Below are 72089 nucleotides of genomic sequence, written 5' to 3' on the forward strand. Positions count from 1 at the left end.
GATTCGTCAACACCTTCAACAGCTTAAAATTTCGGGACGAAATTTATTTAACGGGTAGGAACTGTAGTGACCCGAACTTTTCCATGTTTATATATATTAATTGAGATTGATATTTACATGATTAAATGTTTCCAACATGTTAAGCAATCAAATTTGTTAAGACTTGATTAATTAAAATATGTTTCATATAGACAATTGACCACCCAAGTTAACCGGTGATTCACGAACATTAAAACTTGTAAAAACTATATGATGACATATATATGGATATATATATATATATATATATAGTTAACATGATACTATGATAAGTAAACATATCATTAAGTATATTAACAATGAACTACATATGTAAAAACAAGACTACTAACTTAATGATTTTTAAACGAGACATATATGTAACGATTATCGTTGTAAAGACATTTAATGTAAATATATCATATTAAGAGATATTCATACATGATAATATCATGATAATATAATAATTTAAAATCTCATTTGATATTATAAACATTGGGTTAACAACATTTAACAAGATCGTTAACCTAAAGGTTTCAAAACAACACTTACATGTAACGACTAACGATGACTTAACGACTCAGTTAAAATGTATATACATGTAGTGTTTTAATATGTATTTATACACTTTTGAAAGACTTCAATACACTTATCAAAATACTTCTACTTAACAAAAATGCTTACAATTACATCCTCGTTCAGTTTCATCAACAATTCTACTCGTATGCACCCGTATTCGTACTCGTACAATACACAGCTTTTAGATGTATGTACTATTGGTATATACACTCCAATGATCAGCTCTTAGCAGCCCATGTGAGTCACCTAACACATGTGGGAACCATCATTTGGCAACTAGCATGAAATATCTCATAAAATTACAAAAATATGAGTAATCATTCATGACTTATTTACATGAAAACAAAATTACATATCCTTTATATCTAATCCATACACCAACGACCAAAAATACCTACAAACACTTTCATTCTTCAATTTTCTTCATCTAATTGATCTCTCTCAAGTTCTATCTTCAAGTTCTAAGTGTTCTTCATATATTCTACAAGTTCTAGCTACATAAAATCAAGAATACTTTCAAGTTTGCTAGCTCACTTCCAATCTTGTAAGGTGATCATCCAACCTCAAGAAATCTTTGTTTCTTACAGTAGGTTATCATTCTAATACAAGGTAATAATCATATTCAAACTTTGGTTCAATTTCTATAACTATAACAATCTTATTTCAAGTGATGATCTTACTTGAACTTGTTTTCGTGTCATGATTCTGCTTCAAGAACTTCGAGCCATCCAAGGATCCGTTGAAGCTAGATCCATTTTTCTCTTTTCCAGTAGGTTTATTCAAGGAACTTAAGGTAGTAATGATGTTCATAACATCATTCGATTCATACATATAAAGCTATCTTATTCGAAGGTTTAAACTTGTAATCACTAGAACATAGTTTAGTTAATTCTAAACTTGTTCGCAAACAAAAGTTAATCCTTCTAACTTGACTATTAAAATCAACTAAACACATGTTCTATATCTATATGATATGCTAACTTAATGATTTAAAACCTGGAGACACGAAAAACACCGTAAAACCGGATTTACGCCGTCGTAGTTACACTGCGGGCTGTTTTGGGTTAGTTAATTAAAAACTATGATAAACTTTGATTTAAAAGTTGTTATTCTGAGAAAATGATTTTTATTATGAACATGAAACTTTATCCAAAAATTATAGTTAAACTCAAAGTGGAAGTATGTTTTCTAAAATGGTCATCTAGACGTCGTTCTTTCGACTGAAATGACTACCTTTACAAAAATGACTTGTAACTTATTTTTCCGACTATAAACCTATACTTTTTCTGTTTAGATTCATAAAATAGAGTTCAATATGAAACCATAGCAATTTGATTCACTCAAAACGGATTTAAAATGAAGAAGTTATGGGTAAAACAAGATTGGATAATTTTTCTCATTTTAGCTACGTGAAAATTGGTAACAAATCTATTCCAACCATAACTTAATCAACTTGTATTGTATATTATGTAATCTTGAGATACCATAGACACGTATACAATGTTTCGACCTATCATGTCGACACATCTATATATATTTCGGAACAACCATAGACACTCTATATGTGAATGTTGGAGTTAGCTATACAGGGTTGAGGTTGATTCCAAAATATATATAGTTTGAGTTGTGATCAATACTGAGATACGTATACACTGGGTTGTGGATTGATTCAAGATAATATTTATCGATTTATTTCTGTACATCTAACTGTGGACAAATAGTTGTAGGTTACTAACGAGGACAGCTGACTTAATAAACTTAAAACATCAAAATATATTAAAAGTGTTGTAAATATATTTTGAACATACTTTGATATATATGTATATATTGTTATAGGTTCGTGAATCAACCAGTGGCCAAGTCTTACTTCTCGACGAAGTAAAAATCTGTGAAAGTGAGTTATAGTCCCACTTTTAAAATCTAATATTTTTGGGATGAGAATACATGCAGGTTTTATAAATGATTTACAAAATAGACACAAGTACGTGAAACTACATTCTATGGTTGAATTATCGAAATCGAATATGCCCTTTTTATTTAGTCTGGTAATCTAAGAATTAGGGAACAGACACCCTAATTGACGCGAATCCTAAAGATAGATCTATTGGGCCTAACAAACCCCATCCAAAGTACCGGATGCTTAGTACTTCGAAATTTATATCATATCCGAAGGGTGTCCCGGAATGATGGGGATGTTCTTATATATGCATCTTGTTAATGTCGGTTACCAGGTGTTCACCATATGAATGATTTTTATCTCTATGTATGGGATGTGTATTGAAATATGAAATCTTGTGGTCTATTATTATGATTTGATATATATAGGTTAAACCTATAACTCACCAACATTTTTGTTGACGTTTTAAGCATGTTTATTCTCAGGTGATTATTAAGAGCTTCCGCTGTCGCATACTTAAATAAGGACGAGATTTGGAGTCCATGCTTGTATGATATTGTGTAAAAACTGCATTCAAGAAACTTATTTTGTTGTAACATATTTGTATTGTAAACCATTATGTAATGGTCGTGTGTAAACGGGATATTTTAGATTATCATTATTTGATAATCTACGTAAAGCTTTTTAAACCTTTATTGATGAAATAAAGGTTATGGTTTGTTTTAAAATGAATGCAGTCTTTGAAAAACGTCTCATATAGAGGTCAAAACCTCGCAACGAAATCAATTAATATGGAACGTTTTTAATCAATAAGAACGGGACATTTCACAACATCTTCGATTAGTGCTTGAACTCTTGAGACAAGAGCAACTTTATGCGAAATTCTCCAAGTGTGAATTTTGGTTGAAGGAAGTCCAATTTCTGGGTCATGTTGTGAGCGACCAGGGTATCAAAGTTGATCCCACCAAGATTGAAGCTATCAGCAAGTGGGAAACCCCCACTACTCCGACGCATATTCTCCAATTTTTAGTTCTAGCCGGTTACTACCGAAGGTTTATTGAAGGATTCTCTCTGATTGCGCGTCCTTTGACAGCGCTGACTCACAAAGGGAAGAAGTTCATTTGGGAACCCGAACAGGAATCTGCATTTCAAACCTTGAAGAAGAAGTTAACCACCGCACCTATCTTATCACTTCCTGAAGGCAGTGATGATTTCGTCGTTTATTGCGATGCTTTGAAAAGTGGTTTTGGTTGTGTACTGATGCAACGAATAAAGGTTATCGCTTACGCCTCTCGTAAACTGAAGATTCACGAGCGAAATTACACAGCGCACGATCTTGAACTTGGAGCCGTTGTCTTTGCGCTCAAATTGTCGAGACACTATTTGTATGGAACTAAGAGCACTATTTTCACCGATCATAAAAGCCTCCAACACATATTTGATCAGAAGCAACTAAATATGAGACAGCATCGATGGATCGAGACGCTGAATGACTATGATTGTGAACTTCGTTATCACCCTGGCAAGGCCAATGTTGTAGCTGACGCTTTGAGCCGAAAGGAGAAGATGGCACCTCTTCGTGTCCGAGCACTGAACATCACCATTCATTCGAACCTCAATAGCCAGATCCAAGCAGCCTAAGATGAGGCTCTCAAGGAGGAGAATATATCTCACGAATACTTGAACATTCTCGTCTCTCGATTCGAGGTTAAGAAGACTGGACTTCGATACTAGATGAAGCCCACAAGTCTAGATATTCGATTCATCCCGGAGCGGGCAAAATGTACCACGATCTTAAGGAACAGTATTGGTGGCCGAATCTTAAGAAAAATGTTACAACGTATGTTGGTGAGTGTTTGACTTGTTCGAAGGTTAAGGCCGAACATCAGAGACCTTCTGGGTTACTTCAACAACCGAAAATCCCGCAATGGAAGTGGGAAAGGATAACAATGGATTTCATTACTAAGCTACCAAAGACGGTGGGCGGATACGATACCATCTGGGTTATCATTGACCGTCTTACCAAATCTGCACACTTCCTAGCTATGAAGGAAACGGATACGATGGAGAGACTCGCTCAACTATACATCAAAGAGGTTGTATCTCGTCATGGTGTACCTTTATCGATCATCTCAGATCGCGATCCCCGTTTTGCTTCCAGATTTTGGCGTTCTTTCCAAGAAGCCTTAGGGACACGTCTCGACATGAGTACTGCATATCACCCGCAGACCGACGGACAAAGTGAACGCATAATTCAGACTTTAGAGGACATGTTGCGTGCATGTGTTATTGATTTCGGAAAGGCCTGGGAAAGGCATTTGCCGCTAGCCGAATTCTCCTACAACAACAGTTATCACTCGAGTATTAATGCCGCACCTTTTGAAGCGTTGTATGGCCGCAAGTGCCGATCTCCTATTTGTTGGGCCGAAGTAGGCGAAACGCAAATCACTGGACCCGAGATAGTCCATGAAACAACTGAGAAGATTATCCAAATTCAAGCAAGACTTAAGACGGCCTGTGATCGTCAAAAGAGTTATGCTGACCTAAAACGTAAAGACTTTAAATTCAACGTGGGTGACCGTGTAATGTTGAAGGTCGTGCCTTGGAAAGGTGTGATCCGTTTTGGAAAACGTGGAAAGTTAAACCCACGATACATTGGTCCTTTCGAAATTTTGGACCGTGTTGGACCCGTTGCTTACCGTCTGAATCTTCCAACTCAATTGAGCTCAGTTCATCCTACCTTCCATGTATCGAATTTGAAGAAGTGTCTTGCTGAACCGAAACATGTCATACCATTGGAGGAACTTACGATTGACGACAAACTCCACTTCGTGGAAGAGCCTGTTGAAATTATGGACCGTGAGGTCAAAACTTTGAAACACAACAAGATTCCGATTGTCCGAGTACTATGGAATGCCAAACGAGGACCTGAGTTTACCTGGGAATGAGAGGATCAAATGATGCAGAAGTATCCTCACCTTTTCCCGACTCCTCCATCCACCTCAGCTTAAAATTTTGAGATGAAATTTTCTTTAACAGGTGGGTAATGTAACGACCCTGGATTTTCCAACGTTTAATTAATAATTTTTATTATTAATGCTTGCGTTTTGATAAACGTGTTCTTATACGTGTTACTTGTTACCGTATTTAACATTTCATGGCCTGACTTGTCTTTGTGACGCACGTACTTTTCGCGAATAATATTTTAGAATATTATTTACATTCATGATTAATTATTATTAGTCATTTTTAATTAACTAAGGTTACTAGTTAATTACATGGGCTTATTTATTTAATTTGTTACATACTTGGTCTTTTATTAATGGACTCATGATTAATGGACTTAGAAGCCCACCCTACTCTCTTAATGGATTAATTAGGGGCCCATTTTGCTATAAGTATTTCATTTAGTCTTAAACTAGCTTAGTTGGTGAATGAAAGACTAGTTACAAGTATCCTTACAACACTTTCCCACACTATTTAACCTTATTACCAATTTGAGCCAAATACATGCAAGTGACTAGTGGGCATTCTCCTCTTTTGGCACCCCATGGAGCCGTCGGCTTTGATGGGTAAAAGGTAGGTTCCCTTTTCTTTTTTTTTTGTGATACATACTAACTAGTTTACTTCACCTCTCACTCACACACTTACTTGCATCTCATCTTCTCTCATTTTTCTCTTAAGACTTGTAAGTAACAAGCTTACTTTTCTCTTCTTTTTCTTCATAAAAATCGAAACCATACATACATCATCATCATCATTTGCTTGTTTTAATACTTGTTCTTTGTTGTTGTTTAACTTACTAGTTGTTTGTTGTTTACTTACTAATAGTTAAGAATCAAACTTGTTAGTTTATTCTTCATATCATCTTGTTCATACAAGAACATACAAGAACCTAAACTTTCTAGTTTATGGTTCTACACTTAATGTTTTAAAAAGATTGAAAGTTCATGAGTTAAAATCATACTTGTATTCATGTTTGTAAACTTAAGGTTTACTTTCTTAAAGATCAAAGTCTTGGCTTGAATCTTTAAAGTATGAACAACCATGAACTTGTTACTTGTAGATTTAACTTATTTCTTCATTTTATGTACTTTAAAGTTGTGATGTTGTTAGTTTGGTCAAGTATTACTAGTTAATCTTGATCTCATATTTCTTGAAACTAAAAGTTAACTTTATAAGTTCAAGAACATAGAAGTATAACTTTCTAGTTATAACTTTATATAGTTATGTTGGATCTAAGTTTATATAACTTATGGTCTACTTATTTTGTTGTAAACAAGAGCTTACAAGCTTACATACACTTTACTAGTTGAAAATCTAAGTTTCATAACTTATGGTTTCATTAAAGTAAAGATTCAAGTGTTATGACTTAGGATTTAACTTAGTAACTTTAGATCTAGACTTTTGGGTCTTGGATCTTCAAGATCTAACTAAGAACTATGTTCTACAACTTAAGATCTTGATTATTTAGTTTACTTTCAAGTTTGTAGCTTAATATTACTTTTAGAGTTCATGTATGTGTCGGATCTAAGATCTTGATGTAACTTTGGTAAATCAAACTACTTGCAACACTTAATTGAGTTGTGTTACTTATCTTAGACTTACACTTGTGTTATGATGGTCAAAACTTGGTAAAGATGATGCAAACACATCAACGAGTTGTACACTTGAAGCTATATGCATCAAGGATGAGAACCGTGATGAGCATCGAGCACCAAGAACCCACCAGAACACTAAACCTACTATTTTTCGGGTCTGATCAGAATACCTGGGCAACTGTAAAGTGTATTTTCAGTTAGCTCTGTTCTAGTAGATAATTTTTCGTTTAAGACTCGTCTTAATCCGAGTTACGGTTTAGGATCTATGGCCCTCCGAACGTCACTATGTCCTTTTAACGTTGTGCTGAAAATTCTGACCTACTCGCACTTAAACCGTCGCCACGGTCAAACGAAGACGAGTTTGGTTCTGGAATTTTTATAGCAACTAAAGGACTTATATATGAAGCCATGACCACTGGTCTCACCTCAATTCAGTTTGTATAGAGGCCGTGGCGACTGATCGAAGTCAGCCTTTGTTTTAAACTCTTTTCTAGAATGAAACTTACTTTATACCTTTTGTTTGATGATGAATGATGATGATACTTAAGACCTAATTTACATACATTTAAACCTATTGGGACGATTTACTGACTTAGTAACTTTTTACTTAGGTTGAGGACTTTCCGGACCTACATACTTGCTTACTTTCCCGAACCAACTTTACTACTACATTTCCACTGTGAGTTATAGCATCCCTTTTTACTTTAACTATTTTGGGAACTGAGAATACATGCGCATTTTACGTTTTACATACTAGGCACGAGTACTTAAACTTTATATATGTGTGGGTTATACAACGGCATAAACTTTCCCCTTAGCTCGGTAACGTTTAGTCATCGGTCTTTGAACCGGTAAGCGCGAATCTTAGATATGGATCCATAGGGTTTGACATCCCCACTCGGGCTAGTAGCGCTAGCATTTAACGGGTGTTTAATACTTCGTAAACATACACACTCGCCAAGTGTACTTTTAGGGGGTGATAAACGTTAAGTTAGTTACCAAGTGCCCACGGTTAAACATATACTTTACATACTGTTTTGAAACGCTCTTTGTAGCACTGAAATCTCGTGGCCTACATTACATTACTGTTATACTTAAACTATAGCTCACCAACCTTTGTGTTGACGTTTTAAGCATGTTTTTCTCAGGTGCTTAAGGTTGCTTGCTTCCGCTGTTGTACTAGTCATGCTTTGTAGACACCTGATGCGCTTGTTAGAGTTGTCACCGCATGAAACGTTTTATTTGCATTCAAACTATGTTACCTTTTGAAACAACGATTTGTAACGACCAGTGGGTCACGCACTATTACTAATTGCTTCTGTTCATTGAAGCATACTTTTGTTGTAAGACATTTGATGTTGGTTAAGACATCACCTTTATTCATGAATGCAAACTTCTTTTGAAACCGCATATAATATTTGACCTTGTAATGATCCTGTTGTTGATGATTCGTACACGATGGTTTTGTACGGGGCATCACAAACATGAATATATACACCACGAATCCTTCAACCACAAGATTGTAAGGGCAAGGTTGGAGATCTCGGATCTCGGGGAGATCTCGTTTGAACATTTTTTGGGAGATCTCGGCATCTCGAAAAAATCTCGGGGAGATCTCGAATGTTGACTTACGTTGACTTTGTAGTTTTTATAATATAAATATATACAAATAAATCAATATATGTATATTTATATACATTTCTATAAGATTTTACAAGAAAATCCAAGAAATGAGCGAGAAAATCTGAAAAATTACGAGATCTTATGAGAAAATTTGAGAAATGAGCGAGAAATTTCGAGAAATCGTGGATTTTACCTAGTTTGACCCCGTTGAGTAAGAAATCTCGGGACATGGACATCTCGTCTCGGCGGCCTTCCAAAAAAGAGATCTCAGAGAGATCTCGGGGAGAAATAAGGAGATTTACAACACTGTGTAAGGGTGACCTCGATATCACCAAACTATTAGCTCTTTGATTTTTATTTATATTAATTAGAAATCGGTTACTCTATATTAATTTAGATCTAATTTCCCATTCTATCTCCAATTCTTGTTAATGTTCCTAATTCTCCACATTTGAACTTTACTCACCTTCTTCATAATTTAATGAGTTAAGCTTACCCATCCGGCAACATTGTCAAAAGAAAAATAATCAAGCCAGTATAGATGTGCTTGACAACACGGTAAGGCTGCTCCAGCTAAAGACATTAATCCTACACAAACACATTAATATGACAATCTAGTTCATTCAATTTTCACTCTAAATTAGACATCTGGCTAAAACAAAACTAAGATTTATCACCCAAGTCCGAAATATAATCATTAATGGGTTGTAAAACCACTTCCAATCATGGCATTCTTTCTGTCATCACACGCCGCCACATCAGCGTCACATCAGTTATTCTTTCCATTTCCTTCTCGTCACATGACCATTTGTAATACTCGTCCCACATCGGTGGGGGAGGAGAATGAAACACCCTTTATAAGGGAGGGTGTGGATACCTCTCCTACCATGAGACTGTGAATGACTGAATGATAAGTAAGCCGGATGTCAAAGTGGATAATATCTACTACGAGCTAGCGCGGACAGTTACACTATTACATATACCAGTCTCAACCATGACATATTTCTTCATTCAAACAACGATGGTTAATGTCCATTCCACCATTTAAAACATCAATGGACAAGTATATTAAAGCCTTTATTCATTTTAAAGGTTAATAAGATAATTTACCTCATTGATATTGTTGATTAATAAAGATTATCAAATAGTTTATTGTTTAAAGGTTAATAAGATAATTTACCTCATTGATATTGTTGATTAATAAAGATTATCAAATAGTTTATTGTCATTCAGAATCACCTTCATTCAAAACTTTCGAATCATTCATATTATAAATCATTCAACGTTTAATCATTTTGAAAACACCGCACCCAATGTCTACTAATCCGCAAATAAACTAAAATCTGTTCCTGATTTATACTCTGATCAACCAATCATGTAGAATCTTGATACTTCTATATTATATATATAATTTCTTTTTAGAAAGGAAAGGCCAAGATATATGCTTCTTTCTAGCTGTGATGTTTCCGTGTCATTTCTAGATCTTTGAATTCGTGTTTAAGTCATGACTTCCTTCCACATGCACACTTTCATATCACAGAAGAAAGAACTTTTGTGCAAATTGCATTTAGCATCAACATTTGTTTATTTATACCATAACTAGTTACAATTACGGTGACATAATACGGTAGTACCTAAACATCACATGTTTTGCTTTAATTTAATTGCCACCTCGATGTCCTAATCCAGCACGAGACCCCTTCAGAGCCACTGTTTCTCGAGTCGATGAGCTTTAAGGGGACGAGGAGTTGGACCCGGTTCCCGACCCGGAACCACTTCCAGTACTACCTCCTGCACCAACCCCAAGTCCTGCCCCAAACTCGGGCGCAGCTCCTCCAAGATTTACAGCTAAAACCTTACGTGCAATTCGTCCCTCGACACTTAAAAAGGCCGATGAAGCAACGAGCAGCACTAAAAGTAGTAGTAATAGCCTCTTCAATGCCATTATACTTATAACAATTGTAGTATATCTGTATATGCACGATGTGATGTGGTTTGACTTTTGATGGTCAAAGTATGTTGTCAAGATGTATTGATGTTTGTGGATATGATTTGAATGTGAAGATGGTTCATGTATTTATAGTAGTTTTGCATGGTGGAATTGAGACGTAATGGGTGAAAGTGATGTTTTTGAGTGGGGAGTTGACTATCAAAAGTCAAATTTCTTGTGGCTGATTTTTTTTACCCATCCTTTTCAGGATTAAGAGTTTATAACATGCGTCAACCGACCCACTTGATTGATTTCATATTTTCATCACGCTTTATCTTCATTGTTTTTTTTTTTTTTTTTTTTTTTGTTTTTGTTATCAAAATGAATACTACTAACACGTAATTAGTGCTTGTGTTCGTAATACATTAAACATTGCTAAAAAAATAAATAACAATGTGTAACAGGGTCATGTTTGTTGGAGATAATCGATTAAGGAAATACAAAGTAGTGTCACATTAGAAACTGATAGAAAGAAACGTACAATATATAAGCTTATGGAAATATCAACAAAGAGAGCGATCATCTTTCTTTGTTTATCTTGTAAATAATGACACGTGATTTGAAATGATGGCCGGCTACAACACTTTTTATACTGGCTGAAATCTTCAAGTTATTTGATTTTTCAAGTTTTATAATAGTAGCAGTATTTTGCATTGATTATTGTAGAGTTTCTGCATTTTTCAAGTTTTAAAAAGTGGCAATATTTGCATTTTCTAATACTTCGAAGGCCTGCAATACTTGTTATACTGATCATTCTTATTCAAAATATGTGTCTGATATGCCCAAATGTTTCATTGGGTCAAAGCTTTGTTCAGACATATCAACTTAATTCTGCAAGTATCCTAATTAACATTGTCAGCAACATCTATCAAGTAATTTCACCTAAACTTAATTGCAGAGCTTGCAGCAACATCTCTTGTTAAATTTGCAAACACGGTCCTCCTCATTTGTTTGTTGATGTCCTTAAATTACTAATTTCACTTCTGCTCATTTATCCTCAGCTTGTTGCAACCTCAAGATTAAGTTGTTAGCTATAAAGAGTTAACATAAAACATCTTGTCTTGATTACTCATTGTAGTAAAGAGGGCATGAGAGTAAATAAAAGGTTAAACAGTGATGTTTTAAGAAATATAACATTAGTCATGTATCCGAATTACATAAGAAATATTTGATTATTCAAGGTTACACAGTTCATCCAATTCATTATTATTATTAATGTGAAAAAAGGTTAGACAGTGATGGTTTAAGTGTTTGCTTACTAAATGAAGAAAGACAGAACGCTGAACGTATATCAGTTATATAGGGAGTATATAGTAGTACTATATATATAATTGATATGCGTTCTCTCTTCATTTAGTAAGCTGTGTATACTGTACATTATAATGAGAAATATATTTTAATATATATCAGTTAAATAAAACTGTCAAACCGATCAACGTATTATTACCTAAACAAATGCAACATTACATCTAATTTACGTACGTACAAAGAGGTAGTATCACCATTTATTTATTTATTTATACCATTACACGTTACAAATACGTTGACGTAATTATACCTAAGATCATATGTTACGCTTTCATTTAATCTCCACCTCGATGTCCTGATCTAGCACGAGATCCTGCAGAAGATCCGGCAGACGAACCTGCTTCGGAACCGCTACCCCCGTTTCTAGATCCCGCACGAGACCCTGCGTAAGATCCTGCAGACGATCCTGCTTCAGACTCACCTCCTCCAGAGCCACTGTTGCTCGAGCTCGATGAGCTTGAAGAGGACGAGGAGCTGGACCTGGATCCTGACCCGGATCCAGATCCAGCACCGGCTCCAGAACCGCTTCCACTACCTCCTAAACCAATCCCAACACCAACCCCGACATTAATTCCTCCAAGATCTACACCTAAATCCTTACGTGCAATTCGTCCCTCAACACCTAAAATGGCCGACGATGCAACTAATAGCAGGACTAGAAGTAGTAGTAGGAAATTCATAGATGCCATTATGTTTGTAACAAGTGTAGTATATGCACAATATAGGTTGACTTTTGATAGTCAAAGAATGTTATAAATATAAAATATGTACTGTGGTTTGTGGATATGATTTGAATGTGAAGATTGTTCATGTATTTATAGTAGTTTTGCATGGTGGAATGGACACGTAATGAGTGAAAGTGGAGTTTTTGAGGTGGCGAGTTGACTATCAAAAGTCAAAATTCTTGTGGCTGAGTTTACCCTTCTTTTTCAGGATTAACAAGTTTATAACAAGTGTCAGCCGACCCACTTGATTGAATTCATCCCACTATATTTTCACTGGTTTTCGTAATGAATACTAAACACGTAATCTTTAGTGCCTTTGTTCTTAATACATTGACCATTGCTAAAGAAAAATTAATTCAGTACTAATTTGTAACAGGGTCATTTTAATCCTGAAAACGGTAAGTATTGTTTGGTAGAATATGAAGGACTGATGTTTTAGTTTTTTTTTAAAAAAAAAAACTAAAAAACTAAAAAAAGAAAGAAAAAAAAAAGTTCAAAAAGTTGATTTTCTGCATTGCCTTCATCAGATTTTTTTTGGCACAACCTCTACTCTCTACCTCCATAAGAGGGTGTGTTTGTTTATCTCTTAATTAAATAGTTTAACACTAAACGATGAACCATTCAGCTTTCTGTGCATTTGTTTCTGATCTCTGAATGTCAAATGATGTTGAATAGTTCAACAACAAATGATGTTGAATAGTTCAACAAATAAGTGTTGAACCATTCAGAGCAGAAATTCTCCTTTAACCATTAAACACCTAAATTTAAATTTTATGTAATATTTTCTTTGAATCATATCAAGAACACTTATTAAACAACTATAATGTATTTTTTATTCATGCCAAAAGTTAATAATGTGATTTTACATCATTCACATTATTCGATCTCAATGATTATCAAACAGGTTATTATCATTCAGAACCTTTGAATCAATCAGATTATGAACCATTCAGCGTTTAATCATTCAGTTTTATCAAACACACTCTAAATGTTGTTGTATGTCTAACCTACATTTAGGCTGAAAGAGACCAAGCCGAACTCAAGACCCTTTAGTAAGACCGGGAACGTCGAAGAGAAAAACACCGAAAAAAATGCAAATTGCATTTTAAACTTTGATATCTGTTATTAAAGTAAATACATGCTTATGAAATGAACGAATTTCCTGTTCTACTTAAGTAAGATATGGAATTATTTGACCAGTAAATGTTGTTTCCTCGCGGAAGAAAAAAATAGTGGGATCGTCTAGTGTTGAAGGGGTAGTGTTTAATTTTCGCTTTTTGTTCATTGAACGCTACTTTGACTTTCTAAAAAAATCAATGAATCTGTACATAGTTTAGCTACGAAACGTCCCAAAAATTGCACCTTCACCTCCATCATTTTACGCGTGTATTTTCCTTCCTTTCATCATACTCCTAAACTCAAATTGCAACATTAAGTCCCAAACAAGCTTGATGAAACCTGCAAGAACCAAATAGCAAATACTTGAGAGTTGAGACCATACGTAAACATAAAAAAAACCTTGACAGCACACAAGATTTGCATACTGAATCGTAAAGGAAAAGCATACCTTTAAATGATGTGGCATGATCTTAACATCATATGGAACATGAAGCCATGCATTTGGTTGATAGAACATAAAGTTCTCAGGCTTACTGGTATAAACATCAGCATACTGATGGATATAATACGCAAACGCTGATTCTTGACCAGTGTCCGTTAAAAATGTGGCACCAAAAGATTCATTAAACATATCTCTCATCGTGCGGCGCGCATTCTGTCTCTCGTCGTTTAGTTCAGTCAACAGAGACTTGTAAGCATCGCAAGTATAACTGTTAGATACAGTTGAATGCAATTTACCCAACAGTTCTTGTATGATATGAAACTTAGCCTGCATTCAGAACCATAACTGGTCAAAAAAGTGATATGAATATGTTACAGCATGGGATACTAGTGTAAAAATTAATTACAGTTACAGATATACCTGTACGAAACGGTAACTATCTTCATTCTGTATCTTTATCTCATGCTGCATACATAAACCAATAGACAACATTCAGGGGTGCAAATATATAAGTATTGATTGTTTCTCTAAACTTTGATATTTTGGAAGCTCAAAATAAGTGGGGTTGACTATTAATAGTCAAAGATAGTAACATGTAAAAGAAGTCGTACTTCTAATTCGTGGATTATTGCAGCAGTACGCCAGCCAGCTTTTGAAGGGCCCCGCAGATCACTGAAAAGATGATCTCCAAAATATATTACCTGCATTTCTTAGATTAACGAACGTTAGTGTATCTAAAAACTGATATCTTAGAATGCAAATTCAAGAGTTGGTATGTCACGTGAATCTTTAATTTTAACATATTAACATGAAGAGCGAATTTTGAAAAATACCTCTGGACCATTCCACTTTGTAATCTCTAAGAAGGTTTTGAGGCATCCATGGTAGTAAATTTTGTCTGGATGAAACTTATCCACTTTCGAGAACGCTAGGTTATCCTTTTCTACATCATAGCAACTGCGTAAAATTCAAGGAAAATTTTATTGAAATTTCATCAGTATAATACCATACAGACCATGAACGCAAACACACGAAGTATGGAGACGAGTATATCAACCGGAATGGGTGTTCAGAAGTGTAGAAATCGGGCTTATTGGCTTTGGCGATCACAACTTCAAAAAGTTCCCGCCAGGAATCTCCACCCAATGAATCCTGATTCAACAAGAAACTAACTTTTAGACACTTTACAGTTGCAAACAATCGAAATAATAAAATAAGAAATATAATTGTATGTTCTAAGATTCACCTCTAACATGTAGCGCATCCCACCATCAACAAAATAGTAGGGAGAATTGGTCATTAAGAATAGCTTTTTCCCATTCTCCTTCAGCATTTTGAGAAAAGATAGAAACTGTCCCTGCAATGAATATGCAAATCATGAATAACTACAGATACCAGGGCACTCGAAAACTATGTAAGATAAGAGACAAATTGAAATAATGTTGGTGTCTCAAAATTAGGTTTTATCGATGAACATAAACTAAATACGGATGACATTGGCACACAAAACGTACATTCTTAACTAGGTATCTGCGGGGATCGGCAAGAATTCCCCTGTGAACCAAGCCACTTCGGTGACAATGCTGAATCGCACGACGAACATCTTGATAAACATAAGAAGCATCGAATTCCAACTTGGCATCAACAAAGAACTGAACAACATCTGCAATAAGGCATACCTAGAAAAAAGGAAAGCCAAATCAATTCAGCTCAATGATAGTTTGAAGTTCAAAAGGTTTCCGATTAAAAGTTTCCCGTCAAACTTTATTATTCAAGAAATAAAACAGCAACTAAACTATTGATCAATTGGAAGGATTGATTGACCTCCAATTTAATTCATAAGAAACCAATTCAAACACAAAAATTAATTCCGAAGCTTAGCTAACTTGGAAGAAGAATTCACAATCTTGCAGTGATTATTGTCCGTATAAAAGCTAATCTTACAAGTGTTCAGATGAGTATGTCATTAGTAATGCAATTAGAGATAATAAATGGTGGATTTAGTTGTGATAAACCCATAAGTTGTTTAATAAGTTTAGAGGGATAAATTGTGAATCATTAAATTAGACCAAAAGGCAAAACACCTGTCAGTTTCCGTGGCTATCCAAAACTCCAAAGAAATGTATATTCAATATAGGCCTAACCCCGTCGCATTAGGTTATGAACGATAACCTAGTGCATGGGGTTAGGTCTAATTAAATATACACTTCTTTGGAGTTTTTGATGGCCACGGAAAGTAATAGGTATTTTTCTTTTCACTTTTTATTTTGAACAAATGATTCATTAAGTTTCCCTCTAAACATACTTAGAAACTTATGGGTATCATCACAACTAAATTCACCATTATTACCTCTAATAGTATAGTATTAATAATGACATAAGCATCAAAAGACTTGCAAGATTCAAACTTTTGTACGGATAATGAACCTTGCAAGATTGTGAATTCTTATTCCAAATTAGCTGAGTTTTCGGAATTGATTTGGGGTTTAATTTGGTTTCTGATGAATGAAAATGGTGGTCGATAAATCCTTTCAAATGATCAATAGTTGAGGTGCTCACTGATTTCTTAAACAATAAAGTTTGGCTAAAAACTTTTGATGAATTTGGGTTTTATAATAAAAATGATGTCTTACAAAAATGAATAGACTTAAAAAAAAATAAGCCAAATGATAACAACAACAACAACAACAATACCCAATCCCGCGCATGCGAGGTATGGGGGAGGTGAGATGTAGACAATCCTTCCTCTACCCTAGAATAGAAGAGAAGTCGTCCCTCTAACCACGAGTTGAGAAAAAATTCTCCACCCACCGAGAGAGGAAGTCATCCTCCTCTCTACTCCAAAGTAGAGAGATTGCTTCCGAGAGGACCTCCAAAAAAAAAAAAAAAACGTAATACAAATAAAAACGGGATAATACAAATAAAAACGGGATAAAAAGAGACGCCATGAAAATGGTGGGGTCAAATTTTCATGGGTTCTAAAGCCTGCCTGGGGTTCAATATAGGCTCCACGCGGCAGTCAAGTCGCCAATAAATCGACGCTTGTTGTTACCTCAATAAATAGAGCCAAAAGTTACTGAAACAAAACTCGAAAGGCATGCCAGGTGGAAGTTGTTGCGCAAGCAAAGAGCCAACCACCGGGAACAAAACAAACACCACTCATGCACCTTTACGGTAAACATCCCCGAAACCACGTAACTAAGTGACAACCAACTAAGCTCAATAGCAAAGAAGGTCGTCCTCAGCCATAATGGCCCCAAGATGCACCGAACGATGCGAGGATAAGCCAAATGATAGTTTGGACAAAATTGCATGAACTAAAAATCAAAAAGTTCATGTTATTTACGGAAAATGAATGAAAAACTAATTAATGATATGCAATTCCACAATGGACAAAAAAATCTGGATCTTTAAAACCTAGTTTAAGCTCACAGCTGGGGGCCACTTGAATCAGAAAAATTAGTTGCAGAAAAGATAAAATCTTGTGTGGCATATTTATTTATATAATAATCTCATTTTCCTTCAAATCCCGTTTCCGGGATCCATATGTTATGATCAAACAACAGGGTGCCGACATCATCATATTTGCCTTGTAACCAATCTTTTATTAAAGACAGACATCATTGTGTTGGTGACCTGCCTTGCATAACCTTTGTACAATACAACCGGGTAAGCTTAGGTCAACAAACTATCTGTACAACTAGCAAGGCCATTCTTTATTCTTTATGCTAATCAAAACATGAAGGAATTTTAGATAATTTATGATCATCGTGGCTTAAATCTTAAGCAAAAATTTAGTGATGAATTTTTGTCCAGACTTTCTATTCATGTTACATGTTCTGACAAATGATGAGTCCGTATGTTAGAAAACAGATACCTCCCTTGTCTCATCACACCATCAGATACTTGTAAATAAATAGTATTTTCACTAGAACGTAAATATAGGAAGACGAACCTCGCTAAAGCAAAAGAAATCCATCAAGCCTACAAGTTCCCCCGCTTGATCACGGCCAATATGTCGTGTTCCATAGAGCTCCTCAATTTCCTTTCGACTAAGCTGTTAACGAAAATAAAAATAACGAACAACTTCAGTTATATTCTTTCTAAAACTAATAATACATGTTATTTGTGGAAGGTATGAAAGTATTATAGCAGTATAGCATACACTAATCTACTCCTATTGGTAATATAATAATAGTCTTGCTTAGCTATCATGATTAATACAATTATGAAATATAGGAGAACTATTACATGTAGGTTTCTACTTTATCAAGTACAAGGATTAGATATCTTCACCAAAGAAATTGATTAAATTTTCACTCTTATCCTAAAAAATTTGTTTTGAACATACGATTATATACCTCCTGAATTTTATTTTTTATTTTTCATTTTCCTCTATGAAGGTTTGAGAATATATCGTTTCACAGAACACACTCAAATACTCGATCTATCTAGATCACAAATAGTCAAAATGTCAGCAACGGGTGCATGATGAAGCACAAAAATGAAATACACCTTGTGGGGTTTAAACCTAATTGCACAGCCCTAGTACTCAGTAGATCGTTGTAAGAAACTAAAGTTAAGGAAAAACAAACCCCTGAGTTTAACTAATCACATTATAATTAAGTTGCTTAATTAGAATTAAGATATTATATTGATAGATTGCAACTGCAAAAAATTTCAAATCTATAGATGATGTGGTAATACTAAAAGTCTAAAACAACCTTTGAGTCATACTATGCACTGAAACTTTGTATTGCACGTAACACACTGATTTTACAATACGAAAACCTTGAAATGACAACTTATATTATAAAAATGCAGACCTTGCGTCGGCCAAAGTAACATCCATCTGGTTCAATTGATCCAAAAAAATCCAACTTCAAAAGGCACCCTTTTAACTTATCATAATACAAACCTCTAATCGGAAAACTCTGATCATACTTTGACGCCAAACAGCCATCTGGATATTTAAGCTAGAAAAAACAAACAGACTGAGCAATAAAATAAAACAATTAACTTAAACAATCTCAAAACAAACTGAATACGTACCTCATCCACTAAGTATTGCTTTGCCATATCATAGATCAAATTTTGTAAGCTAGGTGAGTAATGCGCCAAAGTATAGTCATAATCAAACCCGTAAACTTGTATGCTGTCCAATCTGAGATTCTTGTTAACATATATACCTGAAATTAACAACATTAAGAAAGACAACAGTAATCAAATTCCCGAATTTGTGTAACTTCACTAGCAATTATGATAAAATATACAACATTGCTACCTTTAGGGTTCATTTTCGGCATTCGACCCAAAGCATCAGGGATATTGAGAAACCTTTGTTTGGCCAAATCAAACTTTTCCCTAATTTTAGCTACCTCGTCATTCGAATCTAAACAACCGACGTCACATACATGTTCTTCTTCCAGAAACTTCCCCACACTTTGATCATTCGGTCTGATCGGGTTTTGACTATAACAACCTCCTCTAAACCCTAATTTCCAATGTAAAAAACTATAAGTTCCATCACACAATATTTTTAATCACATGTATACAATTGATCACATGAGGCACTTTTCACATTAAACAATCACATAAATAAATTAGATATATAGCCATATAGGTACCTCTATAAAGTCCAGAAGTTTGAAATCCAGACAACTGCAATCAGATCCATACAGATGCAATTCATAAGTAACAGTAATTAAATTCGGAACATAATTTCATAAACAACGCCAATTTATATACATGAAAACAATATATATATATATATATATATATATATATATATATATATATATATATATATATATATATATATATATATATATATACAAATTCACATTTCATAATATTTGATTTGATTTATATATGAAACAGAGAGAAAAATGATACCAGAAGCGAAGCACGAAGAGGAACGAGTTTGCGGACCGAAGCCATTAGAAGAAGGCGTATATCTGTATGTTTAATTCATATTTTCATATGAAAAAATTGTTGGCGTTTGTTATTAAGGTTTGCTCGTTTTAAATCTGAGGAGAACCTGTGAATTGAAGGACTAATTTTGTGTATCTTTAAGCCGCCATGATGCTAATTTCAAGGTGTGTACTGAAAAGTGTTTTGTCTTTATTATCCTTGTGTGCACAGATCTTATTGATTTTTTTTAACAGCTGTGCATGACTAAATCACTCATGCATTCATTTCCTGTGTTGCATAATCCATCCTCAACCTTTGTTCAGAAAAAAATTCGGTCCAATCCGAGAGCATGAGCGGTAAACATCAGCCCCACTGCCTCGCAACGTGATGTACGGAAGGCACCATTGACTGAAATTCAATGGTTAAGGGGCAACCTTGTGTGCAATGTTATACCCCACGAGAGTCGAACTTCTGATCTCTCGCTAAAAGAAGCAGACCACTACCACATAAGCTACAACATAAGGTTTATTGAAATTTATTTAAAAAAAAAAATAACGTAAATTCATATAGGAATGAAAACGTTTTTCAAAATAAAACGTTCTCCACCAAAATTACAACGAACAAATGAAGAGGCTCGAACCAAGAAAATGAGAAACGAGCTAAAACTATTTAATGCTGAGCCTCAACACAACTGATACAACCTAACGAACAGCGGCGCAAAAACCTATAAACTACATACAATAAAAACGAGACTTGCTAAACAAATAGATAACCAACATATATAACAAAAACAAACACCACATTCGGCTAACAACCAACTAAACACATCAAGCTACATCGCCAATCCAACCAAGCGAACGTCAATCCATTTAAGGACCTCCCTTTTTCATAAACGTCGATCTCCCGATTAATCTCTTTACTAGCCAGATTAACAATTTTGTAAGTTATAACGTTAGAGAATAGGTCTTCAACCAAAGTAGCCGTAGAGGGAGACAATGAACTGAAATATTCATAAAAGGATCTTTTTTGAAAAATAAGTTAGAAAGATTAATATTAATATGATTATTAAATATTAGTATTATTAATTTTTATATTAGTATTATTAACAGTATTATTAGTATTTATAGTATTTTATTAATATTACTATTATTATTTGTATTTTATTAGTATTACTAGTATTTTTATTAATAGTAGTAGTAAGTATATTAGTATTATTATTAATTTTAATAGTATTATTAGTATTTTTATCATTATTGTTGGTCTTATTAGTATAATTAAGTATTATAAGTTTTTTTATTAGTATTAACAGTATGTTTGTAACTATTCATAGTATTTTTGTTAGTATTATTATATTATTAGTATTATTATTATTTAGTATTATTTATTATTATTAATATTATTATATATTTATTTGTATTATTAGTATTTGTGTTAGTATTATTAGTATAATTTTAATAGTATTATTAGTATTAATAGTATGAATATTAGCATTTTTATTCGTATGAACTATATTTTTATTTCTATTATTACTATTATTAATAGTATTATTATTATTAGTATTTTTATTTGAAATAGATTTTATTAGTATTATACTATATTTATTAGTTAAAATAGTACTATAAGTATTATAATTAAAAATTAAAAATATTATTATTATTATTATTATTATTATTATTATTATTATTATTATTATTATCATGTTTTAATGATATTACTTTTATATTTTATTAGTGTTATTTGTATGTATTATTATTATTATTATTATTATTATTATTATTATTATTATTATTATTATTATTATTATTATTATTATTATTATTATTATAAACTTAAAAGTATTAAAACTTACAAAAAATTAGTGGGAAGTCTAGAGACAATCTGGGCCCCCACACCTCTAGCAATAGCAAAACCTATCCTAGTAAAAATATGAGCAGCAGCACCGGCACCAATATCTTGCACCATCGAACTCTTCTGAACCCGCTTTAGCAAAGAAACAGCATCCTTTTTCAATTCCCCAAGGGAAGAAAATGAGAAAGGAATGAAACCATAACCAATCGCCTGACAGCTAGATTCGTACTTGACCCGCTTCCGACGAGCCGCATCAACCACAGCACGTCCAGGGACAAAGTCAGAAAGCCCAGACTGTGTCAAAGGAGAAGACCCTGTCAAGTCAACACAAACATCGCGACCACAATCCCAGGAATAAAGTAACACATCTGCAGGTCTGAGGGCCCTGTCGTTCCCTCCAGATAACCCAATGTCAACCTCCTTTCTCGCTGAAATCCCAGATCGATAACAAACATCAACAAGGGAATCCCGAACAACATTATGTCGATGCTTAATACCCACCATACCAGCACAAGACACCGCGTGATCCCCGAAAATATCCCCAGTAAAAACCCTTGAACAGGCAGAGCATGCCGTCGAGATAGAGAACAATGGAACACCCAACCGGTAGCACAACACACATCGGTAAGTCTTTGCGTTCATCGTCTGACCCAACCCCAAAATAGGGACTGCCCTTAGCCAAGCAGAGGTGTGATCACCCTGCTGCGATTTCCATAAGGCCGATTGTCGGGGAGATAATGAAAAAGTGGATTCTGCAGAAGCGGTAACCTTTGTGAAATAAACATCTGCCAATTTCTTCATGAGTATGGGGGCAGCGACCTCACTCTGATTACCTAAAATATCAAACCCAACCGTTTTATTAAACACACCTAATGCATCTTCAAAAGCACAACCAAGACCAACAATACCCGCATGACGTAGGAGCTTGGTCTGCAACCCAGCAGACTGTAATCGAGAAGCCAGAAAAGCATAATGACGAACATCTCTCGCAGAATAAACACCAAGCCCTCCAAATGCAAATGGCAAGGTGGCAAGCCGCCACTGCCAATCACCAAACCCAGGCCCTGAAGCAGTAACAATACGCTCCAAGGAAGATCGAAGGGCTCCATCGAAAGCGCGTTGAGCCGCCTCAAATATACAAGGAGGACAAGTACGCAAGGTAAAGTAGAGTTTAGAAACTCCCGTACATGCCCTAAGCAACAACAACTCACACTGAGGATCATCAAGCTAAGCAACCTTATCCATAAGCGCAATGGACTTGGTCACCCTTTGCATCACCAGTTCACTACTAAAACCAAGATCGGAACTTGCGGGGGCCCCACGCAACTTAACACCATTTAAAGGTCGAGCAATATTAGGAGGAAAGACACCTACTTGCCTGCTGCGAGGGTCCTCCGTAGGCCAGAAAATTTATGTTTTTTCAACGTTGAGATGTAGCCCAAAACGAGGCCCATCCCCCATAATCAAATGCAAAACCTTCCCCACCACCAAAGTGTCCCCAATAATAGTGCCATCATCCAAATACCACGCCTGAAGACAAACCTCAAAATTATCTCTGATTTTAGAAACCAAGGGTTGTAAGACCAAAGCAAAAAGCAGCGGACCAAGGGGATCACCCTGTTGCACCCCCTGAGAAGACCATAAGGTGTGGTTCCCATAATACAATCTTGCTGGATTAGAGTAGCAAAATTCAACCCACTGAGAAATGCTCGGACAAAGGCGGCGAACTTCACGTAACATGAACGTACGATCAACAAGATTGAATGCATTTTGAAAATCAACTAATAACGTAGAGAGGCCAACATCAGAGCCACGATCCTCAATCAACCGATTCACAGCATGAAGAATAGCCTCACCACCTGAAGAAACACCAACACCAAATTGAAGACCATCGAAGTAACTTCCCAAAGACTGGCCAACCATAGCAGCGCCAACCTTCGAAACAAGACGTCGCCAAACAGTACCCACGGCTATAGGAAGAATACCAACTTATTATTATTATTAGTATATTAGTGTTTTTATAGTATTACTTCTAATATTATGGGTATTTTTATTTGTATTAGTATTAATGTATTATATTAGTAGTTTTATTAGTATTTTTCGTATTTTTTATTAGTATTATTAATATTATTATATTGGAATACAATCGAGAAATTACAAAAAGAATGAATGAATATTTAACAGATAAGCTCAAAATAAAAGAAGTATATAAACTTAAATAGTCTTCAAAAATAAATATGGTAAACAATTAAACAACATAGACAGTTATTGAAATGTCCCGTTCTTATTGATTAAAAACGTTCCATATTAATTGATTTCGTTGCGAGGTTTTGACCTCTATATGAGACGTTTTTCAAAGACTGCATTCATTTTAAAACAAACCATAACCTTTATTTCATCAATAAAGGTTTAAAAAGCTTTACGTAGATTATCAAATAATGATAATCTAAAATATCATGTTTACACACGACCATTACATAATGGTTTACAATACAAATATGTTACAACAAAATAAGTTTCTTGAATGCAGTTTTTACACAATATCATACAAGCATGGACTCCAAATCTCGTCCTTATTTAAGTATGCGACAGCGGAAGCTCTTAATAATCACCTGAGAATAAACATGCTTAAAATGTCAACAAAAATGTTGGTGAGTTATAGGTTTAACCTATATATATCAAATCATAATAATAGACCACAAGATTTCATATTTCAATACACATCCCATACATAGAGATAAAAGTCATTCATATGGTGAACACCTGGTAACCGACATTAACAAGATGCATATATAAGAATATCCCCATCATTCCGGGACACCCTTCGGATATGATATAAATTTCGAAGTACTAAAGCATCTGGTACTTTGGATGGGGTTTGTTAGGCCCAATAGATCTATCTTTAGTATTCGCGTCAATTAGGGTGTCTGTTCCCTAATTCTTAGATTACCAGACTTAATAAAAAGGGGCATATTCGATTTCGATAATTCAACCATAGAATGTAGTTTCACGAACTTGTGTCTATTATGTAAATCATTTATAAAACCTGCATGTATTCTCATCCCAAAAATATTAGATTTTAAAAGTGGGACTATAACTCACTTTCACTTATTTTTACTTCGTCGGGAAGTAATACTTGGCCACTGGTTGATTCACGAACCTATAACAACATATACATATATATCAAAGTATGTTCAAAATATATTTACAACACTTTTAATATATTTTGATGTTTTAAGTTTATTAAGTCAGCTGTCCTCGTTAGTAACCTACAACTAGTTGTCCACAGTTAGATGTACAGAAATAAGTCGATAAATATTATCTTGAATCAATCCACGACCCAGTGTATACGTATCTCAGTATTGATCACAACTCAAACTATATATATTTTGGAATCAACCTCAACCCTGTATAGCTAACTCCAACATTCACATATAGAGTGTCTATGGTTGTTCCGAAATATATATAGATGTGTCGACATGATAGGTCGAAACATTGTATACGTGTCTATGGTATCTCAAGATTACATAATATACAATACAAGTTGATTAAGTTATGGTTGGAATAGATTTGTTACCAATTTTCACGTAGCTAAAATGAGAAAAATTATCCAATCTTGTTTTACCCATAACTTCTTCATTTTAAATCCGTTTGAGTGAATCAAATTGCTATGGTTTCATATTGAACTCTATTTTATGAATCTAAACAGAAAAAGTATAGGTTTATAGTCGGAAAAATAAGTTACAAGTCGTTTTTGTAAAGGTAGTCATTTCAGTCGAAAGAACGACGTCTAGATGACCATTTTAGAAAACATACTTCCACTTTGAGTTTAACCATAATTTTTGGATATAGTTTCATGTTCATAATAAAAATCATTTTCTCAGAATAACAACTTTTAAATCAAAGTTTATCATAGTTTTTAATTAACTAACCCAAAACAGCCCGCGGTGTTACTACGACAGCGTAAATCCGGTTTTACGGTGTTTTTCATGTTTCCAGGTTTTAAATCATTAAGTTAGCGTATCATATAGATATAGAACATGTGTTTAGTTGATTTTAAAAGTCAAGTTAGAAGGATTAACTTTTGTTTGCGAACAAGTTTAGAATTAACTAAACTATGTTCTAGTGATTACAAGTTTAAACCTTCAAATAAGATAGCTTTATATGTATGAATCGAATGATGTTATGAACATCATTACTACCTTAAGTTCCTTGGATAAACCTACTAGAAAAGAGAAAAATGGATCTAGCTTCAACGGATTCTTGGATGGCTCGAAGTTCTTGAAGCAGAATCATGACATGAAAACAAGTTCAAGTAAGATCATCACTTGAAATAAGATTGTTATAGTTATAGAAATTGAACCAAAGTTTGAATATGATTATTACCTTGTATTAGAATGATAACCTACTGTAAGAAATAAAGATTTCTTGAGGTTAGATGATCACCTTACAAGATTGGAAGTGAGCTAGTAAACTTGAAAGTATTCTTGATTTTATGTAACTAGAACTTGTAGAATTTATGAAGAACACTTAGAACTTGAAGATAGAACTTGAGAGAGATCAATTAGATGAAGAAAATTGAAGAATAAAAGTGTTTGTAGGTGTTTTTGGTCGTTGGTGTATGGATTAGATATAAAGGATATGTAATTTTGTTTTCATGTAAATAAGTCATGAATGATTACTCATATTTTTGTAATTTTATGAGATATTTCATGCTAGTTGCCAAATGATGGTTCCCACATATGTTAGGTGACTCACATGGGCTGCTAAGAGCTGATCATTGGAGTGTATATACCAATAGTACATACATCTAAAAGCTGTGTATTGTACGAGTACGAATACGGGTGCATACGAGTAGAATTGTTGATGAAACTGAACGAGGATGTAATTGTAAGCATTTTTGTTAAGTAGAAGTATTTTGATAAGTGTATTGAAGTCTTTAAAAAGTGTATAAATACATATTAAAACACTACATGTATATACATTTTAACTGAGTCGTTAAGTCATCGTTAGTCGTTACATGTAAGTGTTGTTTTGAAATCTTTAGGTTAACGATCTTGTTAAATGTTGTTAACCCAATGTTTATAATATCAAATGAGATTTTAAATTATTATATTATCATGATATTATCATGTATGTATATCTCTTAATATGATATATATACATTAAATGTCTTTACAACGATAATCGTTACATATATGTCTCGTTTAAAAATCATTAAGTTAGTAGTCTTGTTTTTACATATGTAGTTCATTGTTAATATACTTAATGATATGTTTACTTATCATAGTATCATTTTAACTATATATATATCCATATATATGTCATCATATAGTTTTTACAAGTTTTAACGTTCGTGAATCACCGGTCAACTTGGGTGGTCAATTGTCTATATGAAACATATTTTAATTAATCAAGTCTTAACAAGTTTGATTGCTTAACATGTTGGAAACATGTAATCATGTAAATATCAATCTCAATTAATATATATAAACATGGAAAAGTTCGGGTCACTACAGTACCTACCCGTTAAATAAATTTCGTCCCGAAATTTTAAGCTGTTGAAGGTGTTGACGAATCTTCTGGAAATAGATGCGGGTATTTCTTCTTCATCTGATCTTCACGCTCCCAGGTGAACTCGGGTCCTCTACGAGTATTCCATTGAACTTTAACAATTGGTATCTTGTTTTGCTTAAGTCTTTTAACCTCACGATCCATTATTTCGACGGGTTCTTCGATGAATTGAAGTTTTTCGTTGATTTGGATTTCATCTAACGGAATAGTGAGGTCTTCTTTAGCAAAACATTTCTTCAAATTCGAGACGTGAAAAGTGTTATGTACAGCCGTGAGTTGTTGAGGTAACTCAAGTCGGTAAGCTACTGGTCCGACACGATCAATAATCTTGAATGGTCCAATATACCTTGGATTTAATTTCCCTCGTTTACCAAATCGAACAACGCCTTTCCAAGGTGCAACTTTAAGCATGACCATCTCTCCAATTTCAAATTCTATATCTTTTCTTTTAATGTCAGCGTAGCTCTTTTGTCGACTTTGGGCGGTTTTCAACCGTTGTTGAATTTGGATGATTTTCTCGGTAGTTTCTTGTATAATCTCCGGACCCGTAATCTGTCTATCCCCCACTTCACTCCAACAAATCGGAGACCTGCACTTTCTACCATAAAGTGCTTCAAACGGCGCCATCTCAATGCTTAAATGGTAGCTGTTGTTGTAGGAAAATTCTGCTAACGGTAGATATCGATCCCAACTGTTTCTGAAATCAATAACACATGCTCGTAGCATGTCTTCAAGCATTTGTATCGTCCTTTCACTCTGCCCATCAGTTTGTGGATGATAGGCAGTACTCATGTCTAGACGAGTTCCTAATGCTTGCTGTAATGTCTGCCAGAATCTTGAAATAAATCTGCCATCCCTATCAGAGATAATAGAGATTGGTATTCCATGTCTGGAGATGACTTCCTTCAAATACAGTCGTGCTAACTTCTCCATCTTGTCATCTTCTCTTATTGGCAGGAAGTGTGCTTATTTGGTGAGACGATCAACTATTACCCAAATAGTATCAAAACCACTTGCAGTCCTTGGCAATTTAGTGATGAAATCCATGGTAATGTTTTCCCATTTCCATTCCGGGATTTCGGGTTGTTGAAGTAGACCTGATGGTTTCTGATGCTCAGCTTTGACCTTAGAACACGTCAAACATTCTCCTACGTATTTAGCAACATCGGCTTTCATACCCGGCCACCAAAAATGTTTCTTGAGATCCTTGTACATCTTCCCCGTTCCAGGATGTATTGAGTATCTGGTTTTATGAGCTTCTCTAAGTACCATTTCTCTCATATCTCCAAATTTTGGTACCCAAATCCTTTCAGCCCTATACCGGGTTCGGGCTTCCCGAATATTAAGATGCTTCTCCGATCCTTTGGGTATTTCATCCTTTAAATTTCCCTCTTTTAAAACTCCTTGTTGCGCCACCTTTATTTGAGTAGTAAGGTTATTATGAATCATTATATTCATAGATTTTACTCGAATGGGTTCTCTGTCCTTCCTGCTCAAGGCATCGGCTACCACATTTGCCATCCCCGGGTGGTAACGAATCTCAAAGTCATAATCATTCAATAATTCAATCCACCTACGCTGCCTCATATTCAGTTGTTTCTGATTAAATATGTGTTGAAGACTTTTGTGGTCGGTATATATAATACTTTTGACCCCATATAAGTAGTGCCTCCAAGTCTTTAATGCAAAAACAACCGCTCCTAATTCCAAATCATGCGTCGTATAATTTTGTTCGTGAATCTTCAATTGTCTAGACGCATAAGCAATCACCTTCATTCGTTGCATTAATACACAACCGAGACCTTGCTTTGATGCGTCACAATAAATCACAAAATCATCATTCCATTCAGGCAATGACAATATAGGTGCCGTAGTTAGCTTTTTCTTCAATAACTGAAACGCTTTCTCTTGTTCATCATTCCATTCAAATTTCTTCCCTTTATGCGTTAATGCATTCAAGGGTTTTGCTATTCTGGAAAAGTCTTGGATGAACCTTATGTAGTAACCAGCTAGTCCTAAAAACTGGTTTATGTGTTTCGGAGTTTTCGGGGTTTCCCACTTTTCAACAGTTTCTATCTTTGCCGGATCCACCTTAATACCTTCTTTGTTCACTATGTGACCGAGAAATTGAACTTCTTCCAACCAAAATGCACACTTTGAAAACTTAGCGTACAATTCTTCCTTCCTCGATACTTCTAACACCTTTCTCAAATGTTCACCGTGTTCTTGGTCATTCTTTGAGTAAATAAGTATGTCATCAATGAAAACAATGACAAACTTGTCAAGGTATGGTCCACACACTCGGTTCATAAGGTCCATGAACACAGCTGGTGCATTAGTTAAACCAAACGGCATGACCATAAACTCGTAATGACCGTAACGTATTCTGAAAGCAGTCTTTGGAATATCATCTTCTTTCACCCGCATTTGATGATACCCGGAACGTAAGTCAATCTTTGAATAAACAGACGAGCCTTGTAGTTGATCAAATAAGTCATCGATTCTCGGTAGTGGGTAGCGGTTCTTGAGGGTAAGTTTGTTCAACTCTCGGTAGTCGATACACAACCTGAATGTACCATCTTTCTTCTTGACAAACAAAACAGGAGCTCCCCACAGTGATGTGCTTGGTCGAATGAAACCACGCTCTAAAAGTTCTTGTAATTGGCTTTGCAGTTCTTTCATCTCGCTGGGTGCGAGTCTGTAAAGAGCACGAGCTATTGGTGCAGCTCCTGGTACAAGATCTATTTGAAATTTAACGGATCGATGTGGGGGTAATCCCGGTAATTCTTTCGGAAATACATCGGGAAATTCTTTTGCAATGGGAACATCATTGATGCTCTTTTCTTCAGTTTGTACTTTCTCGACGTGTGCTAGAACAGCATAGCAACCTTTTCTTATTAGTTTTTGTGCCTTCAAATTACTAATAAGATGTAGCTTCGTGTTGCCCTTTTCTCCGTACACCATTAAGGGTTTTCCTTTTTCTCGTATAATGCGAATTGCATTTTTGTAACAAACGATCTCTGCTTTCACTTCTTTCAACCAGTCCATACCGATTATCACATCAAAACTCCCTAACTCTACTGGTATCAAAACAATCTTAAATGTTTCGCTAACCAGTTTAATTTCTCGATTCCGACATATATTATCTACTGAAATTAATTTACCATTTGCTAATTCGAGTAAAAATTTACTATCCAAAGGCGTCAATGGACAACTTAATTTAGCACAAAAATCTCTACTCATATAGCTTCTATCCGCACCCGAATCAAATAAAACGTAAGCAGATTTATTGTCAATAAGAAACGTACCCGTAACAAGCTCCGGGTCTTCCTGTGCCTCTGCCGCATTAATATTGAAAACTCTTCCGCGGTCTTGTCCATTCGTGTTCTCCTGGTTCGGGCAATTTCTAATAATGTGGCCCTGTTTTCCACATTTATAACAAACTACATTGGCATAACTTGCTCCGACACTCCTTATTCTGCCATTACTCGTTCCGACACCATTTGTTCCTTTCGTTCTATTAACCCTTGGTCCGTAGACCTCACACTTCGCCGCGCTATGACCATTTCTTTTACACTTGTTGCAAAATTTGGTGCAGAACCCCGAGTGATACTTTTCACACCTTTGGCATAGCTGCTTCTGATTGTTGTTGTTGTTGCGGTTATTATTATTGTTGGGATGATTGTTGTAGTTGATGTTGTTGTTGTTGTTGTTGGGCCATTTGTTGTAGTTGCGATTGATGTTGCGATTGTTGGGATAATTGTTGCGATTATTGTTGTAATTGCTGTTGTTGTTGTATTGGTGATTCTTATCACTGTTTTCCTCCCACTTTCTTTTGACTTGCTTCACATTGGCCTCTTCAGCAGTCTGTTCTTTAATTCTTTCTTCAATCTGGTTCACTAGTTTGTGAGCCATTCTACATTCTTGTTGTATGGAGGCGGGCTCGTGTGAACTTATATCTTCTTGGATTCTTTCCGGTAATCCTTTCACAAACGCGTCGACCTTCTCTTCCTCATCTTCGAATGCTCCCGAACACAATAGGCACAATTCTGTGAATCGTCTTTCGTACGTGGTAATATCAAATCCTTGGGTTCGTAACCCTCTAAGTTCTGTCTTGAGCTTATTGACCTCGGTTCTGGGACGGTACTTCTCGTTCATCAAGTGCTTGAATGCTGACCACGGTAGTGTGTACGCATCGTCTTGTCCCACTTGCTCTAGATAGGTATTCCACCATGTTAACGTAGAACCTGTGAAGGTATTCGTAGCGTACTTCACTTTGTCCTCTTCAGTACACTTACTTATGACAAACACCGATTCGACCTTCTCGGTCCACCGTTTCAATCCGATCGGTCCTTCGGTTCCATCAAATTCCAAAGGTTTGCAGGCAGTGAATTCTTTGTAGGTGCATCCTACACGATTTCCTGTACTGCTAGATCCAAGGTTATTGTTGGTATGTGGCGCAGCCGGTACTGCGGCTATGTTTGAAGCTAGAAAAGTACAGAATTCCTCTTCATTCATATTCACGGTGTGTCGAGTAGTCGGTGCCATTTCCTTCAAAATAATCAAATGGAACAAGTTAATCATACAGAATATTAAGAGTAGTTAATAGTATTTCGTAGCATAATATGAACTCATTTATAAAAGCTTTTTCTTCATATTAGCGTTTTATAAGTTTAAATTCGGGTAGTACCTACCCGTTAAGTTCATACTTAGTAGCTAATATACAATTCAACTACTACAATTCTATATGAAAAACTGATTATAATAATATTTCACGTTCAAACTTTTACACAATATTTTACAAACTTACAATACCGTTTATTTTACATATAGCATGAAATATAGCACACAATAAATTTGATACAAGATGGTTGTGAAGATAATTCTAGCTAGTACACAAGTCGTTCAGCAAAGGCAATAAAGACACGTAATTCATACGTCCAGAAACAAGTCATGCATTCTGGTTTTACTAGGATTACTTCCCATCCTTGGTCTTGTGGAACATAACCGTTATGGCCGTTGATAAGACAGCGTGTTGTAACGTCGTCAAAGGGATGAGGGTTACGTAATGTCCAACAGTCCCGTAACAATCTAAAAACCTCATTTCTTACCCCAATTACCGACTCCGTCACTTGTGGGAACGTTTTGTTTAATAGTTGTAGCCCGATGTTCTTGTTCTCACTTTGGTGAGAAGCGAACATTACTAATCCGTAAGCATAACATGCTTCTTTATGTTGCATGTTAGCCGCTTTTTCTAAATCAGGAAGTCTAATATTCGGATATATTGAGTCAAAATAATTTCTTAACCCATTGCGTAAAATAGCATTTGGGTTCCCCGCAATATATGCGTCAAAGTAAACACATCGTAACTTATGGATTTCCCAATGTGATATCCCCCATCTTTCGAACGAAAGCCTTTTATAAACCAAGGCATTCTTAGAATGTTCTTCGAATGTCTTACAAACTGATCTCGCCTTAAATAGTTGTGCCGAAGAATTCTGACCGACTCTAGACAAGATTTCATCAATCATGTCTCCGGGTAGGTCTCTTAAAATATTGGGTTGTCTATCCATTTTATGTTTTTATACTGTAAAATAGACAAGAGTTAGATTCATAAAAAAAATACTTATTAATACAAGCAACTTTTACATATATCATAAAGCATAAGCACACTATATTACATATATTACACCACACGAATACAACTATCTTATTCCGAATCGCTTGTTTCTTCTTCTTCGGTTTTGGTTCGTTTTGCCAAGTTTCTAGGGATATATGATGTTCCCCTAATACGAGCCGTCGTTTTCCACATTGGTTTAGAAAAACCTGGTAGTTTAGAGGTTCCCGGGTCATTGTTACAACTTAAGGACTTCGGGGGTTGACGATACATATAAAGTTCATCGGGGTTGGAATTAGAGTTCTCTATTTTTATGCCCTTTCCCTTATTATTTTCTTTTGCCTTTTTAAATTCAGTTGGGGTAATTTCTATAACATCATCGGAATTCTCGTCGGAATCCGATTCATCGGAGAATTGGTAATCCTCCCAATATTTTGCTTCCTTGGCGGAAACACCATTGACCGTAATTAACCTTGGTCGGTTGGTTGAGGATTTTCTTTTACTTAACCGTTTTATTATTTCCCCCACCGGTTCTATTTCTTCATCCGGTTCCAATTCTTCTTCCGGTTCCGATTCTTCTTCCGGTTCCGACTCTTCTTCTGGTTCCTCTTCGGGAACTTGTGAATCAGTCCACGAATCATTCCAATTTACATTTGACTCTTCATTATTATTAGGTGAGTCAATGGGACTTGTTCTAGAGGTAGACATCTATCACATAATATCAAACGCGTTAAGAGATTAATATATCACATAATATTCACATGTTAAAAATATATAGTTTCCAACAAAATTTGTTAAGCAATCATTTTTCAAGTAAACACGGTCGAAGTCCAGGCTCACTAATGCATCCTAACAAACTCGATAAGACACACTAATGCAAAATTCTGGTTCTCTAAGACCAACGCTCGGATACCAACTGAAATGTCCCGTTCTTATTGATTAAAAACGTTCCATATTAATTGATTTCGTTGCGAGGTTTTGACCTCTATATGAGACGTTTTTCAAAGACTGCATTCATTTTAAAACAAACCATAACCTTTATTTCATCAATAAAGGTTTAAAAATCTTTACGTAGATTATCAAATAATGATAATCTAAAATATCCTGTTTACACACGACCATTACATAATGGTTTACAATACAAATATGTTACAACAAAATAAGTTTCTTGAATGCAGTTTTTACACAATATCATACAAGCATGGACTCCAAATCTCGTCCTTATTTAAGTATGCGACAGCGGAAGCTCTTAATAATCACCTGAGAATAAACATGCTTAAAATGTCAACAAAAATGTTGGTGAGTTATAGGTTTAACCTATATATATCAAATCATAATAATAGACCACAAGATTTCATATTTCAATACACATCCCATACATAGAGATAAAAGTCATTCATATGGTGAACACCTGGTAACCGACATTAACAAGATGCATATATAAGAATATCCCCATCATTCCGGGACACCCTTCGGATATGATATAAATTTCGAAGTACTAAAGCATCCGGTACTTTGGATGGGGTTTGTTAGGCCCAATAGATCTATCTTTAGTATTCACGTCAATTAGGGTGTCTGTTCCCTAATTCTTAGATTACCAGACTTAATAAAAAGGGGCATATTCGATTTCGATAATTCAACCATAGAATGTAGTTTCACGAACTTGTGTCTATTTTGTAAATCATTTATAAAACCTGCATGTATTCTCATCCCAAAAATACTAGATTTTAAAAGTGGGACTATAACTCACTTTCACAGATTTTTACTTCGTCGGGAAGTAAGACTTGGCCACTGGTTGATTTACGAACCTATAACAATATATACATATATATCAAAGTATGTTCAAAATATATTTACAACACTTTTAATATATTTTGATGTTTTAAGTTTATTAAGTCAGCTGTCCTCGTTAGTAACCTACAACTAGTTGTCCACAGTTAGATGTACAGAAATAAATCGATAAATATTATCTTGAATCAATCCACGACCCAGTGTATACGTATCTCAGTATTGATCACAACTCAAACTATATATATTTTGGAATCAACCTCAACCCTGTATAGCTAACTCCAACATTCACATATAGAGTGTCTATGGTTGTTCCGAAATATATATAGATGTGTCGACATGATAGGTCGAAACATTGTATACGTGTCAATGGTATCTCAAGATTACATAATATACAATACAAGTTGATTAAGTTATGGTTGGAATAGATTTGTTACCAATTTTCACGTAGCTAAAATGAGAAAAATTATCCAATCTTGTTTTACCCATAACTTCTTCATTTTAAATCCGTTTTGAGTGAATCAAATTGCTATGATTTCATATTGAACTCTATTTTATGAATCTAAACAGAAAAAGTATAGGTTTATAGTTTGAAAAATAAGTTACAAGTCGTTTTTGTAAAGGTAGTCATTTCAGTCGAAAGAACGACGTCTAGATGACCATTTTAGAAAACATACTTACACTTTGAGTTTAACCATAATTTTTGGATATAGTTTCATGTTCATAATAAAAATCATTTTCTCAGAATAACAACTTTTAAATCAAAGTTTATCATAGTTTTTAATTAACTAACCCAAAACAGCCCGCGGTGTTACTACGACAGCGTAAATCCGGTTTTACGGTGTTTTTCGTGTTTCCAGGTTTTAAATCATTAAGTTAGCGTATCATATAGATATAGAACATGTGTTTAGTTGATTTTAAAAGTCAAGTTAGAAGGATTAACTTTTGTTTGCGAACAAGTTTAGAATTAACTAAACTATGTTCTAGTGATTACAAGTTTAAACCTTCAAATAAGATAGCTTTATATGTATGAATCGAATGATGTTATGAACATCATTACTACCTTAAGTTCCTTAGATAAACCTACTGAAAAAGAGAAAAATGGATCTAGCTTCAACGGATCCTTGGATGGCTCAAAGTTCTTGAAGCAGAATCATGACACGAAAACAAGTTCAAGTAAGATCATCACTTGAAATAAGATTGTTATAGTTATAGAAATTGAACCAAAGTTTGAATATGATTATTACCTTGTATTAGAATGATAACCTACTGTAAGAAATAAAGATTTCTTGAGGTTAGATGATCACCTTACAAGATTGGAAGTGAGCTAGTAAACTTGAAAGTATTCTTGATTTTACGTAACTAGAACTTGTAGAATTTATGAAGAACACTTAGAACTTGAAGATAGAACTTGAGAGAGATCAATTAGATGAAGAAAATTGAAGAATAAAAGTGTTTGTAGGTGTTTTTGGTCGTTGGTGTATGGATTAGATATAAAGGATATGTAATTTTGTTTTCATGTAAATAAGTCATGAATGATTACTCATATTTTTGTAATTTTATGAGATATTTCATGCTAGTTGCCAAATGATGGTTCCCACATGTGTTAGGTGACTCACATGGGCTGCTAAGAGCTGATCATTGGAGTGTATATACCAATAGTACATACATCTAAAAGCTGTGTATTGTACGAGTACGAATACGGGTGCATACGAGTAGAATTGTTGATGAAACTGAACGAGGATGTAATTGTAAGCATTTTTGTTAAGTAGAAGTATTTTGATAAGTGTATTGAAGTCTTTCAAAAGTGTATAAATACATATTAAAACACTACATGTATATACATTTTAACTGAGTCGTTAAGTCATCGTTAGTCGTTACATGTAAGTGTTGTTTTGAAATCTTTAGGTTAACGATCTTGTTAAATGTTGTTAACCCAATGTTTATAATATCAAATGAGATTTTAAATTATTATATTATCATGATATTATCATGTATGAATATCTCTTAATATGATATATATACATTAAATGTCTTTACAACGATAATCGTTACATATATGTCTCGTTTAAAAATCATTAAGTTAATTGTCTTGTTTTTACATATGTAGTTCATTGTTAATATACTTAATGATATGTTTACTTATCATAGTATCATTTTAACTATATATATATCCATATATATGTCATCATATAGTTTTTACAAGTTTTAACGTTCGTGAATCACCGGTCAACTTGGGTGGTCAATTGTCTATATGAAACATATTTCAATTAATCAAGTCTTAACAAGTTTGATTGCTTAACATGTTGGAAACATGTAATCATGTAAATATCAATCTCAATTAATATATATAAACATGGAAAAGTTCGGGTCACTACAGTTATAGGCAGTTATGTTAGCAGTTTTGAAAGGGTATGGACGATTATGAAAATTCACATTTTTTTGACATAAAATATTAAGACACTATATTAAGTCGATTAAGTTCTAAACAAATGGGATATATGTTATAATTATGGAATCGCCACGGAATCGCCACTGCTCAAGAATTTTGTTAATCTTACCGTGCTTAATTATATTAGTAGTTAGGATGATAATTGAATGTAACTAGTTGAAGTTGACCGCGCGTTGCGGCGGTTGGTGTTGGGTGTAAATTTCTGAATATGTGTCCGTAGACACAATATGGCTATGGTCTTCAACGTAGCTTATGTATGCTTTCTTTTGGCGTGTGCATTTGACCTAGTACAAAAGAATATGAGATTCGATGTTAAAAAGTTGAAGCAACAAAACAAAGGTATTATGTAAAACAACCCAATTTGATATATGAATCATTTGCATCAATATTAACCCCTTTTTGCACTAAACTTGTTGAAACACTCGACCATAGAGTAAAAAAATCATAAGTGCTATTACGTGCTGGTAAATCATTTCCTCACTCTTGTTTAATGTGCCTTTTCAGCAATTCAATAAACAGGTCTCTCTCATTGTATCAGCTCAAAGACATGATATACATATCTGTAATCAAAATATGAAATTCATGATTAAAAACTTAACTTTTTTGAACAATTCAATGACAAATATTCTAGCCGCAAATTAGAATAAGACACTTTATTTATAACCGAGAATAGCCATGTATAAATATGTATGTTGCTGAGGATGGGGAATATTTGCAACTGGGATCGACTAATTTGGACCCCTAAAAGATACTAACTATAACCTGACGGCCATTTTGACCCCTAAAAGATAACTAAAACATGAATCGACCCATTTGAACCTTAAAAGATAAAATCGACCCATTTTGACCCCAAAAGTGTTTGTTTACACACGGTCGATAAGTCAAAAGCCAAATCTAAGAAGTCAACTGCAGGAACAATAATGAAGTGTGAAGGAATAGATCAGAAGTATATGCAATTTGTATCTTCTTAGCAATTTTACACTCAACAACTTGTATATGTAGTTTGTACATTTTTGCAGGAACAATAGTGAAACCTAAAGGCATAATTGCATCAACTTTAAATCATAATTGTGCAAGCTGTAAAGAAGATATTACATGCCAATTTTTATCCGAATTTAGATTGCTTTTTGTTAAAACCTATGGTTCACTTGAAGACTCTTCCTTTTGTTTAGGTCCAAGAACTAACATATTTTGTCAAAAATGCTACTTTTTAGCAGACTATATACATTTCTAAATAGTCTTAACATGTGACCTTAGATTAACTTGTTAGCTTCTTGTTTCAGTATATGGGCAGCATTCTTTTGCAATCGATACACATGTGTATTTATGTCAGTTTCCTATTATGAGATACATGAGAGTGTAAATTGTACCTCTATAATCATGGACCCATCATGAACATGCGTCGATTATTACTGGCTTCTCCATTAATTCATACGTCTCTGTGTCCACAACGTCAGCTCAATAACACTGTCACTGTATATGACAAATGCAAGGTTATTTGTACGGTATGATAATTGCCTGGTTACTATAGTATAAAATAAGTGAATTTTGTGGTTCATTAACTAACTTTAAATTGACGATCATCGTCTTATTCGGATGCAACTACAATTCGCCAACATCTAGATAGAAATGTGATGGGCCTGCGCAATGTCACGATTAACATAATAGTAACAAAGAAACCATTTTACACCTGCAAATATCCATTTAAATACATTCACCATCATCTACTTTTTTCGACAATGGCATGATTAGCATAAATAACTTCAGAACTTAGAACCTCATCATCATTAGTCAACACAATCGCAGTTGTTTGTACAGTAGCAGTAGGTGATTAGAGTAAATGTCCATGCCTGGTAGAAAATGAATATAAGATACACAATGCAATGTATCTTAAGAAATAAGAATAAAATAAAACGACAAAACCATACCGAAATAAGGGAAGAATAGCATTAGCAGTCAAAACATTTTCATCGAAAAGCGTTGATGAACCTTCAATAGGCTACTGGGCTGACTCAGGTAAGTGTAGAGGAGTTACAGAGGTTCTGACAGTAAAAGATGAATGATAAAAATCTGCATTGCCCACGGGTAACATCAACAAACCATTAGTAAAATAATATTGCATGTATAATCGTATACAACACACTTGCTAGTTATAAAAATGTATGAACTGTCATAAAATAATTGTTTCAACCCAACCCAACCCAAACCCATTTTGACCTGCTAAAAAATTAGCAATGGTGACCCGATTATGTTTTGAATCATCTAGTATTACACTTAACTTCCAATGCGAAGACATGTTGTGAATAATGCTGCCCATACGTTGACAATGTTCTTTCAAGTGTGAAGACCATGTGACCTGTGATGCAGTCATAAAGCCACAATAATTAAAAAAAAAAAAAAAAAACTTTAAAAAGTAGAAATATATTTGATATAATGAAAGTACGTAGTAGGTAATGACTACATACACATGATCTATGTAACACCTTCTGATTTATTAGGGGTAATGAACTAATTATAAAAGCTTTTACATGAGTAATTAAAGCAGTTAGCATAGAAAATTTTTATGCTTTATAACTGTTTGCTTTTGGATTGATGATGCTACTTGTTGTAAGTATCTACTCTTAATTTGCATAAAATTGATTAATTTTTTTTTTTTTTACTTTTGAATATAATGCTTAATCTGACTTCCATCGTTGAAACACTTTGTAGGCTACGGTTATTATAAAGTATATATTTGTCATTAATTCTCATACGTATGTTAAATTACCTCTTATTTATCGTTAATATCACTTAATTGATTTTCCACTAATTTATGCTTTTCAGAAAACTCACCTTATAACTACTTTGATTCTCTTACAATGGCACAATTAGTAGTTACCCTATGATCAATCAAAACACTATACTGAAGTATCTAAAACACAGGTATGTACCTTCAAAATCTAGTTGAGCGGAAGAATCAGAGAGCGGTCAACGCTGAACACGTATGCTAGAGACAGAAGTACAGGGAAACTCAATAGATGGAAGGACACAACCTGCACCAATAAGCATGGACATAAAAAAGTTAAAATCGATAACTCCAGACAACCACACTATCTAAAATATTTCTAATTAACGAAAAGGCGCAATGGAAAGAACCTTTGACAACCGGCTGAGACTCGCACCAAAGACACACCATAAAAACAAACATATGTTTAACCTTTTCTTGTTAGAAATCGGGTATGAATTGACTGCCGGATTCGTTCTTGAATCGTGTAATCACTATCTCTATAAAGTATTTCGACCCTAATATTGCCACGGTTACACGAAATCTTTACAGGGATCAAACAAGAACGCAATCAGTGTTTTGGGCAACGAAATCACTGATCAAATTGTTAGAGAATATGTGTGTGTTTCTGTTGGTTTGATGAATACAGAATGAATGAACAAAAACGTTCATAAACTGTTATAAGAAAGCAGTTAAACCGAAAGGGTGTAACCCTTCAATTTTGGCGGGAAAATCGGTTATACCAAAAGGCATACCTTTTTGCTGACACTTATTCGAATGCAACTTTTCTAGTTAACGAATAGTGCAATTTCTGTTGAGGTTTCGGGGCGCTGCCCCCTCGACCCCTGCCCGCTCACCTGGGAGCGGGACACCAGCCAGGGGCGCTGCCCCTTGGACCCCGCAAGGGGGCGCAGCCCCCTTGACCCCCGCATTTTGCGCGACAGTTAGCAGCCAACTCTTACGGGCGTGTACTCCACACTCTCTGAACCCGTTGGTAAGTATAGCTAGCTAACACCTGCATTCAAGTAAATCGCAACTAACTAAAATGTACGTTGGATGACACTAAAATCACCAACATTTCTTAGGTAACATTAGTTTGTAGCTTTGAAATCGGGCCTATAAAGCATTCATCGTTAAGAAACATAAAATAAAACAATTAATTTAGTACTAATTGGGTATGATAAAATTGCCACACATTAAGATTGCATCACATAGCTAAATTTCGATGTTTAAACTAAATCAAATTAACTCGTAAATCTTAAACGTCAAACCATGAAACTTAATTTACCTGGTTCATTTGCACCAAAGACACATCAGTCTTAACGGATGAACGATATGCAATCCAAGTCACCCACTTTTTTCCATCACTACAATAAAAACACTACAGATGTAGCTTAGCCCCTGTTATTCAATAAAATGAAAACATAACACTACAACAACAATTAAGGTAAAAAAAAAAAAAATTCCAATTCACATGTCATATTATATATTACTAGTTAAAGACCCGCGATTTCGCGGGATTTTTGAAAGTAGAATTCATTTATTATTAGTATCATATTATATTGTATTTGAAAGGTGTTGAGTTTATACATGCTTCCGTTAACATCAAACTTGAACAAGTTCTTAGATCAGAAGCGGATCCTAAATTGATTAATGAATTCGTTTCATTCAAAACTTCTGTCATGTATCAATTCACCAACCCATTACTTTTTTCAATACAAGTAACTAAATTCAACTATGTGCATCAAATAATCTGTGATGTTTGAAATGATATAAGTGTAGAGACAAAGAGCTATTTCTTATGAATTACTGTATAATTTTTTACACGACGATAAGCGTCGACAAAATCCAATATACAATTAACGTGAATCATATATTAGTCACATTCAACGGGCCATCGTGGCTACTAAGTTGATTGTTCGTGGTAATGTTTAGATGATAAAGTTATTGTGCAAAAGCTAGTAGAAGGTAGAACCAAACACAAACTATAGGTTACATGTACTGGTTACATTACTTTTAAAAACCCATTAAATATTCAACATGATTTAAGATTAGTTAAATCATACCTTAAAATGATAGTAAAAATACACCATTTTATACAGATTTAATTAGTAAAACCAATGTACATATTACAGATCACATATGATAATATTAGGTAACCATAACCTAAACCCTAAACACTATAATTTAAACCATAAAATCTAAACCTTACACCCTAAAATCTAAACTCTACACCTTAAACCCTAAACTCTTCTAAATCCTTTGAATTAAAAACTAAATCTAAACCCTAAGCCCTAAAATTTAAACCCTAGCATCTAAACCTTAAACCCTAAATCTAAACCCAAACCCCTAAACCTAAACTTCAAACCCTACACCCTAAATCTAAACCATAAATCCTAAATCTAAACCCAAAACTCTAAACCCTACACCCTAAATCTAAACCCTAAACCCTACACCCTACACCCTACACCCTAAATCTAAACCCTAAACCCTAACATAAACCCTAAGCTCTAGAATTTAAACCCTAAATTTAAACCCAAAACCCTACACCCTAGAATCTAAAACCTAAACTCTAACCTAAACCCTAAACCCTAAATTTAAACCCTAAACCTAAACTCTAAACTCTAAACCCTAAAATTTAAACCATAAACCCCAAATCAAAACCCTAACCTAAACTCTAAATCTAAACCCAAAATCTTAAACCTAAACTCTAAACCTACACCCTAAATCTAAACCCTAACCTAAACCCTAAAAACTCTAAACCCTAACCTTAAACCCTAAGCCCTAAAATAGAAACCTTAAACCCTAGAATCTAAACCATAAACCCCTAAACCCAAAACCCTACACCCTACAATAACCCTAAATCTAAACCCATAACCCTACACCCTAGAATCTAAACCCTAAACCCTAAATATAAATCCTAATCTTAAACTCTAAACCCTAAAATCTAAACCCTAAATCTAAACCCTAAACCCTAAATCTAAACCCAAAACGCTAAACCTAAACTCTAAACCCTACACCCTAAATCTAAACCCTAACCCTAATATAAACCCTAGAATCTAAACCCTAAACCCAAAAACCTACACCCTAGAATCAAAACCTTAACCTAAACCTTAAACCCTAAATCTAAACCCAAAACTCTAAACCTAAACCTAAACTCTAAAATATAAAACCTAAACCCTAACCTAAACCCTAAATCTAAACCCAAAACCCTAAACCCTAAAAACTCTAAACCCAAACCCTAAACCATAAACCCTAAAATATAAACCCTAAACCTAAACCCAAAATCCTACACCCTAGAATCTAAACCCTAAACCCTAACCTAAACCCTAAATCTAAATCTTGCGCCATTTTTTCATGAGTTTTTGCTTACGCTTGCCAGAAATTGTGGTGTTTTGCGGCCTATGTTTGATCTTTCCGGTGTAAGCATCGCCAAATAGTGGTTAATTTCAAATTTGCAGTTGAATTCATAGATGTAATGCGTTAACATCAGATGTTGTGAATCGAGAGGTTTGATTGATTTTAATCTTTATATTTGTATTTCTATTTGATTAATTTGAGACGATGAGAGGGGCGATTGATCAACCGCTTCTCCTTCAGTTCATCCAAACCCGACCCATTTACAAGAATGTCTTAAACGTTAGATATTGCAAAGTTTTTCTTCTTTTTTTTGCGCATTCTATAAAACAAAAAGTGTTATGTGTCAATTGAACACTTTAATAAACTCCAATTAACCCACTATGACCCATCAACCGCTCTTCGTAACCAACCCATTTTCTATTACCAGCTTTTGAGTCTCGATGAAGTTGCCATTTACATTGAGAATTAAACTACCCCATTCTAGAGGTCCGACATATCACAAATCACTCAATGTTATACAAAATAGTAATCCCTATAGAAAATAGCGTGGTTAACTATCATAAAATCGATGAATATGTGAGACCTTGAAATAAAATTCAAACGTTACAGAATTTTGAAACTTACAGTTTTTTAAATGAGATGATAACAACAATTTCAGACCCGTTCAACACCGTTGGTTCGTTGTTTCTATAGTAGAACGTTAATCACCGTCAATCCTTTATATATGTGTAGCCATTTAACCCAATTAACTAAAGAATCGAGTCCAAACCTTGAAATGCAATTCAGAAAATTAGTAGTCCAAATAATATAATTTGGTAAATCCTACTACGGCTATATCAAGAATCAAGAATTTTTTATATGATATGGTGATTTTTGTTTATTAAAATTTATTCAATAACCAAATAATTTGTTACATGCTCAGGAAATGTGAATGATCAACACACACATGAATCTGAAACTGACCCTTGAAATCAACCATCTGGTTATATATATGATCAAAAGATGGCTAATCCACTTGTATATCCATGCCCACTTTGCAGTTATAAAATACAATAATTTGTTCTTAACTTCACCAACTACCTCTGTGATCAGTATAATGCAAAAGCACAAGTAAATTAAGTACCCATATTAATTATAATGAAGAATAAACAGAGCCCTATCCATACATAATAAACACAGATAATCTGTATGTAAGTTCATGCTTTAAAGTCAGACACCCATACCCTTTTGCACAGTATCTTTGGTCCACATTCTGTAAATAACACAAACCAAGTATAGTAATTGGTAATTTGCGCAAGCGCTACAAATCTTACCTGCCGAACATACACATAGTCTACCTCATAAGATGCACTTTTAACTATACAGCTACTTAGAAATTTTGGTGTATGTGAGACCTATTATCCAACCTCCATACAGACACTTCATGACTGATTTTGACTGATTTGGTAAAACTTGTATATAAATTAGGGAAAAAAACTGGTTGTGCAGGTAGTTACATCTATTATTTTAGTTTAGGAGACTAAACTGTACCATTTTTATACATGCTATAATTTATATATAATATATAATTTTTAAATTTTTAATCTTAATTTCTAGCACCAACAACATGAGAAAATATAAAACGGGTCGAAAAGTTACTTAATTGTAAAGAGGATCCAAATGGCCTTCTTCTACAGCAAGTTCACCACTTTTCCCAATTTCATTATTTGCGGATCCCGTTCCCTCAACACCAAGATGAACATATGGTAGTTTTTGCTATACAAAATCCTTTCAATCTCGCTGACCATTAGGTGCTCTTGGCCTATGCAGTTCTAGAGTCATTAATCGTGCCTGCAAATACCCGACACCGATCAAACCAAACAATGTTTGAAGCTACCAAAAACTGAATATAGTCAAGCAAAAAAAACAATATCAGATGAAAGGAGCATAAATGATACATAAACAAAAAATGAGCACTCATGAAGCATACTATAACAATAGGTAACAATAAATATAGAAAACATGTAGGTTATTGGCTGTTCGAAAAAAAATGAAGCATACTATAGCAATAGATATCAATAAATATAGAAAGCGTGAATGGCAAACACCAAAAAGTTTGTTATAACCAATCTTTTTGTCACTCAAACAGTACGAATGAAAAAAAAAAAACTGAAATCGTAATTGACCTCATTAAATATCAAATGAACATATAATTTAGTCATGAAATGGGTCCGTTTGGTTAACAAAGGGTATTTACTATTTAATATTCCATAGGGATAGTCAGGTTTGGTTTGACTTGGAGATTAGTTTACTGATGCTGTATATACAAATGTATAGATCTAAAAAAAGATTCCACAAAACAATTGACATTAGACCTGGTTAGGCCGTTGCTATCGTTGTTCAGCCTTAACTGGCTTTGTAAATTGGTTGTCATGGGCTGTTTCCTGTAGGTTATTGGCTAATAGAAGCCAATTAGTTGATGCTGCAATGAGGTCATGACCATGACGACGAAGAAATTCTAGTGATAAAAGGTATAGTTGTTTGACAAAACTACACGAGTATTCACTTGTTTAGATTGGTCAATTAAGACTAATATTCAAATCAAAAATCTAAGAATCTAGATGTAAATGATGTGACTGCAGCTAAAAACTGTTGAAATAGAAATATACAATTCTAGTGACTAAGTCTAAAGTCACAATAAGTCATATGAGCAAATCGGGATACAATAAAATACGTTACCTCACTGAGAGTTTATGGAAGGACTCAGATCATGCTTTTGGTGCTATTGATGAGCGTATACTTTCAACGTCTAAACTTATTAGTTCTTCATATTTTTAGGACATGAGTATCATTAACCAAATAGAACAGCTAGTGTGCTTCATTTCTTCACGGTCACAAGTGGTCTACCGTCTCTTCAAGTCTATTCAAACTTCATACATAATATTACATCACATACTACCGGTCAAAAATTATCAACAAACACAACATAAAATTAGTGTAACCTGATATACAAAATTGTTGGCCACTCTTTGCAAAACATTAGCTTCATTGAGCTTCATTGTTATAAAAGGCCTATACAGAAATATTGCATTATGTATATTATGTATATGTTATGTGATATATTGTGATAAAATAAAATCAAACTAATAATACAACTCAACAACAGTAACCATAACTGTAACATAAAAGTATAAATAATATAAACCTAACTGTAACTGTAACATAAAAAAGTATAAATAATATAAACCTAACTGAATTACCTTTATGGAGGTTAAGGACAAGGCTAAACAATCTACAAATAGCACGAAGTCAACCAGCTTCAAGACGCCTCTTTGGTTATTCTTCATCAGGTTACAGAGTGGCCAACCCAAAACGTTTTTACGGTGGTGTCAACATTCTCCAACCATCGTCGTTGCAGTTGACGTTGAGCAAACTCTACACAGAAACGTGAGCCTAAGTCAACACTTTGACGCATTATCGAACCCGTTTGAATTACCGATTGTGTCGTATTCTAAGCCAATAATCGTATATAATTTAAATGTATATAAGGTTTATAAACTTTCTGACCTCGCTACAAGCAAAATGAACACAGTTTGTCCAATCCAAATTTTCAGCTCGACGGTCATCAAATGCATGAATCAATTCATGGATAACCACCTGATTTTACCTCATCTTAAATCTTCAGGTGATTACTACATACCACAATATACAACATTTTCAATGCAAGACGACTAAGGTTACTAAAAGAAGTACCAAACTACCAAATAAAAATTTTGGTGTTTAATCTTACTGATTTTTGAATATCTACATACATGGTGGTTTAACTTATACAAACAATTAACAACAATTCAAATCTATAAAATACCCATATGTTAAAAACCTAATTGATCATAAGAACGGGTCATATCAGCGAGTATAAGGATCCATAATCCAAATTAGCAGCGATAACAACCTAATTTATGGAAATCTGGTGGCATATTATATACAAATTAAAAATAAATAATTCAACAAACCCTAATTTCGTTCTTCCAAAAACGTCAATTAAACATACCTGAATAGTGCTGGACAAAGCGAATAACAGAAGATGAATAAAAAAACGTATCAATTTAATTCAAACCTAGTTAATTATATGAACGATAATAACGTAATGATCGATTAAATATTAAATTAGAATAACATGTGATTACCTGGATATAGGGATCAGGTATCCCATAGGTATCCCGTTTCTTTTTTTATTCGATTGAAGTTATAAGGGTATTTTAGAGAGATAGTTTATGTAAAATTGATTTATTAGCAAATTTTTTTTAAGTAGATGGTTAAGGACCGTTGGGGTATTATAATGTAATTTTTTAATCTAATGGTAATAAAGGAGGTTTTGAAAACATTTATTAGCTAATCGAGACTCTCTTTTAATGTATATAGTTATATTGTTCAAACCTAAGAGCTTAAACTTACTATGTATGATAAAACTTTCAACAACCCAATAGTAAGCTCGTAATCGCAGCAGCAGATAATATATTCAAACCCAAAAAGGCAGAAATAAGTGAGATAATAGCGACAATCGCTGCAAATCCTATTGCAAAACACCGCCAGCGAAACCCTAATTTTTGTTGCTTTGTAATCAGTAAAGTAACTGCAGTACATCGCCAAAATCGCCACAGAAACAGCGGTTAGGGAACCCTAATTTTGTTGTTGGTTTGAAGAAGGTGTCACCCGCCGGGCGGAGGAAATTTTTTTTTTTTTTTTTTTTTTGAGCTTGCGAAAGAACGACGTTTGTGTGATTTTTTTTAGGAAGAATGAGTGGGGATTGGGTTTAAAGGGAAGGAAGATTGTAGTCTTTGGTGTTTTTGTTAAGAGTACGGGAGGTTTTAAGGTACCATTTAGTAGTAACTAGTAGTAACTAGTAGTAATAGTAATAACTAGTAATAATGTAAAGTAAAATGGGCTCGCGCGATGCTGCGGGGCCTTTCGGGTTACGTATTCATAGTTAACGGAGTGTTATGTATCTACATAAGTAAAAACGTTTTGCTACGGGTGATTTTTGATATCCGAGGTATTTAGCGTTTTTTTAGAAGTGTCCGTTTCGCGTATAGTTAGTCCCGATGTGTTCGCAAGATTTTTTTGAGTTGAACGGTGGGTTCGAAAAAATTTAACGCGAGGCGAGCGGAAAGATATGTCCCGTTAAAAATACGGGTGAAGTTTGATTAAGATTTTTAATTAAAATAATAAGTTTCATTTTATACCCCTAATATGGGGACCTAATTTAAAGAGTTTGAAATAGTGTGGGGGGTGTTTGGTTTTTTCCCCTCTTTTTCCCACTATTGCCGTTTTTCCCCAAATTTTGGGGGAATGGGGCCAAAACGACCAAATTTTTGGTCCCCATAATGAGGAGGAGGATAATAATAATAATAATAATAATAATAATAATAATAAAACCCACCGCTGATCTGATCCGATGAATACCACCACCGTCGGCCCAGCTCCGATGAATACCACCACCGCCGGCATAAAAAAAATCAGGGATGTTGTACCTGGCTTTAGAAGCAAGATTTGCTGCAAACGATACATGTTTAATTCTTGGAGTCTTCTGGTAGAGAGCTTGAATTGAGACAGAATAAAGATATATGGGTTTATGATGATGATGGGAGTTAAAGATTATAAGGGAACGTAAACAGGGGGCAAACCAATTGCCATTTTCAGACTTGCTCTACCAATTGCCATTTTGTAAGCTTCCTTTTTCTTGCTATGCACTACAAATAAAGGTTGTGTGTAGCTATGTCGCATGCCGCTGTGAAGTTTCATTGTCCCTTTGTGAGTCTTAGTGGCTGTCAAAATGGGAGTGGAAATGGGCTAGTTAGAAGTTCTCTTATCAAGCATCTTAGTGATCGTCATTGTGGTATCGATGCGCGGGATATCACTCGACATTCTATTACTTCTAATTTGGGTGTTTATACTGAGGCTGATGTTACTTTTAGGCGTATGGGGATTTGGTTATGTGGTGTTTGCTACAAAACACACACGGTACGTGCTAAGTGCCGTCATGGTAGGGGCCCGGATGTGCCGCCCCCCGATGAGGGAAATGGTGTTGTTCGTTTTGTGCTTCATAATTTTACCAAGCCACTAGCTCCCTCTTCTCCTGCTCGACTTTGTATTGAGGATGGTTCGGTGCGTGATCATAACGATGGTTTTGACGTGGCTCTCCTTGATTGTTTGTTCTCTAAGGGGTTTCGCACGGTTAAGTCTATCCCTCCCAAGTGTCGTTTGGGGTTTTCTCGGGTTTTGAAAGGTGCTCTTGATAAGGTGATCTCTAAGCCTGATGACATTTCTAGTTGGGTCTCTTTGTTGGTGTTACCCCTTTGTACCCTTAAAACCTTTCGGCCACGGAGTAGTCGTGAGTCTAGGTCTTCGATAAAGCGTCGGCATCAGGAAGAGAATATTTCCCGTGCTATTTGCTCTTGGGGGACAGCGGGTGGAAGTTTACAACTTGTGAGGGAGTATTTGGCAGAGGATTCTCCTATGTTGTCAGTGGTTGATGATGAGGTCCTTGATTTGGAAGTGCGTAATATTAAGCAGTGTCGTAGGAAGATTTGTGATGGTCATTACACCGCTGCAGTTCGTGTTCTTTCTTCATCAGGCGTTGCTCCTTATAATGACGCCACATTGGCGGACTTGCTGTCTAAGCACCCTTCTTCTATAGCTCCATCCTTGCCTAATATGCCGGTTGATCACCCTCACCTCGTTACCACTTCTGCTGTTGTTTTGGGCCAGATTAAAAGTTTTCCTCGGGGCACATCATGTGGTAGGGATGGTTTACGTGTACAACACCTTATGGATTGCTTGAGTGGTGCTGCTGTGGCAGTCTCAGATAAGTTGGTTGGCTCTATTACCGGGGTCGTTAATCTCTTTCTAGCTGGAAGGTGCCCTATGGAATTAGGAGAGTATATAGCTAGTGCTCCCCTCACACCGCTTGTCAAGCCCGGCGGGAGTCTTTGTCCTATAGCTGTGGGTACTGTTTGGCGACGTCTTGTTTCAAAGGTTGGCGCTGCTATGGTTGGCCAGTCTTTGGGAAGTTACTTCGATGGTCTTCAATTTGGTGTTGGGGTTTCGTCAGGTGGCGAGGCTATTCTTCATACTGTGAATCGGTTGATTGAGGATCGTGGCTTTGATGTTGGCCTCTCTATGTTATTAGTTGATTTTCAAAATGCATTCAATATAGTTGATCGTACGGTCATGTTACGTGAAGTTCGCCGCCTTTGTCCGAGCATTTCTCGGTGGGTTGAATTTTGCTACTCTAATCCAGCCAGATTGTATTATGGGAACCACACCTTATGGTCTTCTCAGGGGGTGCAACAGGGTGATCCCCTTGGTCCGCTGCTTTTTGCTTTGGTCTTACAACCCTTGGTTTCTAAAATCAGAGATAATTTTGAGGTTTGTCTTCAGGAGTGTTATTTGGATGATGGCACTATTATTGGGGACACTTTGTTGGTGGGGAAGGTTTTGCATTTGATTATGGAGGATGGGCCTCGTTTTGGGCTACATCTCAACGTTGAAAAAACTGAAATTTTCTGGCCTACGGAGGACCCTCGCAGCAGGCAAGTAGGTGTCTTTCCTCCTAATGTTGCTCGACCTTTAAATGGTGTTAAGTTGCTTGGGGCCCCCGCAAGTTCCGATCCTGGTTTTTGTAGTGAACTGGTGATGCAAAGGGTGACCAAGTCCATTGCGCTTATGGATAAGGTTGCTAAGCTTGATGATCCTCAGTGTGAGTTGTTGTTGCTTAGGGCATGTACGGGAGTTTCTAAACTCTACTTTACCTTGCGTACTTGTCCTCCTAGTATATTTGAGGCGGCTCAACGCACTTTCGATGGAGCCCTTCGATCTTCCTTGGAGCGTATTGTTACTGCTTCAGGGCCTGGGTTTGGTGATTGGCAGTGGCGGCTTGCCACCTTGCCATTTGCATTTGGAGGGCTTGGTATTTATTCTGCGGGAGATGTTCGTCATTATGCTTTTCTGGCTTCTCGATTACAGTCTGCTGGGTTGCAGACCAAGCTCCTACGTTATGCGGGTATTGTTGGTCTTGGTCGTGCTTTTAAAGATGCATTGGGTCTGTTTAATAAAACGGTTGGGTTTGATATTTTAGGTAATCCGAGTGAGGTCGCTGCCCCAATACTCATGAAGAAATTGGCAGATGTTTATTTCACAAAGGTTACCGCTTCTGCAGAATCCTCTTTTTCGTTATCTCCCCGACAATCGGCCTTATGGAAATCACAGCGGGGTGATCACACCTCTGATTGGCTAAGGGCAGTCCCTATTTTGGGGTTCGGTCAGACGATGAACGCAAAGACTTACCGATGTGTGTTGTGCTACCGGTTGGGTGTTCCATTGTTCTCTATCTCGACGGCATGCTCTGCCTGTTCAAGGGTTTTTACTGGGGATATTTTTGGGGATCACGCGGTGTCTTGTGCTGGTGTGGTGGGTATTAAGCATCGACATAATGTTGTTCGGGATTCACTTGTTGATGTTTGTTATCGATCTGGGATTTCAGCGAGGAAGGAGGTTGACATTGGGTTGTGTGGAGAGAACGACAGAGCCCTTAGACCTGCAGATGTGTTACTTTATTCCTGGGATTGTGGTCGCGATGTTTGTGTTGACTTGACAGGGTCTTCTCCTTTGACACAGTCTGGGCTTTCTGACTTTGTCCCTGGACGTGCTGTGGTTGATGCGGCTCGTCGGAAGCGGGTCAAGTACGGATCTAGCTGTCAGGCGATTGGTTATGGTTTCATTCCTTTCTCATTTTCTTCCCTTGGGGAATTAGAAATGGAGGCTGTTTCTTTGCTAAAGCGGGTTCAGAAGAGTTCGATGGCTCAAGATATTGGTGCCGGTGCTGCTGCTCATATTTTTACTATGATAGGTTTTGCTATTGCTAGAGGTGTGGGGGCCCAGATTGTCTCTAGGCTTCCCACTAATTTTTTGTAAGTTTTAAAACTTTTAAGTTAATAATAATAATAATAATAATAATAATAATAAGAAGAAGAAGAAGAAGAAGAAGATGATGATAATAATTAGAAAGATATATCATTACTTAGAAGGATATATCATTACTCGATTAAATTAATCATTAATCAAATAACTATTTCAAAAATCATATAATCAATCATAGTTAACTGGACTATCAATTGGGCATCAGCCCATTAAAAACAATAGCAACATAAGCAGTACCCAGTATGTACCGCCTCACCAGTAGGCATTAGAAAGAAGCATATGTACCCTCAATGGGCTGGGCTGGACAAATAAATAAGAAGTACGAAATATATTTTTTGCCCTTTAGAAATAGAAATTTATTTAAAAAAAGAAATGTAAAGTTCACGAAAAATTTTCAAATAAAGAATTCACACAATGAAATGGATAATGCGATGGACCAATAAAAACACTATTACTTTATCTCCGTCGATCATGTAAAAATATTACAACGTCTATAGGACACCAATGAATATATTTATATGACTTTCAATGTTTTTTGAATTTAAGATTTTAGTGTTTTGAATTTAGGAATTTATAGTATGAACCATGAAAATATTTAGGAAAATTTTAACGACAACCCTAAGAGTTTTCATTAAGGAATTTTTAAATGTATGTTTTGATTATGAAATTATCATACAAGCAAACTCTCCTTTTCTCTCCCTCTCTACAGTAAAACCCTAGCTTAAACTTGTAGCCGCCATCTCTATTTTCTCTCCTCCGGTCGTCGGTTTAACTCCGGCGGTCCGGAGGACCTATATCCTTCACTCCTTTTCCTTGTTTTCCCTCCTATGTTACCTTTTTCTTGTTTTTCTCTTGTAACAATCGTGTTTGGTGTCTGGTTATCGTGTGTATCGTGTGGTGCGTTACTCAATTCGAGTGTATCGTGTGGTAGGTTCGGCCGGCTGTTGCTTTCCTCACATTTTTTCCGGCGCCGATTCCTTTCTCTGGCCGCCGGCTATTCGAGTTTTCATCTTCCATCGTCTTTCTCCCTTTGACTTCAGGTATTTTCGAGGTTTGGTTCGTGGTGTTGGGTTTCGTGTTTGCAGGTTCGTGATTTCGGGTTGTGGTTTCCTATTCGCGGTGGTTGTGTGCGTAATCATGGTGAAGTTTTCGTGGTTTCGAGTGGATCAAGCTCTCGTGGTTTAAAAGTGGGTGCAGACGGTGGAGGTCTTGCAGCGGTGGTTTGGTTCAAGTCGTGTGTGTTGGTTCAAGCCATGGGCTCTGTAATCATGGTGTGTTGTTTGGTTCAAGTCGTGTGTATCTACTTCAGCATGTGGCGGTCCATATAATCATGGGTTAGTTCTTTGTTAATCATCTTGACATATTACATTTCCACCACTCGATTTGATTGCGTAATTGGATTGTTGGTTTAGATTCTCGTGGGTTCCATTTGTGGTTTTCGGGTCGTGTCCGTTTTCATGCTTTCAGTCGGGTGTTTGCCATGAAGTGGTCATGTGATGTGTTTTGGTTATCAAGCTGGTTTCCTTTGATGGTTGGATCGTTGTATGTTTCTCCGAGATTTGTGTTCGAATGTGAGAATTTATATTCGTTGTTATTGTAGGTTTCAGTTAACCTACTCGTGTTAAGTTTTATATGTTCTACTCGTGTTTAGATTCATGTTTGTGGATTCGAGTTTGAAGTCGTTGTATTGTAGAAGGTACGGCAGTCGTGTGATATGTAACCCACCTTTGTATCTCCTAGCATCTTGCTAGTTTTTTATTAATATAATTACTACTATTGCCTTTCGAAAAAAAAAATGTATGTTTTGATTATACAATTCAAATAATCACCTCTTTCCATGAAAAAACTACCCACTAACTTGTAAAAGTACAACTATTTTTGCATAAAAATTTTTCTTAATGACAACCCAAAGGGTTGCCATTAGCATTTCCCAAATATTTAATACTAGTTCACTTAGGAATTCAATAAAATACTCGTCATACTATCGCCACTCTTTTCATACATATATATATATAGGTCATATTTGGCAACAAGCTTCTTTTAGCTTTTATGAAAAAACTCTCATCAAATAAAAAGCTATGTTTGGTTGCAAAAACTTAAAACTTTTTGAGTGAGAGAAAAAGCTAAAAGCTACTATAAGTAGCCTTTAGCTTTTAGCTTTCAGTTTTTTGTCATTTAACTCTTTATATTAATACTTTCAGCTACTCTACCGAACGACTAAATACATATAAAAAACTAACAGCTACAAGTTACCAGCTAAAAGCTAGTTTTGCAAAACATACTCAACAGTAAGAATTAGGCTTAAAAAAGCTCAATAACGTTTTTTGAGGTATTAAAATCTCGAGCTCTACTCGATGCATATTTCAAGCTTAATTTTAAGTTTGAATAAATTCTATTTACAATGAGCTCAAACGTGAATTGCTCGATAAAAAAATCAAATTATTTGGAGCCTTAGTATGACATATACACGTAGAGCCATCACCACTATGAAACAAATACGGTAAACATTGTCCTACATCCAACAATACTTCTCGAAAACTCGTTATATATATTTTACAAAGGAAAGGTAATCAAAACGTATGAATAATAATTTGCCGCGAATTTCAATTGGCAAAAAAATTTGCATCTTGTAAAAGCCTTGGTGGTTTGCGAATAGCATGAATTTTCTTAGTGAAGATGATAGAGAAATTCAGGTCATTCACTAATGACAAAAAAGAATATGGGTCTTGCAAATGGACCTTCCGATTTACAAATAGGATGGTACTAAACATGACAAAGTTAAATAGACTGTGATAAATCTATTGTAAACTTTAAAATATTATATCTTCTTATTTTAGCTCTGTAATAATCAAATACAAATATGATACAGTATCCATTCAAATTAAATATATTGCTTAGAGTGTGTTTACTTTTCACTTAATGGTGGGTTTCTTGTATAGCTCTTAGCTAAATAAGTAAAATTGTTATTTTTTATTACTTAATTTGTCACTTAATCTAAAATTGGTTTTTTTTATGAGACAAAGAATCAGACACCACACCGTAAGAGTCAAATAGAAACTATGCAAATTCAAGAAAAAAGTAAAAAGCCTCTTGGTATCTTTTTCAGATGGTCCTAAACTAATTTTAATTTTTTTATAAATAGATATAACCAAAGAGATAAAAAAAAAAATTATATGCTTGAATACATATATAACAAAAATGTAGCTAGAAATAAGTAAAAATATAAATTTAAAGAGGAATACAATGAATGTATCGATAATATTTCCTAAACCAAGTACCAAAAATGTCTAATGTCAAAATCAGATCAAAATCATCTTTAAAAGGTAATCCGATCCACTACCAAATAATATTAATTTTTGGAAGAAAATAAAATTATTTGGTATGTACGTGAAAAGAATTTTATGAATAGGAAGAAGCAAAAAGAAAAGGTTAAAATAGGTTGCATGGAGAGTCGTGTTTTACAATGACAAGACAGTTTATGTTCAGAAGGCATGGCCGGGTGATTAACCATCAGATATTAAACCAATTAACCTTTTTTTATTTATTTCTCTACTTTAAATTAAATAAAAATTTTTATTCAAGACTAATATTTACACTTTTAAGTTTTAACTTTAAGTCTCATTCGAAATGATAAAATCACAAAATAACAAATATAATTACTCCGTATAATACAAGAAAAACAACTCATATACATTACCAAATAAAAATCGATTTATCGAAGAATCCTTCACCTTTGGAACATTTTTCTATTATATTTATCATGAACCATTTGGTACCGATTTCACATTTCAGAAACATTTAAATTAATTCACTGTTACAAATTTTATTAATCATACAACCAGAGGCGAAACTAGGATTTTTTTCACCGGGGGCAAAAAATTTTTTTTTAACAGTAGCAATTTTTTGGACAAAATTTGAAGATTTTTGGGCAAAAGTTGGAGAATTTGGGGCAAAAGTTGGAGGTTTTGGGGCAAAATATGTAGGTTTGGGGGCAAAAAAAAAAAAATTCACCGGGGGCAAAGTCGAAAAACCCAAAATTTTTACACTGAAAAAAAAAAATCCACCGGGGGCGCCCGCCCCCTGCCTCATACCATCTTCGCCCCTGCATACAACAATGACTCCGTCTGCTCTAAAAGAGTCACGTCTGATGTTTTGCAACATCTACTTCAACCAAAAAAATAACTAAATTAGATACAAGTAACTAATCTGCATTTTTGGTATATTATTATCTGACCATCAAGTAACATGAAAATGCATAGAAAATATACAAGTAACATTTTGCTATGTTAAATTGAATCAAAATGACTGCATATTAAGAACATATGATTAAGTCTTCTTATTTTCATGTACATCATATATATATATATTGAAAAGCATAGAAATTTTCATTACTTCACAAAAAGGAAGATCTGAAGCATGTGATAGCATGCTTACATGAGAAATACATTTATACACGAAACATCATATCATATTTTGATTAACTGATAAATGTTACTCCGTAAATAAATCATCTGGCATTTGATGGCAAATTATCCATCATAACAATCTAATTAAAATCATTGATATGAAAACATTTTACGGTTTTAATTTATGTAAAGGTAAAACAAGGTGTATGATGTTTTAATTTATGTATTCTTCCCTTTAAAATAAACATTAGTTGATTTATATTCATAAACCAATAAATAAAAATTGCATGTGCAAAATGGAATTGTAAAATTTTCGACAAGATCCATTTGCTTTTAATAAAACTAATAAATAAATACTGTAAATAAAATGAACAAACCTGCGATATAAAGAAAAATGTTTTGCTATGTTGCATATGAAACCTTGATAGTAAAATAACTAAACATCAACATCAACATCAACATCATCAAGTTATATATATTTATAGAAGATCGATTAGTTTCTAGCACTAAATCTAGATTGAGCCGTCCCCGCCAATATCACCACCACCACAACAAACTGAACTTCAAGATGCCACCACCACCACCACCATTACGCCGCCGTCAAACGCCGGACAAGTGTTAACTTATGTTATGAGAAGAAGATATCACACAAAAACCATGATAGAAGAATATGGGTTATTTTCCATTTTCTTGTAGTAGTGAACTGGTCAAAGAAGTATTTACTGTACATTTTGAATGAAATTTGTCTGGGTTGTATAAATTTGGCAGGAAGAAGTTAACAGGTTCCAAGACTGATAAGAAAAAAGAAAAAAAATAAAAATAAAGAAAGAAAAAAAAATTAATGCCGATAAAATCAAGGTGGGGGTGGGAGTTTTTGTATATTTCAAAGAAAGGGGAGGGGGAGGGTATTCTTGTCTTATCTTGGGAAGCCCTACACCTACACGGCTACACATGAAATAAAAACAGGTTCCTACATGATTTAGCTCACATCTCAACCCTACCTACCAATATATACTATTCATACTTGTATTTATTTTTACTAAATTTAAACTAGTGGAGGAGTTCTTGTTTCGTATTAGGGCTCCGTTTCAAATATAATTTATTGCGTTTAGTTCGTAAAATTATTTTGTGTTCAACGATTATATCGGTTAAACCTAATTTGAGTCCTACTAAAATATAAAATCCGTTAAAAGTGTAGATGGGTTTAGTGGAGAGTTTAATGGAAAATAAAAAGTTATTGTTTGACCACTTGGAGTTTAACTTTACGCTCTATAAAGTTTGCATTATTCCCAAAATATTTACATTTGGCCCCCTAATGTTTGCAATAGTTGTAAACTTCTAGTGTGGTGGCATTGTGGGTATAACCATTTTAACGCGAGGTACATACGATTTAAGCATTAAAAGTTACTATTCATAAGCTCTTTGTTATTTAGATAAAGGGTAAATAAATACTGTAAAGTTTTACTCCGTACTCTTTATATATATATATATATATATATATATATATATATATATATATATATATATATATATATATATATATATATATATATATATTACAATATTTTTTTGAAAAGCGGCATATCATTAACAACGAAAAATATGTACAAGTATAGCAAAAACAACGCCACCGAAATCGAAAAGAAACAACAAACTACACTATACAATATGATATATACAAAAACAAAAACCAAACTCCCGACGTTAACCAATCCCCGGTCTATTGTTTAAGTAGAAGTTTGGGTTGATCAACCACTGATGCCAATCCAAAGAAAGTTTTGTTTAACCGCTTCGAGATCCATTCAAAAGAAATCAATTGTATCTTAAGAAAAATATTCAAGGTGCTCCACGGTTTGTTTCCAAAAACTACATCATTTATAGACTTCCATAAGTGATACCCGACTACCCATTTAACTCCTTGCCAAATACCTTAGCCAGTATTTGAAGCATTTAAAATACCCGATCATCAAAAACCGAAGCCAAAGAGTTGAAGCCGAAGGCAAGAATGTTCCACCACTTGACGAGCATGTTCCAGAGATCAACCACTTTTGTGCATTTAAAAATAATATGATTCACCGTCTCAATTTCGTTGCAATATAAGGGGCATAGGATTGAATCTAAGTCGATGCCCTTTTTAACTCCGCTTAAACTTAAATAAATATTGAACAAATAAACTAACATTGACCCCATTGAAGTACCCACACTATGACACTGATCAAGCATATTTTCACGAGGTCAAGGTGAACCTACGCTTGAGTGCGTAATAGGGTTTAAGGACTAACAACATTCGGACCTCCGACACTTAGTCGTGGATAACCCACATTGGTATCGTTTCGATTCCGACAGGGTGGCCGATTTGAGAGTCCACCAACAACCCAGCATACAGGTTGAGTGGCCCAAAGACATGAAGGTTTTATAGTTCGAGACTTACCTAAAAGTCTTTACTTATGAGATCGTATGAAGCTTTGTTCGTACGATGATGATGTGTATGCTTTTGTTACGTATCAGTAATCGAATATCTTTTTAAGGGTTTATGAGCTATGTATTTATAGGCTCACGAATTAGGGTTTCGATAGAATCTTTTCCCTAATTAAATGCGATCTCTTCCCAACTAACTTTCGTTATTTAAGGAAAAGAATCCGAATTAACTATATCGTACATTCTTCTAGAATGTACTGGACCCTTACGCAAGTATACGAAACTCGCATTTAATGGTATAGGCGCATAGAGTGCGACTATACCCGTGCCCTATGTCTTATATGACAATTAATGTGCGGTTCGGGCTTTGGATGCGTAATCCGCATAGTCTTGCAGATATGCGTATCATTAAGTCCCCCCCAGTTCGATGTTATATACAATGCCAATGAGTGTATAGCATCGAACTAATTTAAAATAAAATAGTAGCACAAAATAATGTCCACTGTTTACATCGGATTATAGAATTGTACATTTAAACGTATTGATAATATACATAGGACATTATATGCGTGTATGTGTAACCAACCGCCGTTTGCATTTAATGCAATATATTCGTATGGTTGAAAAATCGTCCTTTCGACTGTAATTCCTATACCCGAGGTGACAACTGTCATTATTTATCCTAGAGATAATGATGAAAACATATGCAACTGCCTAGGGTTGCTATCGTACGCCGATTGTCAATCAACTTTTGTAGATTGATACACGTGTACGCTCAGAAATTGACCGTGTTATTTTCAATTTCCTTTGCCTATAAAGTGTTAATTTACCCTTTTTGGGTTTTGCACGCTCCTCTCTTATTTCAAATTTTGCTCTTTTTTCGGCAGCCGTTTGCTTTTCCGTTCGTATTTATTCATCCGGAGGTCCGTGTTTTCTTTCTTTCATTTTCATTATTTACGTTTTAAATCTTGCATCGATCTTTCATGTCTTCTGATAAGAACGTGAAGGATATAGAATCTTCTATTACCGAAGCAGAGATTTGCCGAACCATCGATCAATATCCCCTCATCGAATAATATTCTTCGATCGCCCCTTTAAGCGGCCAACGGGCTAACAAGCCGCCGGAGCATATGATTGCTGTTTATGACAAGGTTATGGAGCTTGGTAATACCCGTATTCCTCCTACCCCCTTTTTTCATGGAGGTTTTTTTGTCATAACCCGTCCTTAACCATAAGAACGAGTTAGATAACGTATGATTTCATTGCGAGGTATTGACCTCTATATGCGACATTTTTAAAAGAACAACTGCATTTATTTTACATTACAAACCATAACTCTTATTTTAATACAAGCTTTAGACAATAAAAAGATGATTATCGTTTAGCGATAATCTTAGACTTACAAACTTTACATGTGATGATAACAATACGATTTCTAGCATATTTTACATTACAAATCCTCCGATATGCAGTTTTATTTTTGACACAAATATGCATACTCAAGATCTTGTTTAAATTCAACATGTTGCAGCGGAAGCTTTTAGTTATCACCTGAGAATAGACATGTTTAAAACGTCAACATAAAGTTGGTGAGATATAGGTTTAATGCCGACAGCGATATAAATATATAGACCACAAGATTTCATATATAAACATTTTAATAAAAATATTCTAAGTGGTTGAGCACTTGATAACCATACTTAACATTTAATCACGTCGCATATTCCCTTTATTATGAAATCTTACTACACCGTACCAAGTGTAGTCACGAAACGAAGTACTGTGCAACCGTTGAATACTGGTCGTCCAGTCCGGTTGGGGTTGTCAGGCCCGATAGATCTATCAACAGGATTCGCGTTTACAATACCGCTGTAAATAGTAGTTACCAAGCTACAGGGAAGTATGCCAGTGGTACAACTCAACGTAGAATATATTTTTCAGTTACTTGTGTCCATATCGTAAAACATAAAATACATGTATTCTCATCCCGAAATGTTTAAAGTTTAAAAGTGGGACTATATACTCACTTTTGCCTTGAAGATATATATATTTTGACTTGGTCTCCGATTGATATCACGAACCTATCCATATATAATATATCAATATATTTTCATTTTAAACAATCGTCACATATATATACTTATAATACTTTTAATGTCTTTTTAGTCCGTAGTTAGCAATTCAATTTTAATGGTTCATATTTAGGTGTTTAATAAATAAATAAAACCCCCCTCGAAATAAATAAAACCCCATCGTATTCGTATTGGTCGGGATTAATCTTGACCCACGGTACCGGTGTTGTCAAATGACGTGTTGCGTACATAAAGTACCGGTGTTGTCAAATGACGTGTTGCGTACAATCATGGGATCTTATGATTAATCTTCTCGTATTGTTTACGGGTGATCCTGAAATATATAAAATTAAATTATGAGTACATATATATAAAATATCATGTTATTTTAAAAAGATGTGATTTATTTAATTTTTCTCCAATTATTTTCGTGGCTAAACTAGTCTTGGATATCCGATTTTGTTTTGGTCATAGTTTCTTCGTTACAACTCCGTTTTCGTTGGTTCAACTTGCCACTTCCTTGGATCAAGTCCTTCTTTAAGAATATGAACTGTAAATACCTTAGTTTGTATTCGAAATCACAGGTCATAGGTCAAACTTTGGTGAAACTTATGAAGTTAATCATTTTCCATCATGTAAACAACCTTAAATGATTATTTTTCTAAAAGTACTTATACTTTGAGTTAAATCATGAAATTTTTATGTGTTATCATATTCATAGTAAATATCATTTTTCCAGAAAATAAACCTCCAATTCAAGGTTCAAGATAGTTTTTAATTATCCAACCCAAAACAGCCCCCGGTTGCACTCCGACGTCGTAAAAACAGTTTTTAAGGTGTTCTTTGAAAAACCAAGTTATACCTTGTTAAATTAGAATATATTTATGATATATTACAGGTCTTGAAGTATTTTAAAAGTTAAGTTAGAAGGATCTATTTAGTTTGCAAACAAGTTTGAAATCATTCAAACTATGTTCTTGTTGTTAAAATTGTATACCATAAAATAAGATAACTATATATATATGAATCGAATAAGGTTATGAACAAAGTTACTACCTCAAGTTACTTGGACAAGGTTGCTGTAAAAGAAGAGTAAAAACTTAGAACCAAAAGAGTGATGGAGTTGGATGAAAGATTGGAAGCAACTTAAGACATAAACTTGAAATGAAAGTTGTATTTTTGTAGTGTTTTTGTTTGATCTTGTTATGGTGGTGTTTAAGGTGATTCTTGAGAGGATTTTTGCTGGAGTTCTTAGAGAGACATGAGGCTAGTAAGTGTGTGTGTTTAGCTAGAGAAATGATGATAGAAGTTGAACCAAAATGAGGTGAGAATACCCCCATTAAAAACGTGAATGGGGGGGGGGACATGGACAAATTTCCAAGCTTGTAATCTTGTGTAATTAGTCATACTATCTTACAAAAGTAATTACCTCTACCTTAGGGCAGTAACAAGGGCTAGTTAGGTGGTGATTTGATGTGTATATACCAATAGTAAATACGTATAGAAGTTAGGTATGATACGAGTACATATACTCTAGATATACGTATAGAAATCTTGTGAAAACGGAACGAGGATTCAAATATAGTTATCTTTTGTGAATATACTTATATTGTTTTATGTATTTAAGTCCTTAAAAAGTGATTAAATACATTACATATACGATATATGTATAAACATTATAGGTTATAAGTATTTATATCAAAAAACGTTACTTAAAGTTATCGTTTTGAAAACTTAAGTTAGTAGTTTCAAAATATACTTATAACTTATTGTTATTAATACAAAATGAGATATTAAAACATCCTTAGATCATGTTAAATATGTATATATACATATATATACACAAACGTATAATTATCATATGTTATATAGTTCGTGATATCATCGGTCAAACTAGACGGTCAAACGTTGTGTAAATCTCTTTTCAAAAACATAAGTCTCAACAATTTGGGTTGCTTATCATGTTGGTAAGGTTTAATTTATGTAAATATTAATCTTATAAGTATAGATCGATCGAAAAAGTCCGGGTCATTACAGTACCTACCCGTTAAATAAATTTCGTCCCGAAATTTTAAAATCGTACCTATTTTGCGTCATCGGGAAACAAATGCGGGTATTTTTGTTTCATTTGATCCTCTCTCTCCCAAGTAAACTCGGGACCTCTTCGTGCATTCCAACGAACTTTAACGATCGGTATGTTGCTCTGCTTGAGCCGTTTAACTTCACGGTCCATGATCTCGATTGGTTCTTCTATGAATTGTAGTTTCTCGTCAACTTGAATTTCTTCAAGAGGAATGGTGAGGTCTTCCTTTGCAAGACACTTTTTAAGGTTCGAGACGTGAAATGTATTATGTACTCCGGCGAGTTGTTGCGGTAACTCGAGTCGATAAGCTACCGGTCCAATGCGTTCGATAATTTTGAACGGGCCTACATACCTTGGATTTAGTTTACCCTTTTTTCCAAAACGTATTACACCTTTCCAAGGTGACACCTTTAACATAACCATGTCACCGATCTGAAACTCTAATGGTTTCCTTCGGACATCGGCGTAGCTCTTTTGGCGACTACGGGCTGTTTTCAATTTCTCCTTGATTTGCACTATCTTCTCAGTAGTTTCATGGATGATCTCGGGTCCAGTTAATTGTCGATCTCCTACTTCATTCCAACAGATAGGGGATCTACACTTCCTTCCATACAGTGCTTCGAATGGTGCAGCTTTAATGCTCGCATGATAACTATTATTATACGAGAATTCTGCTAATGGTAAATATTTATCCCATCCATTTCCAAAATTGATCACACATGCCCTAAGCATGTCTTCAAGAGTCTGAATTGTTCTTTCATTCTGCCCGTCAGTTTGCGGATGATATGCGGTACTCATATCCAAACGAGTTCCTAGTGCCTCCTGTAGTGATTGCCAGAACTTTGAGGTAAATCTACTATCACGATCAGATATAATGGAAATAGGTATTCCATGCCTTGAAACTATTTCCTTTATATATAATCGTAATAATTTCTCCATTCTATCCGTTTCCTTTATAGGCAAGAAATGTGCAGATTTGGTAAGACGATCAACAATTACCCAAATGGTGTCGTATCCCCAGGCAGTCTTTGGTAACTTCGTGATGAAATCCATGGTAATACCATCCCATTTCCATTCTGGGATTTCTGGTTGTTGAAGTAACCCTGACAGCTTTTGGTGTTCTGCTTTGACTTTGGAACAAGTTAAACATTCCCCAACATATGTTGCAACGTCTGTCTTCAAATTAGGCCACCAATAATGCGTCTTAAGATCTTGATACATCTTTCCAACTCCAGGATGTATTGAGTATCTTGTCTTATGTGCATCATTCAATATTAACTTCCTTAATCCACCCAACTTTGGTACCCAAATACGGTTTGCAAAATATCGAATTCCATCTTCCCGCATAATGAGTTGTTTCCCATACTTCTTCATTATTTCATTTCCTATGTTTTCTTTAGTAAGAGCTTCTCGTTGAGCCTCTTTGATTTGTGAGTTGAGATTCATGCGAATTTTTATGTTCATTGCTCGTACTCGAATTGGTTCTCGTTCCTTTCTGCTTAAAGCGTCGGCCACTACATTCGCTTTCCCGGGATGATAGCGAATCTCACAATCGTAGTCGTTTATCAGCTCGACCCACCTACGTTGCCTCATGTTCAGCTGTTTCTGATCGAAAATATGTTGAAGACTTTTATGATCAGTAAACACAGTGCATCTAACCCCATATAAGTAGTGTCTCCATATCTTCAACGCAAACACGACTGCTCCCAGTTCTAGATCATGCGTCGTATAATTCCGCTCGTGAATCTTCAATTGTCGGGATGCGTATGCAATAACTTTCTTTCGTTGCATAAGAACACAACCAAAACCTTGTCGCGAAGCGTCACAATATATTTCAAAATCATCGTTCCCTTCAGGTAACGATAAAATAGGCGCCGTAGTTAACTTCTTCTTCAGTAATTGAAATGCGTTCTCCTGTTCCGAGGTCCATTCGTATTTCTTCCCTTTTTGCGTTAATGCTGTCAACGGCTTAGCTATTCGGGAAAAATCTTGAATAAACCTTCTATAATAACCGGCTAAACCCAAAAATTGGCGTATCTGCATTGGTGTTTTAGGAGTCTCCCATTTTTCAATGGACTCAATTTTAGCTGGATCAACCTGAATTCCTTTACTACTAACAACGTGACCAAGAAATTGCACTTCTTTCAACCAGAAAGCACATTTAGAAAATTTAGCATATAGCTGTTCTTTTCTCAACAACTCTAATATCAACCTTAAATGCTGCTCATGCTCTTGCTCACTCTTGGAATAGATAAGAATATCATCAATAAAAACGATAACAAACTTATCTAAATATGGACTACAAACTCGATTCATGAGGTCCATGAATACAGCTGGCGCATTCGTCAATCCAAACGGCATGACCAAAAATTCGTAATGACCATAACGTGTCCGAAAAGCAGTTTTCGGAATGTCCTCTTCTTTGACACGTAATTGATGATAGCCCGACCTTAGGTCAATTTTTGAGTACACACATGATCCTTGGAGTTGATCAAATAAGTCGTCAATTCTCGGTAGTGGATACCGATTTTTGATAGTTAACTTATTTAATTCACGATAATCTATACACATCCTAAAAGATCCATCTTTCTTTTTAACAAATAGAATCGGAGCTCCCCATGGTGAAGTACTTGGTCGTATGAATCCACGATCCAGTAATTCTTTTAACTGACTCTGAAGTTCTTTTAACTCGGACGGTGCAAGTCTATATGGAGCACGGGCAACTGGTGCAGCTCCTGGTACTAAATCTATTTGAAATTCTACAGATCTAAATGGAGGTAATCCCGGCAACTCTTTCGGAAAAACTTCAGGAAAATCTCTTGCCACAGGCACGTCGTTGATGCACTTCTCTTTTTCTTTCTTTTCGACTTTATTAACATGTGCTAGAATAGCATAACATCCCTTTTCTAAACACTTCTTGGCTTTCAAACAGCTAATAAGTTTTAGCTTTGAATTACCCTTCTCTCCATAAATCATCACCGGCATTTTATCCTTACCAGGAATGCGAATTGCCTTCTTGGCACACACAACTTCAGCTCCTACTTTGGACATCCAGTCCATGCCGACTATTACATCAAAACTTCCTAATTCTACGGGTATTAAGTCAATTTTAAACGTTTCTCCGGCTAAATTTATTTTACAATCACGACAAATTTTATCGGCTTTAATTAGTTTACCATTAGCTAACTCAATCATGTACTTAGCATCTAGAGGTAATGATGAACAATTCAATTTAGTGTGAAAGTCTCTACACACGTAACTTCTATCAGCACCAGTATCAAATATAATAGATGCGGATAAGTTATTAATGGTAAACGTACCCGTAACAAGCTCCGGGTCTTCACACGCCTCTCTAGCATTAATAACAAATGCTCTTCCTCGTGCAGATCCATTATTCTTCTCTGGATTCGGACACTGGCTCTTATAATGACCCTGTTTTCCACACCCATAACAAGTAATGGTAGCCAAAGCAGTTCTATTTGCATTGGTGGCAGGAGTCTTGATACCATTTGTATTTGTAACGAGAGCCCTACAATCTTCAGCAAGATGACCCTTTCGATTACATTTGTTGCATACCACATTACAGTAGCCAGAGTGATGTTTGTGGCATCGGTTACATAAAGGATTTTGTCCTTTGTAACCAAAGCCTGAACCACTACCCGCACCTTGCGTGGTTTCTTGTTTCTTAAAAGATTGTTGTTGGTTACCTCGACCATAATTTCCATTCCACTTTCTTTTGTTACCTGATTCCTTTATATCAGTATTGGATACTTTCTTATCCATGATGACCTGATCCATTAGCTCATTTGCCATGGTTATAGCTTCATGAATTGTCTTAGGTTTCGATGCTGTAACATTTGCCTTGACCTTTTTGGGCAAACCATCTTTGTACATTTCAATCTTCCGTTCTTCGGTTGGAACCAATTCAGGACATAGCAAAACTAATTCCATGAATCGCTGATTGTAGTTGGTGATTTCAGTACCAACAACCTTCAGGCTTCGTAATTCATCTTCCAACTTCCTAACCTCGTTCCTTGGACAATACTCGTTGATTAACATTATTTTGAATTCTTCCCATGGAGTATCATAAGCTACATCTCCTCCTACAGCCTTCACATAATTTTTCCACCATGTGAGTGCACTATCTTGTAAAGTGCACGATGCATACTTGGTCATGTCCTTTTCAACACAACCACTGATTTTAAACACAGTCTCCATCTTTTCTATCCACCTGGTTAAACCGATCGGTCCTTCTGTTCCACTGAATGATGAGGGCTTGCAAGCTTGAAAAGTTTTGTAGGTGCATCCTACACGAGGATTTGTGTTAACTGCAGTAGCTCTTGCAGCCTCGACCCATAACATTCTGTCGTTTACTCGCTGGTTGATGAATTCCTCGACTTCTTGTTCCGTCATTCGATTCAATCGCGCCATATTCTTCTATAAGAATGAAAAGAAAATAATTATTCACATGGAATATTATAGATGTAGTGTATATTTACAGTACATTATAGCTTATTAATAATATGAACCAGGTATTATTATAAAAGCCTTTTCTTCTTATTAGCGTTTTATAATTATATCTAGGGTAGTACCTACCCGTTAATGTTCATACTTAATAGCTTAGTACAGAACCAATTACTACTATCTAAATAATATTTAACCATGGAAAATTATTGCATTTCATACTTCACTATTTTACATATGCTTATCTTACATCGAACATTAAGCAAACCACACTAATAATATTATACAAAACATTATATGATCCCATGGTTTAATACGGCAGCGCATCGTTTGGTCTATTTTCTAGGACGTTTAGGTTCAAAGAATCGCTTAACGCTTATCCTGGCTGTCTGCCTATATTTTGGCTGTGGGGCTGAAGAACTGGATGCCGGGATAGAACGAATAGGAATAGCGAGAATAGGGGTGGTAGTGTCTAGTGGAGTTGGTGCCACATCATCCTTACTAAACTCGGGATTTGAATTTTCTAATTCATTAGCCTTTCGTTTCTTTCCTAGTTCGAACTTGTCTTTTGTAATTTCCTGTATTTCTTCCTCGGGTTCACTTTCCTCCTCGGGTTCACTTTCCTCCTCGGGTTCACTTTCCTCCTCGGGTTCACTTTCCTCCTCGGGTTCACTTTCCGGGTTCTCTATAGTCGGTTCATCCGGAATTTGTGAGTCTTCCCCAAAGATATTATTTTCGTCATCGAATAGGTTAATGACTGGAACACCATCTGAAGATTCTGGTTCGGAGTCGCTGAATGTGATAACAAGTTTTGAGCCTGACATCTATCACACAACAACTAACCCATTAGTACTACATAATATTTACATATAAATTTTTACCAACAATGATAAGCAATGGTTTTTAAATCAGACCTGGTCAAAGTCCAGACTTACTAATGTATCCTAACGACTTATCAGTTAGACACACTAATGCAAACCTGGTTCGCTAAGACCACCGCTCTGATACCACATGTCATAACCCGTCCTTAACCATAAGAACGAGTTAGATAACGTATGATTTCATTGCGAGGTATTGACCTCTATATGTGACATTTTTAAAAGAACAACTGCATTTATTTTACATTACAAACCATAACTCTTATTTTAATACAAGCTTTAGACAATAAAAAGATGATTATCGTTTAGCGATAATCTTAGACTTACAAACTTTACATGTGATGATAACAATACGATTTCTAGCATATTTTACATTACAAATCCTCCGATATGCAGTTTTATTTTTGACACAAATATGCATACTCAAGATCTTGTTTAAATTCAACATGTTGCAGCGGAAGCTTTTAGTTATCACCTGAGAATAGACATGTTTAAAACGTCAACATAAAGTTGGTGAGATATAGGTTTAATGCCGGCAGCGATATAAATATATAGACCACAAGATTTCATATATAAACATTTTAATAAAAATATTCTAAGTGGTTCAGCACTTGATAACCATACTTAACATTTAATCACGTCGCATATTCCCTTAATTATGAAATCTTACTACACCGTACCAAGTGTAGTCACGAAATGAAGTACTGTGCAACCGTTGAATACTGGTCGTCCAGTCCGGTTGGGGTTGTCAGGCCCGATAGATCTATCAACAGGATTCGCGTTTACAATACCGCTGTAAATAGTAGTTACCAAGCTACAGGGAAGTATGCCAGTGGTACAACTCAACGTAGAATATATTTTTCAGTTACTTGTGTCCATATCGTAAAACATAAAATACATGTATTCTCATCCCGAAATGTTTAAAGTTTAAAAGTGGGACTATATACTCACTTTTGCCTTGAAGATATATATATTTTGACTTGGTCTCCGATTGATATCACGAACCTATCCATATATAATATATCAATATATTTTCATTTTAAACAATCGTCACATATATATACTTATAATACTTTTAATGTCTTCTTAGTCCGTAGTTAGCAATTCAATTTTAATGGTTCATATTTAGGTGTTTAATAAATAAATAAAACCCCCCTCGAAATAAATAAAACCCCATCGTATTCGTATTGGTCGGGATTAATCTTGACCCACGGTACCGGTGTTGTCAAATGACGTGTTGCGTACATAAAGTACCGGTGTTGTCAAATGACGTGTTGCGTACAATCATGGGATCTTATGATTAATCTTCTCGTATTGTTTACGGGTGATCCTGAAATATATAAAATTAAATTATGAGTACATATATATAAAATATCATGTTATTTTAAAAAGATGTGATTTATTTAATTTTTCTCCAATTATTTTCGTGGCTAAACTAGTCTTGGATATCCGATTTTGTTTTGGTCATAGTTTCTTCGTTACAACTCCGTTTTTGTTGGTTCAACTTGCCACTTCCTTGGATCGAGTCCTTCTTTAAGAATATGAACTGTAAATACCTTAGTTTGTATTCGAAATCACATGTCATAGGTCAAACTTTGGTGAAACTTATGAAGTTAATCATTTTCCATCATGTAAACAACCTTAAATGATTATTTTTCTAAAAGTACTTATACTTTGAGTTAAATCATGAAATTTTTATGTGTTATCATATTCATAGTAAATATCATTTTTCCAGAAAATAAACCTCCAATTCAAGGTTCAAGATAGTTTTTAATTATCCAACCCAAAACAGCCCCCGGTTGCACTCCGACGTCGTAAAAACAGTTTTTAAGGTGTTCTTTGAAAAACCAAGTTATACCTTGTTAAATTAGAATATATTTATGATATATTACAGGTCTTGAAGTATTTTAAAAGTTAAGTTAGAAGGATCTATTTAGTTTGCAAACAAGTTTGAAATCATTCAAACTATGTTCTTGTTGTTAAAATTGTATACCATAAAATAAGATAACTATATATATATGAATCGAATAAGGTTATGAACAAAGTTACTACCTCAAGTTACTTGGACAAGGTTGCTGTAAAAGAGGAGTAAAAACCTAGAACCAAAAGAGTGATGGAGTTGGATGAAAGATTGGAAGCAACTTAAGACATAAACTTGAAATGAAAGTTGTATTTTTGTAGTGTTTTTGTTTGATCTTGTTATGGTGGTGTTTAAGGTGATTCTTGAGAGGATTTTTGCTGGAGTTCTTAGAGAGACATGAGGCTAGTAAGTATGTGTGTTTAGCTAGATAAATGATGATAGAAGTTGAACCAAAATGAGGTGAGAATACCCCCATTAAAAACGTGAATGGGGGGGGGGGGACATGGACAAATTTCCAAGCTTGTAATCTTGTGTAATTAGTCATACTATCTTACAAAAGTAATTACCTCTACCTTAGGGCAATAACAAGGGCTAGTTAGGTGGTGATTTGATGTGTATATACCAATAGTAAATACGTATAGAAGTTAGGTATGATACGAGTACATATACTCTAGATATACGTATAGAAATCTTGTGAAAACGGAACGAGGATTCAAATATAGTTATCTTTTGTGAATATACTTATATTGTTTTATGTATTTAAGTCCTTAAAAAGTGATTAAATACATTACATATACGATATATGTATAAACATTATAGGTTATAAGTATTTATATCAAAAAACGTTACTTAAAGTTATCGTTTTGAAAACTTAAGTTAGTAGTTTCAAAATATACTTATAACTTATTGTTATTAATACAAAATGAGATATTAAAACATCCTTAGATCATGTTAAATATGTATATATACATATATATACACAAACGTATAATTATCATATGTTATATAGTTCGTGATATCATCGGTCAAACTAGACGGTCAAACGTTGTGTAAATCTCTTTTCAAAAACATAAGTCTTAACAATTTGGGTTGCTTATCATGTTGGTAAGGTTTAATTTATGTAAATATTAATCTTATAAGTATAGATCGATCGAAAAAGTCCGGGTCATTACATTTTTCGTCATTATTCAATCGGTATTAGCCAACTGCACCCTTATGGTGCCAATCGTATTTCTATCTTTGAAATGTGGTGACGTGCCAACGGTCGCAAACCTTCCTTATCCATTTTTACTAACCTGTTTCGTGCTTCGATGAGTGATGAGAGTTGGTAT

General features: G+C 34.9%; 2 protein-coding genes and 3 long non-coding RNA genes across 8 annotated transcripts; all 5 read right to left on the minus strand.

The window, feature by feature from the left end:
* Positions 1-12123: 12123 nt before the first annotated feature.
* Positions 12124-12788, minus strand: LOC139855791 (uncharacterized). The gene has a single exon (XM_071845036.1). The coding sequence runs from the start codon at positions 12703-12705 to the stop codon at positions 12292-12294; it is 414 nt and encodes a 137-aa protein (XP_071701137.1). The 5' UTR covers positions 12706-12788; the 3' UTR covers positions 12124-12291.
* A 1071-nt stretch (positions 12789-13859) lies between these two features.
* Positions 13860-20394, minus strand: LOC139852681 (uncharacterized). Its single transcript, XM_071842005.1, has 14 exons — positions 20198-20394; positions 19930-19963; positions 19587-19796; positions 19355-19491; positions 19129-19278; positions 18258-18359; positions 15817-15981; positions 15549-15659; positions 15360-15454; positions 15136-15259; positions 14914-15003; positions 14723-14767; positions 14309-14629; positions 13860-14199 (listed from the first exon to the last, which is right to left on the minus strand). Exons 1-14 carry the CDS (start codon positions 20240-20242, stop codon positions 14173-14175), a joined length of 1656 nt encoding a protein of 551 aa, XP_071698106.1. The 5' UTR covers positions 20243-20394; the 3' UTR covers positions 13860-14172.
* A 17042-nt stretch (positions 20395-37436) lies between these two features.
* On the minus strand, positions 37437-39759 carry LOC139855785 (uncharacterized). Of its 4 annotated transcripts, none has more exons than XR_011761562.1 (5): positions 39423-39759; positions 39062-39344; positions 38865-38967; positions 37976-38054; positions 37437-37778 (listed from the first exon to the last, which is right to left on the minus strand). It is a non-coding gene; the product is annotated as an uncharacterized lncRNA (long non-coding RNA). The 4 variants fall into 4 exon arrangements; XR_011761561.1 differs by having other exon boundaries at positions 37953-38054; XR_011761560.1 differs by lacking the exon at positions 37976-38054 and having other exon boundaries at positions 37444-37778.
* Positions 39758-40698, minus strand: LOC139855786 (uncharacterized). Its single transcript, XR_011761563.1, has 3 exons — positions 40630-40698; positions 40425-40526; positions 39758-39850 (listed from the first exon to the last, which is right to left on the minus strand). It is a non-coding gene; the product is annotated as an uncharacterized lncRNA (long non-coding RNA).
* Positions 40699-44777: 4079 nt separating this feature from the next.
* LOC139855849 (uncharacterized) lies at positions 44778-47521 on the minus strand. Its single transcript, XR_011761580.1, has 5 exons — positions 47478-47521; positions 47165-47289; positions 46858-47032; positions 46600-46669; positions 44778-45448 (listed from the first exon to the last, which is right to left on the minus strand). It is a non-coding gene; the product is annotated as an uncharacterized lncRNA (long non-coding RNA).
* Positions 47522-72089: the final 24568 nt, after the last annotated feature.

This window comes from Rutidosis leptorrhynchoides, chromosome 6, assembly GCF_046630445.1.
Source record: "Rutidosis leptorrhynchoides isolate AG116_Rl617_1_P2 chromosome 6, CSIRO_AGI_Rlap_v1, whole genome shotgun sequence".
Classification (NCBI taxonomy): Eukaryota; Viridiplantae; Streptophyta; class Magnoliopsida; order Asterales; family Asteraceae; genus Rutidosis; species Rutidosis leptorrhynchoides.

Bases quoted from the DNA above. Each gene is read 5' to 3' on its own strand.
- LOC139852681 (XM_071842005.1), bottom strand. From the start codon at position 20,242: ATGGCTTCGGTCCGCAAACTCGTTCCTCTTCGTGCTTCGCTTCTG. The intron at 19,492-19,586 runs GTAGCAATGTTG...TGTTAATTTCAG, and splicing joins GCCGAAAATGAACCCTAAAG to GTATATATGTTAACAAGAAT. The intron at 15,260-15,359 runs GTTGATATACTC...AATTTTACGCAG, and splicing joins ACTTCTGAACACCCATTCCG to TTGCTATGATGTAGAAAAGG.
- LOC139855791 (XM_071845036.1), bottom strand. From the start codon at position 12,705: ATGGCATCTATGAATTTCCTACTACTACTTCTAGTCCTGCTATTAGTT.